Below are 72089 nucleotides of genomic sequence, written 5' to 3'. Positions count from 1 at the left end.
GGCGCGAGGCCGTTTGATGTATATTGTTCCAATGTATATTCTTTATTTAATATTATTCACTGGGCTATCGCTCACGCTCATTCATGTGCTTGTAGGTGAGCCAAGAGAGGTCCAGACCCAGCCTCAGTGAAGTCAGTATGGGACAACCGAGTTTTGGAGAGTCAGCCCTTGCGTCTTACGTACGAGACCCGTCTTCGCCCCTTTGCTGTGTATTTATATTTTGTCATGTTGGTGAAGTTTTTGTATATGTCTGCTTATAGTTTCTATGGGTTGACTTAGTTTTGGATGATCCTGTCTATATAGAACTTATGTCACTATGTTTCTGTTGTGAGTTATTAACGTACATGTGTATGGTTTGTTTTGATATGCCATGTAAGCACAGTTCTATGGACAAAGTTTAAAATTTTGCTTCCCTTTGGCCCCCTTTACTCTGATGAGTTTTGTCTAGATTGATTTGAGGCCGTAGGTAATCTCACGATTACTGGCCGATTATGGCCTTAACCCATGGGGGCGGGTTCGAGTCGTGACATTGGTGGTCTTCTTACTTGTACTTCCATAATCCTTCTTAGGGCGGCGGCAGTCAGAACTCAATGTCCAGTCTTGCCACAGTTATAGCATTTTCCTTTGAACTTCTTGTTACTATCGCCTTGTTTAGGACCATCTCCAGTAAACTTTCTCTTTTTGTTATGTTGTTTATGAACTTGTTCAACCACATTAGCCTTGGACTCAATGAGATTTTTTCCATTCCTCTTTTCAGCCTTTCGGTTATCTTCCTCAATTCTCAGTCTTACTATAAGTTCATCCATGGTTATCTCTTTGCGTTTATGTTTTAAATAATTTTTGAAATCTTTCCAAGCCGGTGGTAACTTTTCCACTAAAGCAACAACTTGGAAAGACTCGCTAAGAGACATACCTTCTGAATGAATATCATGCAAAATTATCTGAAAACTTTGAACTTGAGATATTACCGTTTGGGAATCTACCATAACAAAATCTATAAATTTACCGAGGACAAATTTCTTCGTGCCGGCATCCTCTGTCTTGTATTTCTTCTCCAAAGAATCCCACAATTCTTTTGCTGACTTCAAAGGACTGTATTCATTATACAACATGTTGTCAAGGCCATTGAGGATGTAGTTTCTGCACAGGAAATCTGAATATTTCCAAGCATCTACAGCGGCAACAACTTGCCGATCACTTTCACCCTCTTTAAGTGCTAGAGCCTCTTCATGGAGAAACCGGGCCAAATTAAGAGTTGTAAGATAGAACAGTATCTTCTGCTGCTATCTCTTAAACTCGGTACCGTTAAATTTTTTCGATTTTTCTCCATGATTGATTGGTACATGAACATGGCTCTGGATAGGGACCGGTGTTGGTGTAACAATCGGAGTACCACTACCAGATGCAGTTTCAATTGGAGTAGCCATAATCTCTGATTACAAAAATCAGAAAAATTAAAACACAAATTAATTTTCTAGTTACTAAAACCAGAAAATAAATTATAACACAAAATAATTTTATTTTCCTTGTTACTAAAACTAGAAAAATAAAATACCATAATAATTTTTTGTAACACAAATTAATATTCTGCAATTGTTAATTACACCAGTATATTACTACTAGTTGTCAAAGAAAAGAGACATTATATTACTACTATCTGTCAAATAGCATAAACACTATTTGTTTTTCCAACCACAATATGTCTTATGAAATTACAGAAAATTAAATACAATGAAGATACCAAAAACGGTTCTGTCTTAAGATTGTTGAACAATCTTCACTGTATTTAAATAAATTAAATTCTGTTGTGTACTAAACAACAACCAGAATATAAAGAAATAAAGGAAATGAGAGAATTTGTTTGATTACAAAAATCAAACTCGAAATAAAAATAAATAAATAAAAACAGATTTTATTTTGTTACAAAAACAAAATTAAAATCTGATTTAAATAAATAATAATAACACTGAAAATAAATTAAATAACTTACTTGATTTAATTTCTTCGAATTATAATCTGATCAAGTCCAATGTTTGACACTGTGTCCTTAAGACAGATTCGTCCTCTCCACGGTGCTTTCAGAATTTGGACGTCTATCTCCCAGGATGAAATGATCTACTACAAATAATAGCAGCACTACAAATTGTTTGCCTTACAAACACACTAAGTGTTTACACTCTTTCTTTCAGAAATTAAATGCAGCAAAATGCAGAGATTTATAGCAGAGGATGGAGTACGAAAATTGGAGTCAAATCCAAATGGGAGGCTAATCTATTTATAGATGTAAAGGTGGTTGCTGGTTTTGAATTGAACAGGTATGAAACCTGTTGGTTTTGAATTCAAATAGATTTGAATCTGTTGGGTTCATAATTTAAACAGATACAAAACTGGAAAGGGCCCTGTTTGGATGTATAGTAAAAACCAAGACTAATTTATTTCGGGAAGGGCCCTGTTTGGATGTACAGTAAAACTAAACCAGTTTATTTCTAGTTTAATTTGAATTCTGGATTTTATTTTATACAAAATAAAATTAAATTCAAATATTTTTGGCCCAAACTCACACCACGCACCCGCGCCCAGGCAGCCCGACCGGATAGACGGCGGCGGCGGCGCGCACGCGTGTGTGGTGATTTTTGGGTCCAATGGGTCTAGCCCATTTTGTCCATAATCTTTCCCTCTAAAACACTTGGGTACCCCTTGAGGCACACCCTAAGTACCAAACCCATGCCTTATAAACCCATTCAAAACTTCCCACCAAATCAATGTGGGACAAGCCTTATACAATACCTTTAAGGATTTTTCACCAAAACTCACACCACACACCCGCGCCCAGGCCGCCCGACCGGATAGATGACGGCGGCGGCGCGCACGCGTGTGTGGTGATTTTTGGGTCCAATGGGTCTAGCCCATTTTGCCCGTAATCTCTCCCTCTAAAACACTTGGGTACCCCTTGGGGCACACCCTAAGTACCAAACCCATGCCTTATAAACCCATTCAAGACTTCCCACCAAATCAATGAGGGACAAGGCTTATACAATACCTTTGGGACAAGTTGACCATACCTTAAATGTGACCGCCACATGATAAAGTTTTGATGAAAATGGAAAAAATAAAAAAATTTACTTAGAAGGGTGGTGATCAAATCTGATTTATATTTTATTTGGCTATAGAAGTATAAGATAGTGAAGTACACTAATAATTCTGGTTTTTATTATGTTGCTTGTAATGGAAGTCACATGGTCGTGAGTCATATGACCCTTGTCCAAAGCATTGTACTAGGGAAAAAGTCCAAAATTTCAAACCTAAATCCACAATTCGATTTTTCATGAAATAATTAAATAAATTGTCTCACACTACATAAGGATTTTTTAGACTAAATTTTCTCTTCTTATTAAAAAAACCAATTAATGCCGTCTGAGTTTTTATTTATTTATTTATTTATTTATTTAAAGATTAAAAACAAAAATTTAAAAACGTCACTAGTAATTGCATTTTTAGAGAAAATAATTTTGTGCCAAAAAGAGAGTATTGATAAATGAAAAAAGTAAAAATTATAAGTAAATAAATCTGATCAATAGTACTGGCCAATAACTCTCTCATTTTTTTAACACTAAATAATTATTTTTTAAAAATTTCCATAGCACTATACTTTTCTCTTAAAATTATGATAACTATAATAAGAAAGACATTCCGTATGTTTGGTTTCAATTTTTTTAGATTTATTTTTCTAAAAATTGAGTTTTTTATTTTTATTTTTCGTGTTTTTTTTAAAAAAAAATAGTGAATATTTTTAAAATTTTAAGTAATTATTTTTTTTTACTTTTTTAGATACACCGTACTTAGATGTATTTAAAAAGTAAAATATTTGTAATTTTTTTAAAAAAAATCAATAAATACACAAGAATACAAAAAATACACTGAATTTTCATTTTTATTTTTATTTTTATTTTGTATTTTTGATATTTAGTAAATTTTCTAAATATTTTTTTTATAAATATTATACTTTTTAAGTGTATTTATGTTAGGTGTATCTAGAAATTAAAAAAAAAATATTTTGAATATTAAAAAAATTCAATAAAAATAAAAAAAATTAATTTTTCTAAAAATGAATCCTAAAAATAGGAAGCAAGCTGTTTATTTTTTTCATATGATATGCCATAAGATTAGTCCATTAATTAGATGGTTAATTAGTGAATTTCAAGGGAGTTTGTATCATCCAAGTTTTGTTTGGCAATTGGGCACTGCGAAAAATGATAGGGTAGGCCCCAATTTGCAAAGAAAGTTATGGGAAATGAAAGTGATGAATGTGAGTTACATTAAAATGTAATATATAAATGCTTTTTATTGCAAGGAAGCCCTTTGGCCGGACGTGAAAATGCATCTTTTTGACGGCTGCGGAAATGGAAAGGAGCAAAGTAGGCCCCACCGTGCAATAATAGAAAGTGGGATCCGCCGCCTAATCCCTTTCAAATTGGAAAAATTATACAATGATTTTAGAGTAAATCTTTGCCTTCTTTTGGATGGGGATTCACTTTGTAATTTTTTGATTTTTTTAACTTAAAATTAAAAAGTCTCGTTTGATATAAATTTTATAATTTTTATAAAAAAAAAATTAAAATAATAAAATGGTAGTACTTATCATTAAAATAATGTAATATTTTATTTTATTAAATTAAAAATCTATTTTATTTTATTTTATTTTTGACTGTTTTAACTTACATCTTATATTTCAAACGAAACCTCTCTGTGTGATGTTTTAATTATTTTTTAAAATAATAAAATGGTAGTACTTATCATTTTTATGTTGACTTTTTAAAACAATATAATGGTAGTACTTATCATTTGGCTTGCTTTGGTAAGATAGTAAAAAGTTAATTTTTATTTTTTTTACTCAAAAAGGTTTATTTTTTTATTCAAGTCACTACTCAAAAAGTTAATTTTTTTACCTAAAAAAAGTTAAAAGTCAACTTTTTATCAACTTTTTAAAACATCACAAATTGTCTTGGTCATCTATATATATATATATATATATAAGAAAAAGAGAGTTTCTAAATTGTAACTTTTGTGGGAGCTCTAACATTTTAATTCTAATTTTTTAATTTTTTGAGTTAAAATTGCTAAGTTAAAATTGTACACGGCGGCCTAGCTCGGCGCTAATGTGACCTTGGTTGGCTCGGTTGAGCAAAAATCGTCCGAGGGTGAAATGCAAGGGTGTGCCTGGCCAACCTAGTCAAAGTCTATAAAGTGGAAATAAAAAGTGTTATGCCCAGCTAATGGACCGGGCTAAGTAAATCGTCAATGCAAAATAAGCCTAGCTCGGCTACAGGTAGGTTACAAGCTATTCCTAGTTCGGCCCAAGAATAGGACCGGCTCAAGGATTATAGCTCGTTGTTGGTCAAAGCATTTTTAGTTCGGTCAGGTGCAAGCCTAAAGGTCGCAAATAGGTTCCTATTTAGGTCACAAAACAATTTTGGATCTAAAATCATGTTCTAGATTGGTTTAAAATCCAGCCAATATGTTTTTGGGTTTGAGCATGTGGTTTTGGGTTTATGATATTCGTTCAAACTCTAGTAAATCTAACAAGCATATATGGTGTTGAAGTGCTGGTCTTTAGAGGTAAATAAACAAAGAACATCAGCAAAAATGAGAAAGAGGCATGAAGGACTTACATATTTAGAGCGTGAAGACGAAATCCAATCAAACAAGAGCACCAACAAAGACGCGAGCGGAGCAGGTGATGTAGTTACTTGAGTTAGGACTGTAGCACAAGAGTTATAGGTGTGGAACTCAGAAAGCAAGGGAGGGAAGATGAACAGTAGTGGCCTTTCGAAAAAGTGAGGCTTTATAGTCTAAAGCAAAATGGGCGGGACTGTTCAAATTTCAGACAGTGCGAGACGGCTGTAACAGGGGTACTTCACCAATGAGGGCATGCCACGTGTCCAAAGGAATAAATGATGTTTCAAATGTGCTAGAGTAGTGGAGCGACGTGCAGAGCAATTGACAAGACGTTTCCAGACCGAACAAATCATAAAACTGGGCAGTATTGAGCTCAGTTGAATTTTGAACATTTAGCTCTGTTTTGAAATAATAATCCCAATCATGCTACGTAAATGGAATTAAGGGGCAATTAAGAAGGTGATTTGTGAACAAATTGGGTCGAGCTAGGATAAGTCTTCTTTGGCGGATGGGTCGCGCTATGAGGCCAAGAAAACATTTCGTATTTCAAATTTGGGCCAAACTACAGGCCGAAGTAGTTACTTATGTAGCACGATCCTAGATCATCTACGTCAAGTCGATCAGAGATGGGCTACTAGCGGCATGACCTGGCTATCCTAGACTGAGGTATCAGTGGAAGGAGGGCCGAGCTATAGGATAGCTCTACAGGGCGTCATCTTAAAATCAAGATTGATAGTGTTGCCTAAAGTAGCACCGAGCTATGTGAGCACGATTAAGTCTTGTGCCAACCAAGGTAATAGTCGCAACTATCTCACTTGGTTAGCAGTGAGTAAGGAGTTATCCGGATGGGCGTTATCTTTGGGAGTGTGATTCGTAGAAGGACTCTTTTAAGGAGAGTTGGAGTCCTATTAGGATGGTGCCAGGCGAAATCTACAAAAGCTCATGACAGGACCTATGTACAGGTATCATAATTCTCACTGTAGAATACACAACTTTTGTGTTTATTATTTGTTTGCTGACTTAGGCATCGGAGAGGTTTCTGGTACACACCCACTGGCTAGCTCACGTTTGTGTTTTCAGGTAGCAAAGCGACAACATTTGGAGGAGTGCGAACTTCATCAACAGGATTATATGAGAAGATTATTTCTGTGCTTGTACATAATCCTAACCCTAGAAGCTTTCCATAACAAAAACCCACTACAATTCTAATTGCAGGCATCCTTAGATTAGGTTTCCTTAAGTTTCCTTACAGTAGTTTGGTATATCAGAGCCACCCACCACATCGAGTATTGAATCAGACCCAACTTATACGAGTATGGAATTAGATGGGCTGTGACTTTGCGATTCGAGCAGCGGAGGCAGTGACCTTTAGAATGGATTAAGATACCTATTTAAGTTGTCGAATATTGATTAGGGTGGGCATAGTGTCGTGTTGGTCATATTTGTGTCATGTCATTTTGGGTTCGTGTTAGAACTACCTTAACACTAACCCAACCAGTTTATTTTTTGGTGTTATTGCGTCGTGTCATTTACTTACAATTTGTGTTCGATTTATGTTGTATTAACGTGTCATGTTGAAAATTTTCACCCTCAATGAAAAACACCTAGTGTATGGAAAATTAATTTTTTTCCCATAAATTAAATTTAATGAAACTAATCACTACTATAGCGATTTCGGTATTCCGTTTCTGTATTTATTGTATTCCGGACTTTGGTTCTGTGGTGTTGGTGGTTGTATACCTTGTTATCATCCTTTAATTCCACATGTTTGAGTTTTAGGATGTGTTGGGCATGTTTCGAACAGGTAGGTTGAGTTTTGGTCTCAAGTGTTGTTGCCCAAGTTTTTGGTGTTACGCTCGAGCGGGTCATTCTGCGCTCGAGCGGATTTTGGTTTTTGGTTGTCCACTCGAGCGGGCCTTCTTGCGCTCGAGTGGGGTTTACACCCTTCCAGTATTTCGTGTTCCTACAAAACTTTTGCAGGTGTGTTTTCTACGCTCGAGCGGGTAGCGCTCAAGCGGGCCTTTTGGCGCTCAAGCGGGCCTTTTGGCGCTCGAGCGGGTAGTTCTTTTTCTGAAAAGTTCTAGGAGATAAAAATCTATGCTCGAGCGGATTGGTCTTTCGCGCTCGAGCAGGTGTGTTTTGTCTTTGTGTCTTGGCGCTCGAGCAGGTATTTTTGCGCTCGAGCAGACCCAGTTTTTTTGTTCTTGATGCTCGAACGTCCTGTTCTCCGCTCGAGCGGGAGAGTCATATATCAGTTGACAGCTAGGCTATTTATCACTTTTTACTTTCCATTCTCTCTCTTACTTTTCGAAAACAGCCATTGGAGAGCTTCTCTCTCTAAAAACTTACCTTCTCTCTAGGTATTGATCTAGTATGAGTGATCCTTCACCCTTTGGCCTTTATAAAAAGTGTGTTGATTGTCGAGGGCTTCGTTTTGATCCAAAAAGTTTGGAGTTTGGAGCACTTTGAGTTTGGTCTTCTTCTTCCTTTCAGCTCCGAATTTGAGGTAGGGATTCTTACTCACTCTTATGGGCTTTGACCTAGATTTTGAGCTTTTGTACAAATGGTTTTGGGTTTTGAAAGTTAGGGTTTCAAATGTGTAATTTTGAAAAGAGGGTTATGTTTATTTTGAACCATAAACATGTATTTGGATTTCAAAATTAGTATATTGATGTTGTTGGTAATATTTAGACCCTTGGGGTTAATATTGAGAGATGGGGGAGAAAGCCCTAAATTGTGTATAAATTAATTGGTGTAATTAATTTGGGAAAGTTATGGATTTGTGAAATTGAGTTGAATATAATGAAATTGGCTCATTATGAGATGGGATAATGGAGTTGGATTTATAAATCATTCACTTTGGAAAATGCGGATAATTTATCTGTTAGTGCTTTTATTATCTGTTTAGAAATAATTGCTTTGGGCTACCGGTGGAGGGTAGTCTTGATTGTTGTAGACAATGCATGATGATTAGGCAAACTAAACCTGATCAATTGAATGTGTCATAGAATATGACGGTTGAAATAATACATTAACTTTATGTATTGATTGAATGTGTATATGATCTATGTTTATATACATTGTATTGTGTGGAAGGAGATAGGGGATGTACTCCACGGTTTAGGGGAAGATAGGGGATGAACCTCTAAACCATATAGTGTTTGGGAGAAGATAGGGGATGGACTCCGTAGATACAGTTCATATGCTTATTTGTTGAAGTGTTGATACAGTTCATATGATTATATGTTGATATGTTGATATAGCTAGTATGCTTATCTATTATGAAGTGGGAAATGTTTAATATGAGTTACTAACTCATCTGAATTGTTAGGCCAGGCTCTGAGCCATAGTTATGAATTGAGAATTGGATAAGAAATGGAAAATGGGATGAAATATAGACGCACTTGTCATGCAATGGAAATAGTTTATGAATTGATTTATGTGAGTCAAACAGTTATCAATTGCTAATGTCTTAGTTATTGCTCATACTATGTTTAGCATATCTCTACTGGGCGTTGGCCTACCCTATATGGGACATCATTTTCAGGTACAGGTAGCATGCCACCTCCAAGGACATAGCTTGGGAGGCTAGAGGCAAACAGACTGTGTTGTTATTTTGCTTTCTTTTGATGTATTACATGTAAATTCAAGCCAAAGGCTTAATATGTATTTGAGTTAGCACTCTTCTTTTGTAACCAAGTATTGACTTGGAAAGCTGTAAGCCCGTAGGGCATTTGCTTTTGTTGTTAACATGTAATACTTTTGTAAGAACTACTCTGATGAATAAGAAGATGTTTATTTCTCTTATATCTTTGCATGTCTAAAATGATGGGTTTTATATATTATTTTGAGGGTGTTACAACTTGGTATCAGAGCGTACCGGGTTTGAATACTTTGGGTACATAGGAAGTGATTGGTATCACAATGGGTTTGTCTCGTTTATTAGAGACTTGTGTGTACTGTTATGTGCTTATGTGATAACATCTTTATGTGACTACTTGGGTATGGGATTTAGTTTCTAGGATATTGATTGGATCCTTGGGTTTCTGTGAGTCTTGTTGGAAAAGTACTTGATTAATGCTATTTCTAACCGGAACTCTAGTAACGCCTCGGGACTATCACTATCTGAAAATGAAATTCGTAAGTGCTTATGCGTTTATGTGCTTACGTGGAGTGAATTGCAGTTGTCCATGCATTAGAACGTGAGTGTTATAGCTTCGGCACATTCGTGAATGTGCTAACGTTCTTCGTTACCTTTATTAGGATGTCAGGACGAGGACGGGGATGTAGACATAGTAGGCGTGGTAGGCAGGAAATGCCTTTACTGGATGATATTCCGACGCAACAGGAGGGGGTTGGCCAGGCCAATGTGGCCGAGCCAGCAGGTCAGCAGGCTATGGGCGCTTTAGCCCGTGGAATAGCCGATGCTTTGAGGGAGTCTATGGGTATTCTCAGAGCTGAGAATCCAATTCAGGCTCAAGTGCAGGCCCCGGTTGTTGATGCAGGGCCTTCCTTCTTGAAGAGGGAGTTTTTCGGTCTAATCCGGATGAGTTTGTCGAGGACCCGAAGGAGCCACTTAAGGTGGATGAGTGGTTGGAACAGATAACAAAGACGTTTGAGATGCTTGGCATCGAGGACGGAGCATTGAAAGTGACCTTGGCATCTTTCCAGCTTAAGGGGGATGCGGGTCAGTGGTGGAAGTACACAAAGGGTCGTATTGGTGGCACGTGGGAGGCCTTCGTGGATGCTTTTCAGGAGAAATATTTATCTCCAGCTGTTAGGGAGAAGCTGAGGGACTAGTTTTGTCAGTTTAGGCAGATGGGTTTGTTAGTGGCCGAGTTTGAGGCTGCTTTTACTAGCTTGTCCAGGTTTGCACCTGAACTTGTGCCGTCTGAGGAACGTCGTTGCCTCGAGTTTGAGAAGAAGATGAGGCGTGGACTCAAGATGAGAGTTGGGGGTACGATGACCCAGGATTTTGGGCGTTTGGTTGATGCTGCAGCCCATATGGAGATTATGATGCAAGAGGAGGAGGGGCAGAGAGACTCTAAGAGGAGCCAGGATGGCCAGGGTGATAGCAGGAGACAGAGGGGTTCTAACCCTCAACAGTCTCAGGGTGGTGTTGCTAGATCGACCTTTCCAGTGCCGAGTGCAGGCTCGGGAAAAGGCAATCAGGGAGATATCACCTGTTTCAAGTGTGGTCAGCTGGGCCACAAGTCTTCGGTTTGCCCGCAGAATGGAAGAGGTTAGCGAGCAACTTCTTCTTCAGCTCGACCTCAGGGCCAAAGTCAGGGCAGAGGCCAGCCCTTGTCTTGTTATCAGTGTGGTCAGCCTGGGCACTTGAAGAGGTTCTGTCCACAGTTGGGTGCCACATCGGGCGCGTCTGGTTCTAGGCAGACGTAGGGTTTTCAGCCAGCTCAGTCTGTGCAAGCCTCGAGGGCCAATACGGGAGCTTCGTCATCTCAGTCTGTGCAGCAATCTTATGCTCCTAGGGGTGAGCAGGTGGATCAGGGGCCTACCAGGCATGTGTATGCTGTTACCGCGCAGGACCTAGTACCGGCTCCATCAGTTGTGAGAGGTACCTTTCTGTTTTGCAACTCGATTGCTAGTGTATTGATTGATATGGGTGCGTCTCATTCCTTTGTGTCTGTTGCATTTGCATCTGTTTTGGGGTTGGAGTTAGCACAATTAGCATCTCCTATATGTGTTGCATCACCCGTTGCGGTTAAATTGATTTTGAAACAAGGATGTAGAGGTTGTGATATAGAGGTCGCCAATCGTCGGCTTCCGTTTCCTTTTGTAGTTATGCCCATGTCAGGATTTGATGTTATTTTGGGTATGGACTGGCTATCGTCATACCGGGCTATTATTGATTGCTATCGCCAGAGGGTCACAGTATGTACCTTGAGCGGGGAGTGTTTCCATTTCTTGGGGGATTGGGTTGGTAGTCTGTTGCCACCAGTGTATGATCCATGAGTGCGGAGTGAGCTTAGTGGTCTTCTCGCTAGCCTTTTGAGTAGTGAATGTGATGAGACCCAGATTGTATTACCGAGAGTGGTTTGTGAGTATTCGGATGTTTTTTCTGAAGATCTCGTTAGTTTGCCACCTCACCGAGAGATAGAGCTCTCTATTGATTTAGTGCCCGGCACAACGCCGATTTCTATGGCACCTTATCGTTTTGCCCCAGCCGAGTTGAGTGAGTTGAAGATTCAGCTCCAGGAATTGCTAGATAAGGGCTTCATTCGCCCTAGTGTTTCGCCGTAGGGAGCACCGGCCCTCTTTGCTAAAAAGAAGAATGGTGCCTTGAGACTTTGTATCGACTATCGGAAGTTAAATCGAGCTACGGTTAAGAATAAGTACCCTATGCCCCGTATAGATGATTTGTTTGGCTAGTTGAAGGGTTCCTGTTGTTTCTCTAAGATAGACTTGAGATCGGGTTACCACCAGTTGAGGGTCAGAGAGGAGGATATTCCTAAGACGACATTCCGTACGCAGTATGGCCATTATGAGTTTCTGGTGATGCCATTTGGGCTCACCAATGCACCGGCAGTCTTTATGGATTTGATGAACCGGATCTTCCAGGAATTCTTAGATCGCTTTGTGGTCATTTTCGTGGACGACATTTTGATTTATTCACCTTCTGAGGAGGAGCACGAGGAACACTTGAGAGTGGTGCTTGAGTTGCTTAGAGCCCTTAGGCTATATGCCAAGTTTGAGAAGTGTGAGTTCTGGCTGGAAGAAGTCAAGTTCTTAGGCCATGTGGTATCCGAGGAAGGGGTGTCTATTGATACATCCAAGATTGAGGTAGTGCAAGATTGGGCACAGCCAAAGAGCGTTTTTGAGATCCGCAGTTTTCTGGGATTAGCTGGGTATTACTACCGGTTTGTGAAGGATTTCTCCAAGCTAGCTTCGCCTTTGACTAGACTGACGCGGAAAGGGGTCAAGTTTGTATGGAGTGAGACTTGTGAAAAGTCGTTCCTGGAGTTGAAGGTTAGATTGACCACCGCTCCGGTCTTGATTATTCCGAAGAGAGGCTTGGGTTATGCCGTTTATTATGATGCTTCACGAGAGGGTTTGGGTTGTGTGTTGATGCAAGAGGGGAAAGTGGTAGCCTATGGCTCACGTCAGTTGAAAATACACGAAAAGAATTACTCTACACATGACCTAGAACTAGCAGCCATGATTTTTGCCTTGAAGATTTGGAGGCACTACCTTTATGGTGAGAGGTTCGAGGTATTCTCGAACCATAAGAGTTTGAAGTACCTGTTTACACAGAGGGACTTGAATTTGAGGCAGAGAAAGTGGATGGAGTTCATTGAGGACTACGATTTTGAGTTGCACTATCACCCGGGAAAGGCCAATGTTGTGGCCGATGCCCTTAGCAGAAAATCCATTAGTGATGTAGCTTGTGTAGCCATCCGGGAGTGGGAGATGTTGGGGGCACTTGGCGAGTTTGATTTGCTTTTGGGCAAATCTATCAAGGCTGTGGCCTTGTTTTCCGTTGTTGCACAGCTTACTCTTGTGGCTCGAGTGTTAGAGGCACAAAGAGGTGACCTTGAGGTAGAATCCCTCTGAGAGAAGATCTCCAATGGGAGGTTGAGAAGGATTTGACGGTGTATCCCAACCAGAGTGTGAGATACCAAGACCATTTGTTTGTGTCAGAGTCTTGCCGAGAGGAGGTACTCCGAGAGTTTCACCATTCACGCCTTGCGGTGCATCCAGGAGGCACTAAGATGTATTAGGATTTGAGTCGCCAGTTTTGGTGGCGAGGTATGAAGAAGGATGTGGCAGTTTTTGTGTCTAAGTGCCTTACTTGTCAGCAAGTGAAGGCCTAGCATCAGAGGCCAGTGGATTTGTTGCAACCCTTGCCTATTACCGAGTGAAAATGAAAGCATGTCACTATGGACTTCGTTGTAGATCTTCCGAGGACTCAGCGGGGTAGTGATGCTATTTGGGTGGTTGTAGACCGGTTGACTAAGTCGGTGCATTTTATCCCTATGCGCGTAAGAGATTCGGTAGATCATCTAGCCGATTTGTATATTCGGGACATAGTGAGGTTGCACGGGGTCCCAGTGACGATCGTCTCAGATAGAGACCCTCGTTTTACTGCTAGATTGTGGCAGAGTTTGCAGAGTGCCTTAGGCACTAAGTTGACCTTTAGTATGGCTTATCATCCTCAGACTGATGGGCAGTCTGAGCGTACTATCCAGATCCTTGAGGATATGCTTCGAGGTTGTGTCCTTGATTTTAATGGGACAGGGGAGAGGCACTTGCCCTTGGTGGAGTTTGCCTACAACAACAACTTTCAGTCTAGTATTGGTATGGCATCGTTTGAGGCCTTGTATGGCCGACCTTGTAGGTCTCCAGTATGTTGGGCTGAGGTGGGTGATGCACCTTTGTTGGGCTCGGAATTAGTTAGGGAGACGACAGAGAAAGTTGAGCTTATCCATAGGAGGCTTGTTACAGTCCAGAGTCGCCAAAAGAGTTATGCCGACTGTAGGAGGAGGCCTTTGGCATTGAGACGAGTGATCATGTTTTCTTGAAAATATCACCGAGGCGAGGTTTGATGAGATTTGGGAAGAGTGAGAAGTTACCCCCTCGGTTTATCGGTCCCTTTGAGATCCTTGAGAGGATTGGGCAGGTTGCTTATCGTTTGGCTTTACCACCGCAGTTGTCCGGGGTACATGACGTATTTCATGTTAGTATGCTTCGAAAGTATGAGCCGGATCCATCGCACGTGTTGGATTGGACCGACTTAGAGGTAGATGACGATGCCTCATATGAGGAGAGACCGGTTCGAGTCTTGGATAGGCGGGATCAAGTCTTGCGAGGCAAGACTATTCCTTTGGTAAAAGTTTTGTGGAAGCATCACGGAGTGGAAGAAGCCACTTGGGAACGTGAGTTAGAGGTTCGTGAAAAATATCCGGACATGTTTGTTGATGTATAATCATGTATTGAAATTATGTAATATGATGAACTTTAAGAACATTGAATGTGTCTTGAGTTGTAAAACATTGTGAATGTTTTGGTTCATGGAAATGTATTTTGGAAACTTGCCTTAAAATGGAAGTTTAGTGTAACATTGCATATTGTAGAAATGGAAATATATCATGAGCATTGAATTTGATATAGAATTGTGTAATGTGGTATTGAAATTTGTAGAATTTCAGGGAATGCATATCTATAATGCATGTTGTGGGAAATGTTGTAAATTGCCTCTTGAAAAGAGATGAGATGACCGGTAATGGGTCGAGTTGTTGAATTTTGCTTGTAGTAATGTTGGGAATTAAGAAAATCTTGTTTTTGAAAAACTTGTATTTAATTTCGGGGACGAAATTCTTTAAGGAGGGAAGGTTATAACGATTTCGATTTTACCTTTCTGTATTTATTGTATTCCAGACATTGGTTCCGTGGTGTTGGTGGTTGTACACCTTGTTGTCATCCTTTAATTCCACACGTTTGAGTTTTAGGATGTGTTGGGCATGTTTCGAACAGGTAGGTTGAGTTTTGGTCTTAAGTGTTGTTGCCCAGGTTTTTGGTGTTACGCTCGAGCAAGTCATTCTGCGCTCGAGCGAATTTTGGTTTTTGGTTGTTTGCTCGAGCAGACCTTCTTGTGCTCGAGCGGGGTTTACACCCTTCCATTATTTCATGTTCCTGCAAAACTTCTACATGTGTGTTTTCTACGCTCGAGCAGGTAGCGCTCGAGCGAGCCTTTTGGCGCTCACGCAGGTAGTTCTTTTTCTGAAACGTTCTGGGAGATGAAAATCTACGCTCGAGCGGACTGGTCTTTCGCGCTCTAGCGGGTGTGTTTTGTCTTTGTGTCTTGGCGCTCGAGCGGGCATTCTTGCGCTCGAGCGGACCCAATTTTTTTGTTCTTGACGCTCGAGCGTCCTGTTCTCCGCTCGAGTGGGAGAGTCATATATCAGTTGACAGCTAGGCTATTTTAAATCACTTTTTACTTTCCATTCTCTCTCTTACTTTTCGAAAACAGCTATTGGAGAGCTTCTCTCTCTAAAAACTTACCTTCTCTCTAGGTATTGATCTAGTATGAGTGATCCTTCACCCTTTGGCCTTTATAAAAAGTGTGTTGATCGTCGAGGGCTTTGTTTTGATCCAAAAAGTTTGGAGTTTGGAGCACTTTGAGTTTGGTCTTCTTCTTCCTTTCAGCTCCGAATTTGAGGTACGGATTCCTACTCACTTTTATGGGCTTTGACCTAGATTGTGAGCTTTTGTATAAATGGTTTTGGGTTTTGAAAGTTAGGGTTTCAAATGTGTAATTTTGAAAAGAGGGTTATGTTTATTTTGAACCATAAACATGTATTTGGATTTCAAAATGAGTATATTGATGTTGTTGGTAATATTTAGACCCTTGGGGTTAATATTGAGAGATGGAGGAGAAAGTCCTAAATTGTGCATAAATTAATTGGTGTAATTAATTTGGAAAAGTTATGGGTTTGTGAAATTGAGTTGAATATAATGAAATTAGCTCATTATGAGATGGGATAGTGGAGTTGGATTTATAAATCATTCACTTTTGAAAATGCGGATAATTTATCTGTTAGTGTTTTTATTATCTGTTTAAAAATAATTGCTTTGGGCTACCGGTGGAGGATAGTCTTGATTGTTGTAGACAATGCATGATGATTAGGCAAACTAAACCTGATCAATTGAATGTGTCATAGAATATGACGGTTGAAATAATACATTAATTGTATGTATTGATTGAATGTGTATATGATCTATGTTTATATACATTGTGTTATGTGGGAGGAGATAGGAGATGTAATCCATGGTTTAGGGGAAGATAGGGGATGGACCTCTAAACCGGATAGTGTTTGGGAGAAGATAGGGGATGGATTCCGTAGATACAGCTCATATGCTTATCTGTTGAAGTGTTGATACAGCTCATATGCTTATATGTTGATATGTTGATACAGCTAGTATGCTTATCTATTGTGAAGTGGGAAATGTTTAATATGAGTTACTAACTCATCTGAATTGTTAGGTCAGGTTCTGAGCCATAGTTATGAATTGAGAATTGGATAAGAAATGGAAAATGGAATGAAATATGGACGCACTTGTCATGTAATGGAAATAGTTTATGAATTGATTTATGTGAGCCAAACAGTTATCAATTGCTAATGTCTTAGTTACTGCTCATACTATGTTTAGCATATCTCTACTGGGCGTTGGCTTACCCTATATGGGACATCATTTTCAGGTACAAGTAGCATGCCACCTCCAAGGACATAGTTTGGGAGGCTAGAGGCAGACAGACTGTGTTATTATTTTGTTTTCTTTTGATGTATTACATGTAAATTCAAGCCAAGGGCTTAATATGTATTTGAGTTAGCACTCTTCTTTTGTAACCAAGTGTTGACTTGGAAAGCTGTAAGCCCATAGGGCATTTGCTTTTGTTGTTAACATGTAATACTTTTGTAAGAACTACTCTAATAAATAGGAAGATGTTTATTTCTCTTATATCTTTGCATGTCTAAAATGATGGGTTTTATGTATTATTTTGAGGGCGTTACAACTACCGAATGAAATTATTCACAAAGATGTTTGATTTCAACTCAATGTCATTTTCCCATTTACAAAAACTATATGTTATTATATTTTTTTACTAAATTGACTCTAAAATATATTACAAAAAGTACACAGTCATAAATGAAAAATAAGAAAAACTATATTAGCCTTAAAATCCTATTTTATGTACTTTTTTACTCAATTGGATGGAGTTACATGAGGATTCAAAAATGTCATATACCTCTCAGTAGAAATAACATTAAAATGTGCAAGTAATTCTTCATTAAATGGATTATCCATGTCAACTTCATGTTATGTAAGTTCAACACTAACTTGACACTTAATATTCATGTTACCAGGTTGTGTCATATTCATGTTTGTGTCAAAAATGATCAACCCTAACCCGCTAACTTCGTGTACTGTTCATGTTGAAGATTCCCACCCTTAAATACTAATATGTGAATGAAGCTGCCAAAAGGAAAATGGCAATAGCTAGGTCAGTATTGATAGAGTGGGTTGCCGTGGACATCGGCTGCAGAGCGTGGTGGTATGTTATGATCCCATATTGGTTAACAGCAAGCTTGGGCATGTGAACATAAAACTCTTAGGAACCCTCCCTTTGCAAGTCGATTTTCAAGGGTGAATTCTACCCTTCTACCCAAGTGGTTTGTATCACAGAGGCATGGTAAATTTCTTTGGCCCCATTTGATGCAATGATGCATTTAGCTTGAAAGAGCTTTTGCTGTCCTTAAAGTGCTTCATGGTGATTTGGTTGTATCTTTGAAGAACTTTGAGTTTTATAGGTACATCACCAAAAAGCATTGTATGTTAAAGTAGTAATTGAGGTGCTTTGGCGAAAAAACAAGAAGTGATAGCTCAAGATGCAGCGACAAAATAATACTAAACTAGTTTACATTGAGCTTTTCTCTGCTAAGACTCTTAATTGAAAACATATCATCAGAAAGCACGCACCACCAAACTAGGCCTTAACCAAATAACTTCTCCATGAATGAAGAACAACTATGGACATGTAAATGATAAGATAAGAAGGGTATTATTTATGTCTAAAATCAAATAGCTTGCAAATCTTATACTACAAGGAAAGTAAGACAAAAGGCAGATATTAACTGCCAAAAGGCTTAAACAGTGACCATGAGGACCATAATACATGAAAAATGTGTTACCTTTCACAAACGATGGATGAATAAGTAAACAAGACAGAAACAAAATTTCTGATGTTCCACGTATCTTTAATGAACAAATCTATGTTTCTGTTACCTCCCTTGTGTTGTGTAAACATCTCACTGTGGAAAATAGTGTCATTCATGGTGAAGGTAGTAACAAAACAAGTAACTGAATCAAAGTGGTTCATTCACTCTAAATAAATAAGAAAGAAAAAAGATGAATTACCTCGATTTTTGCTCCTCTAAGTAAAGGCCAGTTTTTATTATTTTAGGTAATTGCACTACTTCTGAATAGGTGAGCAATTCCTCACTTATTACTCCCTTCACATATCCTTTCAAACGGTTCTGAAGCAGCTCTGGCCTGATAATGCATTTTAGCTGCTTACTTGTACTAAGTCGAATCATGGAACAGTTTTGCCTCAGAACTTTCCTCCTAGTATCTATTCTCCGCCTGCGAGCAGATGTCCCTGAACCAGTGACTTGCATCTTCTTGTGGGTATTTTCTCTTTTTCCATCAGTTATTACTGTCTCAGTTGAAAGATTCCATTGCTTTTCCAGCATTGACTTTTGTAACAAAAGAAGAGCCTCCACTGAAAATTCCGAATGAGATCTGTCCTCCTCCAAGTGGTTCAATCTTTGAAGCCACACCTCAACAATTAAAGGTTCAGAAGCAGTATTCACATGTTCTTTTTGAGCTTTTAAGGACCGTGTGTATTGGTTGGACAAAAAACTAGTGCTATTATTGGAGGACTTATTTGCTGTGATAACATTCTTTGTTGTAGCAGCCTGATGGTATGTTGATCTGTAATCGTAACCACATGATAGCTTTTCTGTGAGATCAGAATAATAGAAGGAACTAAATAGCCTATTTCCTGCACTGAGTCCAATAACAGCAGCAGAGGCCATCATATGGCTTCTTCTTGGTTAGCTGCAATACTATCACACGTATTTAGCAAATTTGCTGAATCAAAACCATCTCACAATACTTCAATTGCAAGGGAGACACCAAGCCACAAGGAAATGGCTGTGTAGATCACTTTCTTAGGTTTCTGAAAAGGACCAAAAATTAAAGAAATGAATGTACGAGTCGATTTTTATGGATTAGGTTTTTTCAAGGAAGAAACTTGCCGACAAGTTTGTTTTAAAATGGTATGCAGACAACATCCAATTTGGTTTTACAAAGTAGCAACACTAATTTTAAGCAAATTCCAAGAAAAGTGAGCTTTAAGTTAGTAAACAATAACAAAATTTAAAGCAGACAAAACAACCTTCAAGAATATCACCACCAGAGTATGGGACAAATTTGAAAGATATCAATATCAGCAATCAAGTGGGAGAAGAACGGGGGAAAATAAATGGTAGATGAGAGGCATATATTTTATTTTCTTTGTTTGTTTATTTATCAATAAGTAAGAAGTAAAAGATTTAACATGAATATAAACGTAGAAAGAAAAGACAAAAACCAATGGAAAGAATAACCACAATGACATTTCACTTGCATACTATATGACCTTAAGTTATGATGTGAAGCTTCAAACTTTTAAATCTGCTACATCAAGTCATTACCACTTCTCGGTTACAATTGAATTTGGCAAATAAATGTGCTGAAGATTTGGATAAAGCCGCATGAGTCATCACTATTGCGATATTAAACAGGAATATGATGAGTGCACAACACAAGTTGAGTAAAGTTTTTATGACCGGCCTGTTTCCATTCCAAATGCTCTACATAGTTATCAATCCTGGCCTACATTGACTGGCATGATCCAAAACCTACAGTTCAAGCAAGAAATGTACAAACAAGTTTTTGTTTAGTTCTGGTACATTCTCTTTCCTACACCAACATGTTCCATCTGTTTTGGGTTGTGTATGTTGCAACAAACATAGTAAATCAACATTTGTATTGCAAATCAAAATTCTAATTTTGTGAATCAAGAATAGAATTAGGAATCATAAGAATTAGTAAAAACTATAAAAAAAAAATAATGTTAAACAATCATACATATGAAAGAATATAAAATAACTTGATTTTGGCACATGTTATACAATAATTCTTACACAAGGACATAATTACGTTGTTTAGTAGAAAAAGTAAAGCAAATTACTTTAATATTGAAAAGCTTTTGAATTTGAATAAGCAAGATGCCTATATTACCACAGTGAAAAAAAAAATCTAATGATTGTTTCTTTGTAGGGATTTTCTTTTCCTCTGCATCAAATGGCTGCTAATTTCAGTAATGAACGTGAAACTAAAATGAAGGTGTTAAGATTTTGTGTATTGGCAATTTTCATGGACAAAACATGTGTCACATATTCAAGAATGAATATCTTTAAAGACAATGCAAAGAGTGTTTGAAATTTAATCTCATGTATAGCTGCATGAGCATACTACATTAGTATAGGATACAAGCATTTTATGTCACAATTTGACCTAGGATGACCCATACTTAGTCCTATGCACTTCGTAGTTGAAAACAATTTGAAATAGAGCTATTTAGGCAAGACTAGCATACCCGGCTCAAGGCTGTACAAGCAAGGTGCCGCTAGAGTTAGTTGAATTCTGTAATAAGGCAATAAGGTTGAATATAGAGAGAAACAGAAAAGAGAAAAGAAAGAACCCAAAGGTTTAATGTGGTTTAGTCAATATTGGCCTACATCCACATACACAAAGCCCTATGGGCTACATCTTTCATTCACTCAACTTCATACTCTTCTTTATATGATGCACCATATGTATAGAGTGGGAGATATAATCAAATCCCTTTAATTAAGGAATTAAAATAAATCAGAGATACAAAAAATCATAATAAGTACAAATCATGGGATCTCCATATATTATAATATCTTCCATATCTTCTGATATTTTTGACAATATAATCTTATCTCCAACAGAATCAAGGACTCTAAGCCCACTTGAATGGAGCCTTCTTTTGATTTTCATAGAAAAATTCCAAAATCTTGCGCCCTAAGCCCTCCAATGTGTACTCAAGTGGACAAGTGGATTTCTAAATCACTACACGACATTAGTTGTTAAAAAAAAAAGGAAAAAAAGGTCTTTGTTTTTGTCTAATACAAGCAAAGATACCAAGAAACAATCCTAGGAAACCTAGTTTTTAGTTTATTTAGAGAAGAAGATTTCTTTTTCTTATGCATACAAATTGATTTGTGAAAAACTTCTGTTTGTTTTTTTTTTTTGGTTTTTTTATTTTATATTATAAAAATCACATGCACTTTAGCTATTTGATTACTCTTAGAGCAGCGGTTATTCTTGTCAATTCACCCATTGCAATCAAAGTTTAGTCTATTAACCCATCTAGCCATCAATGTGTCCGCCTTTTCCTTTTGAAAAGGTATCAATGGATTGCTCCCCAGAAAATTATCTCTTGGACTTTGTTGGTCCATAATGCCGCTCCCAGTGACTGCTCTAAAAACAGGCCCACAGGTTATGATGTCGAATGCAGTAAAACATAAGCGAAGCCCTCCCTAACATCAATTGGTTTTAGGAGAAAGAAGGTGGAACTTGATTCGACAGAATTGAAGCTTATAATGCCTTTAACATCAGTATATATATATATATATATATATATATTTATTTATTTTTTAAATTAATGAAGATGCTAATTCCAACAAATTACCAGAATCGAGTATTTGTGTGATTATAATTGGCATACCATTACTTGAATACAATTCGATGATAAGTTTGAGAGCAACATCGTCTTAAATACCACTAAGGGACCATCCTAGTTGGTAAGGGAGTTTGCTTCTCTCCTCACTGACCAGGGTTACTCATGTAGTGAAAGTCCGACAGTTTAGGTGGATCGGTTAGCTTCCTCCATTTGGCTTGTAAGGGTAGATCCTAAGATCCTGCCTTGGGGTGTTCTAGGCATTAAAAAAAAATCATCTTAAATTATACTAATACCAAAAAAATAATAATAATAATAATCTAACCCAGAAAGAACTCAATTGTAGATAGACCAAATCGTGAGCACATTATTTTTTTAAAAAAAAATCAAAATACTCGATGAGAAGCAATTATTAGTTGAATTGAGAAACGAAAGCAAATGGAATCACGGAGCATACAAAGAAGCAAACTCTATTTAACTAAACCGAACCAGAGAACCGAAATGTAATGTATATATAAATATAGAGAGAGACAAGCATAAATAAATATGAATTTGGAAAAATAGCATATATATATATGTAGAGAGAGAGAAAGAGAGAGGGGGGAGGGTTATTTACACACCACATTTAGGTTAGGTTTGGCATCTCCTCAAAAAGACAAAAAGTCAAAAAGTCATTATCCTATTTAAGTTACATCATCTTATTTAAGTTACATTACCTCTCTACCACATCATTGCAAACCCAACCCAAATTTCATAAAAACTCAAAAAAGTTCACTTATTTAGAACATCCCAAACAAGGCACACCATTAATTGGTTATTTTTTATTACAATAATGACCTTAGATAAAATGACCAAAATAACCACAAAACAATATCAATACACCTCTCACACACCACCACTCTCCGCCGCCTAATTTTACCTTCGGCCATTGTCACCGAAACCCAGCCACCATCGCAACCCCACAACCTCCCTACCTCACTGGCGATCCCTTTCCCCTTTGCAAACCCTTTTCCCTCTCCCCATTAACAAACAACCCAGTCTCTCACTTCGGCCATGGCTCGTTTTTCTCCATCGCAGAGAGAGAGAGAGAGAGAATCCTAGGGTTTTCAGATCTAGATCTAGGGCTTGTAGGAGTTCGATCATGCAAACCAAATTCAAAACTTTGATCTAGGATTTCAAGCTCTGATTCGAAGCTTTGCCGCTGCAGTTGTCTTCGGCGAGAAACTCCTCTCCGATGGGTTGGGGAAGATCTCTGTTGAAAGAGGGTTTTGGTGGTGAGGGTAGGTTTGGTAGTTTTTAGAGAGAGAAGAGGAAGTAGAATATGAGATGGGATGGGATGAGAGGTTGTGGCGGCGATGGTAGGGAGGTGGTTAAGCTGGTGGTGGAGGGAAGAATGGGGTGAAAAAGGGTTTGGGAGTGTGGTTGGAAGTGGTAAGGCAGGAAAAGTGATGGATGGAGGAGTGAGGAAGAGATTCACTGGAGAATGAGGGAGAAACGATGGCCTGCGGTGAGTGGCGATGGCTAGGGTTAGGATTGGTGGGGCGGTTGAAGAAGATGAGGATATTTTAGGTATATTTGAAAATGGATGGTGTGTATTGAGCAAAAATAATAAAATTAAAATTGTGTTTAGTATGCATTAAGTAAGGAATGCTACTATTAGCACCTGCCAAAATTCTTTGGACCCTCCATTTTATAATTTTTTTATTATTACAATTATACCCTAAAGTAAAATTACATTAAAAGACATTATTAAATGGAACACCCACCTATCAAATAAGAACTAATTTTTTATAATATTGGACACCCACCGACACCCCCACCGACACCCCTACCTCCAACTCCAACTCTAACTATACGTATTTCATGTCTGTAAACCCTAAACCTATTACTTTTCATAACCAACCAACATAAACCCTAGATCTATTATTTTTCATAATCATCTTAAATCCTGAATGTGTCATCTTTATCACCATTATCAACCCTATTGAACTTGAAAGTTTTACTTCAAGTATAACGTATACTTCATCACTTATTTCATTGTGTAGAGCAATGGAGGACGAGGACAACAATTCTAGAGAGATCGACGTTCCATTGGTAAGTTTATCTGTCTTATATTAACATTCTCGGTCGTTTTTAGTCGTTTTCAGTTGTTCTTGTTTTGTTTTGAGCTGTTTGGTACTGGTTTGCCGACTGTTAGGATTATGTTCGGTAATACAGTACTGAACATAATCCTTTCATTCAATACATAGGTTCCGAACATTAATACATATAGTCAGTACTGTTAAACCGAATATCATCTTTATTTTCGGCACTGTTGAACTGAACAAAACCATTAGTTTCGGGACTGTTGAAATGAACATCATTTTTTCAATTTTGAAATTACATTCACACGTGTTTTCAGGGTGATGCTTTGACTAGAGGCAGTAAGGTTGATTCAGAACTTGTAATGGATTATAGTAATGAATTTATTACTTATAAGGTGAGTCTTTGATTGTTTTACAAATAATGTACCTTTTTTATGTGCAATAATTGGTTAGTTTAATTTATTTATTTCAGATATTCAAGAGTCGAAATGAGTTAATTCGATGGGCACGTCAAGTTGGAAGAAGAAATGGATTCGTTATTGTTGTGCAGAAATCAGATGGGGGTGATATTCATGGTAGGAAGCCAAGACTTAGCTTAGCTTGCAAGATGAGTGGATCTTATAGCGACACTCGAAAAAACAGCAAGCCTAAGACAAAAAAAGCAAGACTGACTGGTACAAAAAAATGTGAATGTCCTTTTTATTGAAGGGCAAAAAATTAGCCACAAATGATGACTGGATCTTGATAGTTATTTGTGGTGTGCATAATCATTCTGCTGCAGAATATCTTGAGGGTCATTCTTATGCTGGAAGGTTGTCACATGAGGAAACCTCTTTGTTGGTAGACATGTCGAAGAGTATGGTACGACTGAGTGAGATATTGGTTACATTGAAACAACGTGATGATGCAAATGCTTCCACAATGAAGACAATTTACAATGCACATCATAGGTATAAAGTTGCTGAAAAAGCTGGGAGATCTCAAATGCAACAACTATTAGGTCAGTTAGCGATGAACAAGTACATTGAGTGGCATAGAAGCTGTGCAGATACTGAGACAGTGACGGATTTATTCTTGCACATCCTGCTAGTTTGAATTTGTTACGTGCATTTCCAAAAGTATTGTTGATGGATTGTACTTATAAGACCAATTGATATCGGTTGCCCATTCTGGAGATTGTAGGTGTGACATCGACAGACATGACCTTTTCAGTTGCATTTGCATACCTCCAGTATGAGAAAGAGGATAACTACACATGGGCACTTGGTATTTTGCGTAGTGTCATGGATGAAAATACTCTTCCTTCTATTATTGTCACAGATAGAGAATTGGCCCTTATGAATGCCATATGTATGGTGTTTCCTGCAACTAAGAATTTGTTGTGTAGATGGCATATTGGAAAAAATGTGCTTGCTAATTGCAAAAAAGATGTTTGAGACAGAAGATAAATGAGAAATGTTTATAATGAGTTGGAATATGTTGGTTATGTCATCGTCTGAAGAAGTATACATGCAATGACTATCTTTGTTATATAGTGAGTTCAATACTTATCAAGATGCACTTCATTATGTTACCTCATCTTGGTTGGATACATACAAGTCGAAATTTGTGGCAGCTTGGACTGACACATTTATGCACTTTGGAAATTCTACAACAAATAGGTATATACGAACATTTAAATTTATTAGTTTTTTGGTTTTTTAATTATTTTTATAACATTTTATTTTCATATATAGAGTTAAGAGTTCACATGCAAAACTTAAAAGACATCTTGGATCAAGTCAAGGAAATTTTGAGTCGAATTGGACAAGGATACACAATTTACTTGAGTTGCAACATAGTGAAATAAAATCATCATTTGAGAAAAGTAAGATAGTTGTGCAACATGATTTCAAACCTGTGCAGTTTAAGGAGCTTCGTGGTAATGTCTCAATTACTGCATTAGAGATCATATTGGCAAAGTCTAAATGAGCGTCTTCTATTGGTATTGATATTGTTGCATGTGGATGTGTCGTTCGACGTGCTCATGGTTTGCCATGTGCACATGAGATAGGAAATTACATGAGGGAAAATCGGTCAATTCCCCTCACTTCGATTTATTCATATTGGACTAAGCTTGATATGTTAAGTATCCCACACACTGTAAGTGAAGAGTGGACTTGTACACCTGAGTTAGAATTGTTTCCTAAACGATTCGAGGAGGTGGGTCCAGATGTGAAGAGGTTTTTGTTACAGAAATTGAGAGAGTTAGCCAAACCTGATTGTACATTTTTTATTGAGCCGGAAGTGAAGTCTAATCCACGGGGTCAGCCAAAATTGAAGATTGAGACCTCTACTCGTCGCGAGCCATCTGCGTTTGAAATAGTTGCTTCAGCACAAGATAGTTATTCACCCAGAGTCATTGCCAAGTTGAGTGTAACAACAAAAAAAGTGAAAACAAAGAAGATAGAAAAGGTACATGGTTTACTAGTCAAGTATATAATTGTGTCATGTTGTCTACTTTATTGTCTAACATTGGCATTGGCATGTGATAGATTCACCAGCTTTGATCATTGAATCCAAATTGCTTTTTAGAGGCATTTCCTTCTGAATTGAGACGATATATTAAATACAGTAAGGATATTGCAGCAGATGGCAATTGTAGGTTCCGAGCTATTGCTGGTTTGATGGGTGTTGGAGAAGAAGGATGGTTACAAGTGAGAAAAGATTTACTTAAAGAGTTGCATGCGCATAGTGACCACTATAGGAAATTATTTGGATCACAACGGAGAATCGATGACCTTACTAACATCTTGGCATATTTTGAACCAAACCCTGGGTTGGACCAGTGGATGACGATGCCTGACATGAGTCATCTTATATCGTCTTTCTACCAAGTCGTTTTGGTCCACTTGTCTATGCAACAATGTTTGACATTCCTCCCATTTAGGTCAATACCGACATCTGTTGCCTCTCACAAGGAGATATGTATTGGCTTTGTCAACAACAATCATTTTGTTCAAGTATTAGTTTCTAATTTTTTTGTACATTCTTGTACATTATAACGACAAATTTCTTAATAATGACAACATTTTTGTACATTCTAATATATATATATTTTTTTGGTAACTCATTTTGGAGCTTGGTCATCCTATTCCACCCATAGCAACTAACTGGTGGAGGTACCATGATCCTTGTGCAGTAGGCTGGAAGGTTGCATATAGTTCCAGAGTACAACATTTCAAATCACTCATCAATCTAGACGTAGCCACAATCGAAACAATAGACCTGGATAAGGACTAGTGTCATACGAGTGAGTTAGGAAATAGAATTAGAATAGATTTAAGTTATGTAATTTTCTTTGTTAAACTAGCTTAGAATGGAAAAGAGTGAATTGGAATGGATTTAAGTTTATGTATTTTGAATGGATTTCATTCATGTAATTTTCTTTGTTCTAATGAATTGGAATGGTAAACAGTGAATTGAAATGAATGTTATTTTCTGTGTTGTACTGAATGGAAGTTGATGAAAAAAGTGAATTGGAATGGATTCAAGTTACACCGTGGTGAACAAATTTTGTTCGGACATACAGTGTTGACTGGATCACTATTGTTTGACAAAACAGTTCTGAAGAAAAATATATTTGTTCAGCTATACAGTGCTGAACGAATTGTTTTTTATTCGGTTCCGCATTGCTGAAATGAGTAGGCCAGCAATTGTGATTGGGCCAGCAAGCATTTATGTTCGACATTACAGTACTAAAAAAATTATATATGTTCGGCATTACAGTGCTAAACAAAGACTACCTGTTTGGCATTACAGTGCTGAGTGAGTCATTTTGATTCGATTTTATAGTGCTGAACGAGGAGAATTTGTTCGACTAGTCAGTGATGAACATAAAATTCATGTTTATTCATTAGTCTAGATTTGTTTATTCAACGATGACCATAAAGCAATAAACAAACCAATATTTCAAACAAACAAACTATCAAACCAATTCAAACTATCAAACTAATTCCAAACCATCAAACCAATTCAAACCATCAAACCAATTCCAAACCATCAAAATAATTCATTGAGTGCCCAAAAAAGGTATAGTAACGTCATATACAAGCCTAGCTCATACTTGTGTCATATACAAACCACCATCAAAATGTATGCCAAAAAATTTTCTCAGACAAACTAACATATACTAAAGTGTCATCTGACCTTTGTTATACTTGTGTCTAACACCATCAAAAAGTCTAACAAATGTTTGAGACTAAGATTTCAAAATACACATTTAAAACATTTGAACCCAACAACTACTAAAGTCTAAGACGTTGCTCCACGATTCCTGCGACGAGTGTACACCAAGTTCTCTGATGGTGTATGTTCTTCAGTGGATTGTTGGCCCTCCAAGACTTGTGTTATCTTCTTCATAGCATTGCGTAACATATCTCAGGTTGGAGCTGCTTCATTGTATCCGATTTCGAGCATTGAACATGAAATGCTCAAGGCACTATCAATGCGCTGCAAACAATAAAATAAAACTTAACGATTGCCTTAAACAAAATATATACAAAAATGAAAATGGTAAAAGTTGACATACGAATTGAAGTTGACGATAATCAGCTGATGCCTCAAAGCATGGATTATACTTAGAACGATGTGTCGGGTTTTGAACTTGTACGTGTGAAATGGAAGTAAACCAGTCCAAGTAACCTAGCATACAACCCCATGGATGCCAGACTAGAACACTACGCATTGTCTCAGACAACAAGTGATTTTCCCAACTCTCCCAAATCGTATCCAAGTATTTATAGGCAATGTTGTACTATTTTGCAGTGGATCCTCTAGAGGCTCGAACCTGAGCAAGCGGAGGTGAGGGAATAATTTGCACCCTACCAAATTGTCTTAGTACCCTATCTGGATGGTATGGTTCAACAATGTGCATCCATTTTAAGCATCCATTATAGTAAGCAACATCAGAAAAGGATGCTTAATATGCTTATCATGGTATGGATCCCAAATAACCTACAATAGTAAAAATTTTATATGTAAGTTATGAATTAGATTGAATAATAGCAAGTAATATGTACATACATTGACATAAGATTGAGACTTACGTCATGGGCCTCTAATCTGTCGAGGTCCTCTCGCAACCTTTGTAAAATAGACGTTGACGAACCAGATTAGGTACGAGAAATCCAATGAACGACACAAGGTTGATCTTCTTTATAGTCCAAATTGGGGTGGGGTCTAGCACCAACAAAATGCTTGTAAATCCAAGCTTCTAGCAATGTCATGTATCCCGCCATCTGTTTTATAGCATACCTTGTGGCAGTGCCCAATTGCCGTATAAAAAAGCCAATGCGGCTACACCCCAAGCATAAGAAGCAACCGATTGTAAATCCATAAGAAAAGACAAATACACTACCAAAACACGTATGCCTGTCTTGTCTGCAAATAAGGTACAACCTAACAAATATAACAAACATGCCCTAGTTGTACACTCAATGATATTATCATTGTCCGCATTAGACACTGACCCAAACCGTTGTCTCAACCATTCTACCTTGATAGACTGGCCCCGTGCTACCTTCAACGCTACATTTGCCTCATCTATTGTTACTTCCAAAGCCTCAACTAGCAGATTTGTAGCGTCAACATTTGATAAGTTCTTGCAAGAGACTGGTTTACCAATCACTAGAATCCCTAAAATTACACTAACATCATCTAAGGTTGGTGACATCTTACCAAATGGTAGATGAAACGTGTTTGTCTTTGGCTGCCATCTTTCTACAAAGGCCGAAACTATAACTTTATTTACAAATTTATATGAGCAACTCACTAAAGAAATCAACCTCGAATCCATAATTAAACCATGAAATTTGGACTGTTTATTCTCTTCCAAGTTGAATGACCATTCACTAACTTTAAAACCATGATTTAAGCATTTACGTATTCCACGTTCCTGCAACATAGAATAAAAAAAAGAAAAAAAAAAGAATTAGTAAAGTTGAAACAAAATTTAAAACATTAAATTAATGTAAGACTATGATTTACATCATTATGCCAAATTTTGGCTGTTACGTGACAATGAAAACTCTTCAAAATTGAAGGGTCATATGGCCCTCCAGGAAAAGGTCCAATAAGATCTTCATTAACTTTTTCAGTTGTATCTGCCGGTTGGTCTTCATAGTCACCCATGTCTGTTGGTTCATAACCCATATCTATTGGTTCATCACCCAAATCATCACCCATGTCACTCACATTCAATTGATTGCCCCCATCGTTTTCAACCTCAACCGTGTTTGTTAGAGCAGCACCTATGTCATTCATGTCATGTTCATTAACTCCACTACCTTGATCCTTAGTCTTATGAGTGCGTCGAGTCTTTTAGCCACTTTTTGAGAAAGTACAACATTATGTCTCCTAGACGCTGTTGGGCGATCTTGAGCAGTTTCCACCCACCAAGTACAATTAGATGTTAGTCAATGACAATGTAAGCAAATATATCAAATGTCAATTACCCTTAATAATATAGTTAGTCCTTCCTATGTATCGAAATTGCATGTCATCTAGGGACATTATATATATAACTTATAAGCCATTGAAGCCTATTTTAAATAGGTGTGTCGTGACCAATTCAAATAGGAAACACCAAACTAAGATAGTTTCTTACCAAACACAAAATGAATAAACGATAAAAAGAAACTACTAAAAATAAGATATTTGAGTTGGACCAAAATTTGAGAATTGTAATGCATTAGAAGCATGCCAAGAGCAAGGCCATCAAAAAAAAAATCCTAAATAAAATTATAGACAAAAACAAAACTTTCCAAAAATATGCAAAAATTTGAGAACCTAAACGATGGAATTTGGTATTAAAAACAAAAAAGGCATAGTACATAGCAAAAGCCGTGTGTTTTGCTTCTTAGGACATTTCGGATTGATTATAAATACTTCAAGAAAATTCAACATTGGCCCAAAGCCTATAGTTGCAATATAATCACATGCATCTCCAAGTTGATATAATGTGCTAAAATTAGCACTGTTTTCAAACAGCCCACCTACCTCTTGTTAGGTTTATGATGTGTATTGTGCTAATTAGAGTTAGTTTATGTGGAAGACAACTAGTACAAGTGTTGTGTGATAATGTGGCCATAACTTGATGTATGAAAATACATGGAAAAGAAGCTAAAAATGTAAATTAAATAATCTGGCTAGTTGTTGCCCTGTTTGCCTCCTCTTTCCCCCCCCCTCCCCTTTTTTTTTGTGCAGAAAATTCAGATATAAGTTTTATACTATATGTGCGACACAGACATAAAAGGGACAATTTTATACTATATGTGCAGTACAGACATAAAAACCTCACACTTAAAAAAGCAACTGGTTCCAACACTCCAAGACAAAGGATCAGCCAAACAAATTTTGTTTTCTTTATGCACAAAGAAAACACAATCAAAATATCTAACACTCCAAGACAAAGGATCAGCCAAACATATTTTCTACAAGACAAAGGGTTCTAATATATATATATATATATTTTTTAATTTTATTTCTAGTTGGTATGTAAACTTCTATTACATTATAATATTCAAGCCATCCATTAGATTATAATATTCAAACCTCTATTCTAAAAAAAAATTGAATTTTATGTGGAATCGGGCCATCCATTACATTATAATATTCTCTTACAATTAGGGTTTTGTGTGGTTGTGGTTTTGGTTGGTAAAGGATTTTTTGTTTGTGTGGTTATGATTAATTGAAGAGAAAAGAGAAGTAAATTATACCTTTGATGGTAGATGAAAAAGTTTACAGCACTTGTAAGAAAAAAGAAGTAAATCGTAACTTTGTGTGGTTATAATTCAGAAGTGTTGAATTTTCGAAAAATTGCAGCAGCACTTGATTCGAAAGTGTTGAAGCACTTGCAAGGGAAAAAAATAAAAAAAAAGAGAGGGTAAAGTAATGTTCCAAACACTTCAGCAGCAAAATAGATTTAATCGGTGTGGAGAAGATGAATACAGTAGACTGACGGTTAGGGAATGAGAGATATGAAAAATTAGGTAGGTGTGTGTTTAATTGTGAAAATATTATAAATATAAATAAATTTGATAATAAATGAGGTATCAAAAAAAATATTATTAAAATTTAAAATTTAAGGTTAGAATCCAAAATATAAGTGATCCAAAAAAATTTAATAAGTATTAATAACAGCGCTCTTAATTAATTTATGTGCCTTGTGACCTGCTGTATAAATAGACCCCCACAACTCTCAGCAATTTCTGTGTCTCTGTCTGTGGCTCCAAACATTAAAAGCGCAAGCTGGCCGAGACGTTTAACCGCTAAAGACACGGCCACGGCGAGTGCGAACAACGAAATTTTCTCGGAAAGAAAATTAGGTTTGTAAGTTCATTCCATTAACTTGCCAATTCTATTTCGGATCTGTTGTTGATTCTCAAGCCAAATCTCGAACTCATCTCTAGCGATACAATCTATATGTGTTCGTTAGAGATGTTCCGATTACAGCAAGAGAAGATCAGAAAACGACGACAACTTTGATTTCTATTTTCAATCGATTGAAACGATTCTAGGGTTTTTTATTTTATGGCCGACGCGCTCTCTGTGATTCCTCCCGCCGTTCTCCGAAACCTCTCCGACAAACTCTACGAGAAGCGGAAGAATGCTGCTCTAGAAGTACTCTTTTTGCACTCACTAGAATTTTCTATCTCTTTTGTGTCTCAATTTTTGAGTTGATCATCGTTCTAAGGTTTTTAGTGGTTTGATTTTGGGTGAATGAATGTTTGATGATTGTGCAGATTGAAGGAATCGTGAAGCAGCTAGCGGCGGCGGGAGAGCATGATAAGATTACGGCCGTGATAAATTTGTTGGCCAATGAGTTCACGTACTCGGCACAGGTGAATCACTGGAAAGTAAGTAGCCAGGTTTGAAAACTAGGGTTTTACTATATATATATATATAGTGGTGTTCTATGGTTTTGGGGAAACACTATGGTAGCCACCCCTGAAAGGATGTGTAGCATATGCAAGATACTTTCTGAGTCCTATCTTAAAAAAATATGTCATAACCAAAAAACTTATGAGTTATAATTAAAATAATGTCACAATGAATAACTTTTAACACAAAAATGGCATATCTAAGGGTGTATATGGTACATGCCTTTCAAGGGTGTGTATATTTGAATTTCCATGGCTTTGGTATTTATTTTGAATCTTGATTTCTATTTATTTTAAGGGAGGATTGATTGGACTGGCTACAGCCACTGTTGCTTTGACTGGTGAAGCTGCTCAGCATCTTGAGGTATGGGAGGTTTGGAAAATATACAAAGTTGTTTATGTACATGTTGTTTTTTTCAGTAGAACAGCTTATACCCTCCAATTTGTTAATGCTTAAGTTTTAGAATTTTAGTATATGTCTTGAATAATAGGCCAAGTGAAAAATCCCTTTTGATTCTTTCAACTTGAATTTATTTATCAGGGATTCATCTTATTTTGTTTTGGTGAGGCCTATTCATAGCTTTTCTGCGGCTGAGAAAGTAACCAGGAACTTTTTAGAACTTTTCCTATTAATTATGTTGACAAATTAGGATCCCCATTTACTTGAAGCCTCAACACTTTACTGAAAAAATGGAAAGGTACAACAATACAAAATATAGATACATTTGACACTAGGAACTTTCATAAATAAAATGCTTTCAGCAATCTTAGGTGCTAAGCATCAAGTTTAAAGGCTATGTTGTCTTCTTTTAGTTCACATGAAGTTTAATCTATTCTAGGTTGAATGCTTGTCATACCAAGTTGCATTAATTGCCTCTTGTTGGAGAAGTTGTCTGTTTGAATTTTGCAACTGAAGGTTTGATAAAGATTGTCATATTATCATGATAATCTTCACATCATTAAATTTAAAGTGATCTCCCTTATGTCCTTGATCTTGTAGAGTAGTGTTACCTAAAGTTTTTAGAGATGAATGCATAACTTGAGGTGTTTTACCACTCATGAGGTGAGGCGTAAGTTTTAAGGCATCGAGGTGTAGGAGTTTCAAATTTTAAATGATAATATTTAGTAAATAAATTAAATATTTTAAAATAGTAAAAATTAAATATGAGGCTGTAAATACTTTTTTCCTTAACGCGTTGAATATTTCAATGCAAAGAATGAAGCTTGCCTTCTTTGAAAGTGAAATTGATATTCTTAACTTCAATAATTGGGCCTCTCACTTGAACATTAACTTTGTGTTTTTTCTTGATTGGTCATTTACTTAATTTTTTCTATAGAACATAGTTGCAGGAAGGATTCTTTCTTATTTTTTGTTTTTTATATTTAAACCATCTTCTAGACTAAGTTTAATAAGAGCCTAAGGCAGCCTCTTCATATGCATATACGACTCATATGCTTATGCACAAGGTGCACCTACAGCGCATGCCTTAGACTGTCATGCGCAAGCTTTTAGGGAGTATAGCCTAAAATCAAAACCTTGATGCGTTTTTACCTTAGCCTCAGGGCGAGGCGAGTATCGAGGCGAGTCTCAGTGAAGTTTTTTTAAATTTTGGTGTTACCAAAGCCGATATATGATCATGAGGTAGATGAAGGTAACAATTATGTCATATATGTGAGTATGGGGCCCTTTTTTGTTATTCTAAATTCTTGGACGGGCTCAAAAGTTGCTAGGAAAGATTTTGACATCAAATTGAAGTAATCCACTAGCAATTCAAAATTAGAAAATAAATAATATTTGATTTGCAAGGAGAAAGAGATAGAATTGAATAAGGGTGAAGAAATAAGAGTATGGGGCCCTTTTTTGTTATTCTAAAACTTTAAAACCATTCATCTAGGATTACCTAACTTTGTTGTTGATTTATAGAAGCTCCACTAACGCGACTTGAACCAGTCAACCTTGGTGATCTTTTGCGTCTTCCTTCATTTTAAAATTTCATCCTCGAAATTGATTTATGGTACTGTTCTTTTTGTTTCCGTTGAGCACTCTAATATAATTATTCCCTACTATTCTTTTTGGGTCTTGACCATGATCTTCGCCTTACATCTCAAACTTCCTTCTTTAATTTTTCTTTCTTAATCTTTGGTTGGATCTTTGCTTTCAATTTCAAATCTTTCACAATGTCTGATTCCTTTGTCCTAATTACAATTTTACGAGCTAGTATACTTTTGTTAAATCAAAATTTACTATTTTGACAATCTTTCTTATACCAAATGATTGTTGAAACTAATTCATACTTTCATCATCAACCTTCCCTCCTTTTAGTTGTTGATGTCATTCTTAAATAATCCACATTATCGTTTCTAATTGAGCAAATTGATATTCAAATTCTTATATGTACATAACTCTTTTCAATTATCAAATGACAATAAAACTATTATTAAATCAGTCTTTGAGGCTAAACTTCTGTTTTGTATTTAGTCAATTGAGATTTCCACATTTCAAAAAGGGTGTGATACGAGTGTAAATTCTACCAAAGTGGTGTATAACTCTTATCTTACACAAACATGTCCACAAAAGTACATGAGATAATCAGACTTAATATACTTGACAAAACATAAACAAAAGCAAAAGCCTCAATTATCATTTTGCGTCTGATAATCGTTCATATACGAAAAATACCATGTCTTCCTTTTTGAGAGGTCAAAATGTTGACAATGTGGTCTTAATAAATTAAATTGTTCTCATTCTAACATTAAATAGGCTTAGTTTCATTGGTTTAAATCTTAGTCATATAGTACCAATTCTAGCAATTTCGGGTCACGTTTCAAATGGCCAAGTAAATGGATCCTGAATTTATCAAAAATCGAATAAGACAAATACAAATGAAGACATATATATTCAATTTCTAACTTAAGACTTCTTGTATGTACTTAACATGTTCCTCTTTTGATCTTGCAATTTATCATAGCATTGCTGCATAGCTTCCATTACCCCCCCCCCCCAAGCACTTCTTCTATTTTGTCCAATCGTTCTGCCAAAGATTCAACTTCTTTTTCATTTTTACATTTCACTATCCTTCCTAAAGACAATACAAGGGTTAATGATATTTAGGCTAATATAGACTAACGTAGAATATAACATAAAACACATAACATATACAATTAAACATAACATACAATCATACAAGGACATTGGTAGGGTAACCTATTGAGGAAATATCATTTTGCCCCCAAACTTTCACACATTTTTCAATTTTACCCCCAGACGTCGATTAATATCAATTTTACACCCGAACTTTCGAAATTTTGATCAATTTGGCCTCTGCTGTCACATTTTGTCTACAATTGGATGAAATGTTCTAACGTGGCACCAAAATTCATTTTGAATTTTATTTTACCCCCCCCTCCCCAAACTATACCTTGAAAATCATGTTAACCCTCAAATATAAAAAAATTAAATTTAAATATTTAATAAATATTTTTTTTATCTCAATAATGAAAAAATTAAATTTTAAATAGCATATCATTTGTAAGGAAAATAATAAAAAATATAAAAATTCTCATGTAGAATTATCTTGAGACTATGAAGTATGAATAATTCGACGAACATATTCCGACGTATGGTATTTCAGCATACGTACTAGGTACACAAAACATGTATTCAAATTTATCCTTCTTAATTTTTGGTGTACCTAGACATATTTAGTATATACCCAAGTCGTGCCATACTTTAGTCGAAACAATATTTTCTTCTACTACAAAGATAAAATTCTTTTTACTGGACTTCTTTTTCAATTTTAGTTTTTTGCTTAGCATGGTTTTAAAATTAAATTATGGTTTGTAAGTTATTTAATATAATGATATTTAAGTTTGATTTATCTTGTACTTGTACTTTTGACATTAAATGTCAATTGTATGTTGGATTTAACAAATTAAACCATTTAATCAATTTTTATATTATTCCAAATTAGAAACAAATATTTTCTTTACAAATGTATTAAGTTATACCAATACCTTCTTTTTATTATTATTATTATTATTATTATTAAGGGAAGAAATAAGGGAAGAAATAGCCAGTAATAGGATAAACCAAGACTATAGGTTCTATCGCAGGATTAGGAACTTAAAAGTGGAAATTGCACTTACGAAGATGAAATCAAATAAGGCTTTAGGACCTGATGATATCCCTATTGAAGCTTGGAAGTGTTTGGGTAAAAAGGGAGTTGGTTGGTTGACTAGATTATTTAGTAAAATTTTGTTGACTAGGAACATGCCAGATGAGTGGAGGAAGAGTATTTTAGTACCAATCTATAAGAATAAAGGTGATGTCCAGAATTGTAACAACTATAGAGGAATCAAGCTAATGTGTCATATAATGAAAGTGTGGGAAAGGGTGATGGAACGCCGATTGCGAGATATAACAGAGGTATCAGAGAATCAATTTGGGTTTATGCCTGGTAGGTCAACAATGGAAGCGATCTATCTTTTGAGGAGGGTAATAGAAAAATATAAAGAAAAGAAAAGAGACATTCATATGGTGTTTATCGATCTTGAGAAAGCATATGACAGAGTGCCCCGGGATATAATATGGTGGGTGTTAAAGAAGAAAGGGTGACAAAAGGTTACATTGACGTGATTAGGGACATGTATGAATGTAACGCCCTCAAAATAATAACAATAAACCCATCAGATAAGACATAAGTATTACATGTTAACCTCATAACAAAATGCCCTACGGGCTTACAGCTTTCCAAGTTAACACTTGGTTACAACAAAGAGTTCTAACTCGTTTACACATTAAGCCCTTGGCTTGAAATTACATGTAATACATCAAAAGTAAAACGACAAAACTATGCCCGCCACTAGCCTCCCAGCTACGTCCTTGGAGGTGGCATGCTTCCTGTACCTGAAAATGATATTCCCATATAGGGTGAGCCACAGCCCAGTAGAAATACACTAAACCAACCATGGACAATGACTAAAACATTAGCAATTGATAGTTGGTCAACACTGATTCAATCACATAAATTACATATTTATGTCAACGACTTACAAGTCCCAATTACTTTTCATTTTCCCTTTTTCAACAGATAAGCATGCTAGCTCTATCATCATTTCCACAGATATGTATAAAAACTATATCTCACATTCAGATAAGCATAAAAGCTATATCCACATTCTCAACAGATATGTATATCAACAATATCCACAGATAAGCATACAAGCTGTATCCACACTCTACAACAGATATGTATATCAACAATATCCACAGATAAGCATACAAGCTGTATCCACACTTCACAACAGATATGTATATCAACAATATCCACACTTCACAACACTTCACAAAGATAAGCATATGAGCTCTATCTTCACTTCTCTAGACAAGCATATGAGCTCTGTCTACGGAGTACATCCCCTATCTCCTCCAAATACCTATCCGGTTTAGAGGTCCATCCCCTATCTTCCCCTAAACCGCGGAGTACATCCCCTATCTCCTCCTCTACACACAACATATATAAACACATTGGTTCTATATACAATCACACAATACAAACAATTAATGTATTCTAGCAACTGTCAAGTTCCATAACACATTCCATTGATTAGTTTCAGTTTGCCTAATCAACATACATTGTCTATAACAATCACGACTATCCTCCACCGATAGCCCCAAGCAGTTATTTCTAAAACAGAAAATAAATGCGCAAATGGATATTCAATCAACATTTCATTTCCTCATTTCTCACCAATTAATTATCCCAATTAATTAAACAATGTAATTAGGCCATTTTCCATAATTACCATTTCAACCCTTAGGTTCCATTTTCATCAATGATTCAACAATCATTCCATTTTTCTATGCCAAACATGCATCTAGGTTTATTATGAATAAAACCCCAACCTTTGTAAAATTACACAAAAGCCCCAAACTTTCACAAAATTACCAAACCAACCCCAACATCTCAAAATACCAAAATTTAAAGACAAAACCCATAGAGAGGAGTAGGTTATCCCTACCTCAAATTCGGAGTCCCAAAGGAGAAGACGACAAAACCCAACGTGCTCCAAAACCCGTGATTTTCAGATTAAAATGAAGCCCTCGACGATCAACAACTTTTTTGTAAAGGCCAAAGGTGAGTAAATCACTCCTACTAGATCAAAACCTAGAGAGAAGGTAGTATCTAGAGAGAAAGACTCAACAATGGTGTTTTTGGAAAAGTAAGAGAGAGAAGAGAAAGTGAAAAAGTGATTTGAAAAGTCACAATTTCGGGACTTAAACCCAGTCTTCCGCTCGAGCTTAAAACACCCCGCTCGAGCGGCCACTCACAGACTTCCGCTCGAGCGGCCAACCTCCCGCTCGAGCGCAGAATGCTCTCGCCCAGCACTTTTGCAGAACCAGGCCTCCGCTCGAGCTCCCAACCCTACGCTCGAGCTCACAACACTGCACAACAAGATACTGGATGGATGTAATCTACGCTCGAGCGCCAACACCTCCGCTCGAGCGTACAGGCCAAAAATCTGGGCAACTAGTTTTGGTTTCTAAACTCAACCAACCTGTAACAAACCCGCTCAACACATCCTATAACTCAAATACAAAGTATGAAAGGATGTAAACAAGATAATAAACAACTACCAACATCCACGGACACATGTCCGGATCACTATACAACAAGGGTAAACCCGGGATCGCTATAACCTCCCCCCCTTAAAGAATTTCGTCCCCGAAATTAAGCACAAGTTTTCAAAACAAGTTTTTCTCCCTTTTAATCAATGTTACACTTGAACATTCAACAATTCGACCCATTACCGGTCATCCCATCCCTTTAACAAGAGACATATCACAATATGTAAACAACATATGTATTTTCAACATGCATCAACATTATGCACTATCCTTCCAATTTCAACAATATATTTAACGCATATAATGTCACTTTCAACTTCCATATGAGGCAAGTTCCAAAACATACTTCCAATAACCAAAACATTTTCAATGTTTCACAACTTAAGACATATATAAAAGCTCTTAAGTTCCATAAAATGTAAAATTTAAATACAAGATTACATATCAACAAACAAGTCCGGATATTTCTCACAGACTTCCAACTCACGTTCCCAAGTGGCTTCCTCCACTCCGTGATGTTTCCACAAGACTTTCACCAAAGGAATGGTCTTGCCACGCAGGACCTGATCCCGCCTATCCAAGACCCGAACCGGTCTCTCCTCATACGAGGCATCCTCATCTACCTCTAAATTAGTCCAATCCAACACATGTGATGGATCTGGTTCATACTTCCGAAGCATACTCACATGAAACACATCATGCACTCCGGACAACTGCGGCGGTAAGGCTAACCGATAAGCAACCTCACCTATCCTCTCAAGGATCTCAAAAGGACCTATAAACCGAGGGGATAACTTCCCGCTCTTCCCAAATCTCATCAAGCCTCGTCTAGGTGATATCTTCAGAAAGACATGATCACCTACCTCAAACGCCAAAGGCCTCCTCCTACAGTCGGCATAACTCTTTTGTCGACTCTGGGCTGTAACAAGCCTCTTACGGATAAGCTCAACTTTCTCCGTCGTCTCCCTAACCAACTCTGGACCCAACAAAGGTGCATCACCCACCTCGGCCCAACAAACTGGAGACCTACACGGTCGGCCATACAAGGCCTCAAACGGTGCCATACCGATGCTAGACTGAAAACTGTTGTTGTAGGCAAACTCTACCAATGGCAAGTGCCTCTCCCACGTCCCACTGAAGTCCAGGACACAACCCCGAAGCATATCCTCGAGGATCTGAATAGTACGCTCGGACTGCCCGTCAGTCTGAGGATGATAGGCCGTACTAAAGGTCAACTTAGTGCCCAAGGCACTCTGCAAACTCTGCCACAACCTAGCAGTAAAACGAGGATCTCTATCTGAGACGATCGTCACTGGGACCCCGTGCAATCTCACTACGTCCCGAATATACAAATCGGCAAGATGATCTACCGAATCTCTCACGCGCATAGGAATAAAGTGCGCCGACTTAGTCAACCGGTCTACAACCACCCAAATAGCATCACTACCCCGCTGAGTCCTCGAAAGACCTACAACGAAGTCCATAGTGACATGCTCCCACTTCCACTCGGCAATAGGCAAGGGTTGCAACAAACCCGCTGGCCTCTGATGCTCGGCCTTCACTTGCTGGCAAGTAAGGCACTTCGATACGAAAACAGCCACATCTCTTTTCATACCCCGCCACCAAAATTGGCGACCCAAATCCTGATACATCTTAGTACCTCCCGGATGCACCGCAAGGCGCGAATGGTGAAACTCTCGAAGTACTTCCTCTCGGCAAGACTCCGGTACAAACAAACGGTCTCGGTATCTCACACTCAGGTCGGGATACACCGTCAAACCCTTCTCGACTTTCCCACTAGAGATCTTCTCTCGGAGGGATTCTACCTCAAGGTCACCTCTCTGTGCCTCTAACACTCTAACCACAAGTGTAGGCTGCGCAACAACAGAAAACAAGGCCGCAGCCTCGACAGATTCGCCCAGTAGCAAATCAAACTCGCCAAGTGCTCCCAACATCACCCATTCCCGGATGGCTATACTAGCAACATCACTAATGGTCTTCCTACTAAGGGCATCGGCCACAACATTGGCCTTTCCCGGATGATAATGCAACTCAAAATCATAATCCTCGATGAACTCCATCCATCTCCTCTGCCTCAGATTCAAGTCTCTCTGTGTAAACAGATACTTCAAACTCTTATGATCCGAGAATACCTCGAACTTCTCACCATAAAGGTAGTGCCTCCAGATTTTCAAGGCAAAGATCACAGCTGCTAACTCTAGGTCGTGTGTGGGGTAATTCTTCTCGTGTATTTTCAACTGACGTGAGCCATAAGCTACCACTTTCCCCTCTTGCATCAACACACAACCCAAACCCTCTCGTGAGGCATCACAATAAACCGCATAACCCAACCCTCTCTCCGGAATAATCAACACCGGAGCGGTGGTCAATCTAATTTTCAACTCTTGGAATGACTTTTCACAAGTCTCACTCCACACAAACTTGACTCCCTTCCGAGTCAGTCTAGTCAACGGTGACGCTAACCTGGAGAAATCTTTCACAAACCGACGGTAATACCCAGCTAATCCCAGAAAACTGCGGATCTCAAACACACTCTTAGGCTGTGCCCAATCTTGCACTGCCTCAACCTTGGATGTATCAACAGACACCCCTTCCCCGGATACCACGTGGCCTAAGAATTTGACTTCCCTCAGCCAGAACTCACACTTCCCAAACTTGGCATACAGCCTATGGGCTCTAAGTAACTTAAGCACCACTCTCAAGTGTTCCTCGTGCTCCTCCTTAGATGACGAATAGATAAGGATATCGTCCACAAAAACAACCACAAAGCGGTCTAAGAACTCCCGGAAAATCCGGTTCATCAAGTCCATAAAGACTGCCGGTGCATTGGTAAGCCCGAATGGCATCACCAAAAACTCATAATGGCCATACCGCGTACGGAATGCCGTCTTCGGAATATCTTCCTCCCTGACCCTCAACTGATGGTAACCCGATCTCAAGTCTATCTTAGAGAAACAACGGGAACCCTTCAACTGGTCAAACAAATCATCTATTCGGGGCATAGGGTACTTATTCTTAACCGTAGCCCGATTCAACTTCCGGTAGTCTATACACAATCTCAAGGCACCATCTTTCTTTTTAACAAAGAGGGCCGGTGCTCCCCACGGTGAAACACTAGGGCGAACAAAGCCCTTATCGAGCAATTCCTGGAGCTGAACTTTCAACTCAACCAACTCTGCTGGAGCAAAACGGTAAGGTGCCATAGAAATCGGCGCCGTACCAGGCACTAAATCAATAGAGAACTCTATCTCTCGGTGAGGTGGCAAACTAACAAGATCTTCGGGAAAGACATCCGAATACTCACAAACCACCCTCGGCAATACATGCTGGGTCTCACCACTCTCACCACTCTCAAAGCTAGCAAGTAGACTACTAAGCTCACTTCGCCCTCGCGAATCATACCCCGGTGGCAAAACACTACCAACCCGGTCTCCCAAGAAATGGAACCACTCCCCGCTCAAGGTACACAATGTAACCCTCTGGCGGTAGCAATCAATAACAGCCCGGTATGACGATAACCAGTCCATACCCAAAATAACATCAAAACCCTTCATGGGCATGACAACAAACGGAAAAGGAAGCCTATAATCGGCGACCTCAATATCACATCCTCTAACACCCTGTTTCAGGATCAACTCACCGCCCAAAGGCGATACCACACAAATAGGAGATGCTAACTGTGATAACTCCAATTCCAAAACAGATGCAAATGCAGCAGATACAAAAGAATGAGATGCACCCGTGTCTATCAACACATTAGCAACCGAGTTGCAAAACAGAAAAGTACCTCTCACTACTGATGGAGCTGGTACTAAATCCTGCGCGGTAACAGCATACACGCGCCTCGTAGGCCCCTGGTCTACCTGCTCACCTCTCGGAACAAAAGACTGCTGCACAGACTGGGATGACGAAGCTCCCGGATTGGCCCTCGAGGCCTGCACAGACTGAGCTGGCTGAAAACCCTGCGTCTGCCTAGAACCAGACGCTCCCGAAGTGGCACTCAACTGTGGGCAAAACCTCTTCATGTGCCCAGGTTGTCCACACTGATAACAAATCAAGAGCTGCCCCCTGCCCAAACTCTGACTCGGCGGTCTAGCTGAAGAAGAAGCAGCTTTCTGACCCCCACCCTTCTGCGGGCAAACAGAAACCTTGTGACCCAGCTGGCCACACTTGTAACAAGTGAATTCTCCCTGACTGCCTCTCCCCGAGCCTACACTAGGCACTGGAAAGGTCGATCTAGAGACTGCACCCTGAGACTGCTGAGGGTTATAACCCTTCTGTCTCCTGCCATCACCCTGACTATCCTGGCTCCTCTTGGAGCCTCTCTGACCCTCATCCTCCTCCTGCATCATAAGCTCCATATGAGCTGCAGCATCCACTAGGTGTCTATACTCTCGAATATAAGACCCACCAATTCTCAACTTGAGGCCCCGCCTCAACTTCCGCTCAAACTCATAGCAACGGCGTTCCTCCGACGCCACCAGTTCAGGTGCAAACCTAGACAGACTGGTAAAAGTAGCCTCAAACTCGGCCACTGACAAGCCCTGCTGATTAAGCCGGCTAAACTGATCCCTCAGCTTCTCTCTAGCTGCTGCTGATAAAAACCTCTCCTGAAAAGCATTCACAAACGCCTCCCAAGTACCACCAACACGAGCTTTCTCGTACTTCCACCATTGACCCGCATCTCCCTTCAGTTGGAAGGATGCCAAGGTCACTTTCAGTGCTCCGTCCTCGATGCCAAGCATCTCAAACGTCTTCGTTGTCTGTTCGAGCCATTCATCTGCCTTAAGCGGCTCTTTAGGATCCCCGATAAACTCATCCGGATTACACCGAAAGAACTCCCTCTTCAAGAAGGAAGGCCCTGTCTCAGCTGCCTGATTCCCAGCTCTAAGAATACCCAAAGCTCCTGCTATCTCTCTGGCCAAGGCACCCATAGCCTGCTGACCTACTGGCTCGGCCACATTGGCCTGCCCAACTCCCTCCTGCACTGCCGGAATCTCACCCTGTAACGGTACTTCCTGCCTCGCAGGTCTACCACGCCTAGCACCTCTTCCTCGTCCTGACATCCTAATAAAGGCAACACAGAACGTTAGCACATTCATAGGTGTGCCGAAACTAATCACTCACGTCCTAATGCATGGACAACTGTAATTCACTCCACATAAGCACATAAACACATAAGCACTTACGAACTTCATTTCCGGATAATGATAGTCCCGAGGCGTTACTAGAGTTCCGGTTAGAAACAGCATTGATCAAGTGCTTTTCCAACAAGACTCCCAGAAACTCAAGGATCCAATCAACATCCTAGAAATTAAATCCCATACCCACATAGTCACATAAGCATGTTATCAATTGAGCACATAGCATATGGTACTACATCTAAGTCTCTATCAAGCGAGACAAACCCATTGTGATCCTAATCACTTCCCACGTACCCAAAGTATTCGAACCCGGTACGCTCTGATACCAAGTTGTAACGCCCTCAAAATAATAACAATAAACCCATCAGATAAGACATAAGTATTACATGTTAACCTCATAACAAAATGCCCTACGGGCTTACAGCTTTCCAAGTTAACACTTGGTTACAACAAAGAGTTCTAACTCGTTTACACATTAAGCCCTTGGCTTGAAATTACATGTAATACATCAAAAGTAAAACGACAAAACTATGCCCGCCACTAGCCTCCCAGCTACGTCCTTGGAGGTGGCATGCTTCCTGTACCTGAAAATGATATTCCCATATAGGGTGAGCCACAGCCCAGTAGAAATACACTAAACCAACCATGGACAATGACTAAAACATTAGCAATTGATAGTTGGTCAACACTGATTCAATCACATAAATTACATATTTATGTCAACGACTTACAAGTCCCAATTACTTTTCATTTTCCCTTTTTCAACAGATAAGCATGCTAGCTCTATCATCATTTCCACAGATATGTATAAAAACTATATCTCATATTCAGATAAGCATAAAAGCTATATCCACATTCTCAACAGATATGTATATCAACAATATCCACAGATAAGCATACAAGCTGTATCCACACTCTACAACAGATATGTATATCAACAATATCCACAGATAAGCATACAAGCTGTATCCACACTTCACAACAGATATGTATATCAACAATATCCACACTTCACAACACTTCACAAAGATAAGCATATGAGCTCTATCTTCACTTCTCTAGACAAGCATATGAGCTCTGTCTACGGAGTACATCCCCTATCTCCTCCAAATACCTATCCGGTTTAGAGGTCCATCCCCTATCTTCCCCTAAACCGCGGAGTACATCCCCTATCTCCTCCTCTACACACAACATATATAAACACATTGGTTCTATATACAATCACACAATACAAACAATTAATGTATTCTAGCAACTGTCAAGTTCCATAACACATTCCATTGATTAGTTTCAGTTTGCCTAATCAACATACATTGTCTATAACAATCACGACTATCCTCCACCGATAGCCCCAAGCAGTTATTTCTAAAACAGAAAATAAATGCGCAAATGGATATTCAATCAACATTTCATTTCCTCATTTCTCACCAATTAATTATCCCAATTAATTAAACAATGTAATTAGGCCATTTTCCATAATTACCATTTCAACCCTTAGGTTCCATTTTCATCAATGATTCAACAATCATTCCATTTTTCTATGCCAAACATGCATCTAGGTTTATTATGAATAAAACCCCAACCTTTGTAAAATTACACAAAAGCCCCAAACTTTCACAAAATTACCAAACCAACCCCAACATCTCAAAATACCAAAATTTAAAGACAAAACCCATAGAGAGGAGTAGGTTATCCCTACCTCAAATTCGGAGTCCCAAAGGAGAAGACGACAAAACCCAACGTGCTCCAAAACCCGTGATTTTCAGATTAAAATGAAGCCCTCGACGATCAACAACTTTTTTGTAAAGGCCAAAGGTGAGTAAATCACTCCTACTAGATCAAAACCTAGAGAGAAGGTAGTATCTAGAGAGAAAGACTCAACAATGGTGTTTTTGGAAAAGTAAGAGAGAGAAGAGAAAGTGAAAAAGTGATTTGAAAAGTCACAATTTCGGGACTTAAACCCAGTCTTCCGCTCGAGCTTAAAACACCCCGCTCGAGCGGCCACTCACAGACTTCCGCTCGAGCGGCCAACCTCCCGCTCGAGCGCAGAATGCTCTCGCCCAGCACTTTTGCAGAACCAGGCCTCCGCTCGAGCTCCCAACCCTACGCTCGAGCTCACAACACTGCACAACAAGATACTGGATGGATGTAATCTACGCTCGAGCGCCAACACCTCCGCTCGAGCGTACAGGCCAAAAATCTGGGCAACTAGTTTTGGTTTCTAAACTCAACCAACCTGTAACAAACCCGCTCAACACATCCTATAACTCAAATACAAAGTATGAAAGGATGTAAACAAGATAATAAACAACTACCAACATCCACGGACACATGTCCGGATCACTATACAACAAGGGTAAACCCGGGATCGCTATAATGAAGGGGTGGTGACCACTATTAGATCGTCAGCTGGAGAGACAAATGAATTTCCTATCACTGTAGGGTTACACCAAGAATCTACCTTAAGTCCTTATCTTTTTACATTAGTTATGGACGAGTTGACGATAAATATTCCGGATGACGTGCCATGGTGCATGCTTTTTGCAGACGATATTGTGCTAGTGGATGAGACTAGAGAAGGAGTTAACACTAAGTTAGAGATTTGGAGAAAAGCTCTTGAATCTAAAGGATTCCGGATAAGCAGAACTAAGACAGAATACATGGAGTGTAAATTTAGTAACAGTAACAATGAAAGCAGAGGAGAAGTGAAGATTGAGAACCAAGAATTGCTTAAGAGTGAACATTTTCGTTATTTAGGGTTGATTATCACAACAGCGGGAGAGATTGATGCAAATATGGCCCATAGGATTAAGGTGGGATGGTGTAAGTGGAGAAGTGCGTCTGGGGTATTGTGTGATAAACGAATACCCACTAGACTAAAAGGTAAGTTTTATAGAACGGCTATTAGACCAGCTATGTTGTATGGGACGGAGTGTTGGGCAACCAAGAAACAACATGTAGATAAGATGAGTGTGACTGAGATGAGGATGCTAAGGTGGATGTGTGGTAAGACTAGACACGACAGGATTAGGAATGAGTGTATTCGGGAATGGGTAGGAGTAGCACCGATAGAAGATAAGTTGAGAGAGATCGTTTGAGATGGTTTGGTCATATTCAACGGAGACCAATAGAGGCAGTAGTGAAGAGATGCGATGCTGTAACGGTAGATGGAAATGTTAGGGGACGGGGTAGGCTTAAGATTAACGTTGGTTTGGTTTGGTTTATTATTATTATTATAAATTTTACCATGTCAATGTACTCGTATCGTACCAATACCAGTACTCATACTTGTACCTGTGCTTCATAGGTTTGAAATTATCTCGAGTCGATCCTGGATAAACTTATTTCAAAAAATCTTATTTTATTCCTAACATTACTATTGAGTCCTGTCAAATTAAAGGGAAAATAATCAATGAATCGTTTTTTATTCCTAAGATTACTATTGAGTCTTATCAAAGGGAATAAAATAAGATTTATTGATTATTTTCCCTTTAAAATTTATTGATTATTTTCTCTTCATAGGTCTGAAATTATCTTGAGTCAATCCAAGCGTGGTGTTGTTAGTATCTCACCAAGCGATCCAAGTGTCTCGACTTTAAAGTGAATCACCTTGCACCTTCATGCTTTTACTTTGGTGTGTATTTTTCTATAGATTTTAAAAATTTTGATGGCTAATTTTTGTATCAAATACATCTGATATATACACAATACATGATAGAGTTTGCATGTAGGTAGGATTTATAGGGATCTCTATCTTTCAGTTGTGGGGATAAATTAAAATATGTATATTTTATTTTGAATTTACAGGATACAATTTATCCAATTTTTTATTTAATTATTTTTTAAATAGATAATATAAAGCTTCCACTAATTGTAATAGTGTCCATCAACACGTTACAATTAAACTCCTAAAAGTAGAGATTTACAAGTGAGACCTTTTTTCACGATTGGTCACAAACTTCCTTCCACCAAACTATATTCCACATGTGCTACTAGGTATGGACAAATTTATCACTATCAAAAAACCCTAGCTTATGTAGGCAAATTCCAAATTTTCCCTTCTTCTAATTGGACCCCAAAAGTATTTTTCAAAAATAGTACTTTTGTAATTACACATGTATAAAAATATTTTTATGAGAAAATTATCAGCCGGTTTTCTTTTGGTCCAACGTTAATAGGAAGAATTACTTGAATATACTGTCACACTTTGAGAATCGTGGATTCCATGTTAAGCACCTATATAAAACCAATTACCACTCACATTACCCAACATGTCGGTGTATAGCCTTTGATTCGGTGTCATCAATTAACAATATCAAAGTTAAATGAATAGTTAATTAATTTATACAAGCTTCTCAGGTCAAAGGAAAATAAGTGCATTGTAATAAAATTACCTTTTAATTTTAAACTGACAGTGATCATTCTATAGGTGTTCTCAAAACATGTACTTATTGCATAGCACCTATCTATTTGCCTAAGGTCACTACCGCAACTGATGAAATAAATGATTCTATCATAGAGCAACAAATCAGGTGTAGGCCATAGTAATGCGACGCCCAATCAACACCCATAGCCTATAACATTAATTGGTCAACAAGGCACCGAAAAATCGTTACTCCCAACTTTAGGTTCATTAACCATTAGTATGTTTTTTTGCAATGTTATCCAGAAGACTTTATGTTTATATTATATGTAACATTAAATATAACATTACCCAGAATAGTAATATACAAAATTATGTATATTTTTGTAACTTACTAAATATTTTAAATTCAGTAATTTTTATAAAAAGATCTAGAGCACCATCATCTTCACTTTGTGTCATAATATAAATTATGACACTCAGCAAATTTAAAATACACATAAAAGATGCATTTTGGAGGTGAATGTTTACTTGTATCACATCACTACATCAAATAACATATCTAAATATTAATACAAAAATAAAATAAAAACTTAATGAAAAAAATATAAGTCAAATTTTAACACAAGTAGATTTAAAGACCTTATGATAGCTATAAGCTTGAGAAATCCTTATCCTAATATACCGGTCTTTTGCACTCCATTTTTGAGGTTGAGGAAAACCTCTTTTTTTTTTTCACAGAGACATCACAGAATGTCATTTTATTCACTCGTTTTCTCAAGAATATTTCCAGAGGTTGTCCAACCTTTTCTACAGCCACAAAAAATTGAAAATCATTTTGCACTCTGAACACTGGTACTATTGGAGAAGCAATGTTAGGGTGCGACCAAATATTGGGATTCATAAGCATCTCATAGAAACTTATCAGCATCATCTAGTTTTTCAAAAGCTCTTACACTAACACACTCATGTCCACCTTGACTTTGAATGAAATCATTTAACGTTGGATACATTGTTGTTCTTCCTTATCTAACGTTAGATGATTTCATTCAAATTCAAGGTGGACATGAGTGTGTTAGTGTAAGGGCTTTTAAAAGACTAGATGATGTTGATAATTTGTATGAGATGCTGATGAACCCCAATATTTGGCTGCACCCTAATATTGTTTCTCCAATAGTACCAGTGTTTATAGTGCAAAATGATTTTCAATTTTTTGTGGCTGTAAAAAAGGTTGGACAGCCTCTGGAAATATTCTTGAGAAAACAAGTGAATAAAATGACATTTTGTGATTTCTTAAAATAATGCTGTGAAAAAAGAAAAGTTTTTCCTCAACTCAAAAATGGAGTGCAAAAGACTGGTATAGCAGGATAAAGATTTCTCAGGCTTATAGAGCTAGCATAAGGTCTTTAAATTTACTTGTGTTAAAATTTGGTTTATATTTGTTTCATAAAGTTTCTATTTTGTTTTGTATTAATATTTAGATATGTTATTTGGTGCAGAGATGTAATATAAGTAAACATTCACCGCCAAAATGCACCTTTTATGTGTATTTTAAATTTGCAGTGTCATGATTTATATTATGACACAAAGTGAAGATGATTGTGCTATAGATCCTTTTATAAAAATTACTAAATTTAAAATATTTGGTAAGTTATGAAAATATATATAAAATTTCTTTTACATATTTTTATCAATATGTATATATATAAACATTAATATTTTTCTTGTAATAGATAATGCTCCAAATGGCGAGGAGTGGCTAGCATTACTGAATTTGATAAAGGATATCAATGAAATGCTAAACTACAAAATTTCGAAGGCTTGGAAATGAGAAAATTAACATCAAACTTTCAAAATTAGGATGTGAGATGTTAATTTCTCCATTTCTAAGCCTTCGAAATTTTGTAGTTGAGCATTATCATTGATATCCCCTATCAAATTCAGTAGTGCTAGCCACTCCTCGCCATTTGTAGCATGATCTATTACAAGAAAGATATTAATGTTTATATATATACATATTGATAAAAATATGTAAAAGAAGTTTTATATATATTTTCATAACTTACCAAGTATTTTAAATTCAGTAATTTTTATAAAATTATCTATAGTACCATCATCTTCACTTTGTCATAATATAAATCATAACACTCTACAAATTTAAAATACACACAAAAGGTGCATTTTGGAGGTGAATGTTTACTTGTATTACATCACTGCACCAAATAACATATCTAAATATTAATACAAAAATAAAATTGAAACTTTATGAAAAAAATACAAGTCAAATTTTATCAGAAGTAGATTTAGAGACCTTACGATAGCTATAAGCTTGAGAAATCCTTATCCTAATATACCCGTCTTTTGCACTCCATTTTTGAGGTTGAGGAAAGCCTCTTCTTTTTTTCACAGCGTTGTATTTTAAGACATCACAGAATGTCGTTTTATTCACTTGTTTTCTCAATAATATTTCCAGAGGTTGTTCACATTTTTCTACAGCCACAAAAAATTGGAAATCATTTTGCACTCTGAACACTGGCACTATTGGAGAAGCAATGTAGGGGTGCGGCCAAATATTGGGATTCATAAGCATCTCATAGAAATTATCAGCATCATCTAGTCTTTCAAAAGCCCTTACACTAATACACTCATGTCCACCTTGACTTTGAATAAAATTATTTAACGTTGGATACATTGTTGTTGTTCCTTATCTAACGTTAAATGATTTCATTCAAATTCAAGGTGGACATGAGTGTGTTAGTGTAAAGGCTTTTGAAAGACTAGATGATGCTGATAATTTGTATGAGATGCTTATGAACCCCTATATTTGGCCGCATCCTAATATTGCTTCTCCAATAGTACCATTGTTTAGAGTGCAAAATAATTTTCAATTTTTTGTGGCTGTAGAAAAGGTTGGACAGCGTTGGGAAATATTATTGAGAAAACAAGTGAATAGACTGACATTCTGTGATTTCTTAAAATAATGCTGTGAAAAAAAGAAGTGGTTTTCCTCAACCTCGAAAATGGAGTGCAAAAGACTGGTATAGCAGGATAAAAATTTCTCAAACTTATAGAGAGCTATCATAAGGTCTCTAAATCTACTTGTGTAAAAATTTCGATTATATTTTTTTTCATAAAGTTTCTATTTTATTTTTGTATTAATATTTAGATATGTTATTTGGTGCAGGGATGTAATGCAAGTAAACATTCACCTCCAAAATGCACCTTTTATGTGTATTTTAAATTTACAGAGTGTCATGATTTATATTATGACACAAAGTGAAGATGATGGTACTATAGATCCTTTTAATATTTGGTGAGTTACAAAAATATATATAAATTTTTTTTTACATATTTTTACCAATATATATGTATATATAAACATTAATATTTTTTTTGTAATAGATCATATGCTCCTAGTGGCGAGGATTGGCTAGCACTACTGAATTTGATAAGGGATATCAATGAAAATGCTCAACCACAAAATTTCGAAGGCTTGAAAATGGGGAAATTAACATCAAACCTTCAAAATTGGGACGTGAGATGTTAATTTCCCCATTTCCAAGCCTTTGAAATTTTGTAGTTGAGCATTATCATTGATATCCCTTATCAAATTTAGAAGTGCTAGCCACTCCTTGCCATTTGTAGCATGATCTATTACAAGAAAAATATTAATGTTTATATGTATATGTACATATTGATAAAAATATGTAAAAGAAATTTTATATACATTTTCATAACTTACCAAGTATTTTAAATTCAGTAATTTTTATAAAAAGATCTATAACACCACCATCATCACTTTGTGTCATAATATAAATTATGACACTGCAAATTTGAAATATACATGAAAGGTGCATTTTGGACATGATTGTTTACTTGTATTACATCATTGTACCAAATAACATATCTAAATATTAATACAAAAATAAAATAGTAACTTTATGAAAAAAATATTAGTCAAATTTTAACACAAGTAGTTTTAGAGACCTTATGATAGCTATAAGCTTGAGAAATCCTTATCCTAATATATCGGTCTTTCGCACTCCATTTTTGAGGTTGAGGAAAACCTCTTCTTTTTTTCACAGCATTGTATTTTAAGACATCACAGAATGTCGTTTTATTCACTTGTTTTTTGAAAAATATTTTTCAGAGGTTGTCCTACTTTTTCTACAGCTACAAAAAAATTGGAAATCATTTTGCATTCTGAACATTGGTACTATTGGAGAAGCAATGTTAGGTTGCGGCCAAATATTGGGATTCATATGCATCTCATAGAAATTATCAGCATTATCTAGTCTTTCAAAAGCCCTTACACTAATACACTCATGTCCACCTTGACTTTGAATGAAATCATTTGACGTTGGATACATTGTTGTTCTTCCTTATCCAACGCTAAATAATTTCATTCAAAGGTGTGTTAGTGTAAGGGCTTTTGAAAGACTAGATGATGCTGATAATTTGTATGAGATGCTTATGAACCCCAATATTTGGCCACACCCTAATATTGCTTCTCCAATAGTAATGGTGTTTATAGTGCAAAATGATTTTCAATTCGTTGTGGTTGTAGAAAAGGTTGGACAGCTTCGGGAAATATTATTGAGAAATCGAGTGAATAAAATGACATTTTGTGATTTCTTAAAATAATGCTGTGAAAAAAAAGGGGTTTTCCTTAACCTCAAAAATGGAGTGCAAAAGACCGGTATAAGGTCTCTAAATCTACTTGTGTTAAAATTTGGCATATATCTTTTTCCATTAAGTTTCTATTTTATTTTTGTACTAATATTTAGATATGTTATTTGGTGCAAGGATGTAATACAAGTAAACATTCGCCTCCAAAATGCATCTTTTATGTGTATTTTAAATTTGTAGAGTGTCGTGATTTATATTATGACACAAAGTGAAGATGATGGTGTTATAGATCCTTTTATAAAAATTACCGAATTTAAAATACTTGGTAAGTTATGAAAATATATATAAAACTTCTTTTTCATATTTGTATCAGTATGTATATATATAAACAATAATATTTTTTTTGTAATAGATCATGCTTCAAATGGCGAGTGGCTATCACTACTGAATTTCATAAGGGATATCAATGGTAATGCTCAACTACAAAATTTCAAAGGCTTGGAAATAGGGAAATTAACATCAAACCTTCAAAATTGGGACGTGAGATGTTGATTTCCCCATTTCCAAGCCTTCGAAATTTTGTAGTTGAGCATTATAATTGATATTCCTTATCAAATTTAGTAGTGCTAGCTACTCCTCGCCATTTGTTGCATGATCTATTACAAGAAAAATATTAATATTTATATATATACATATTGATAAAAATATGTAAAAGAAGTTTTATATATATTTTCATAACTTACCAAGTATTTTAAATTCAGTAATTTTTCTAAAAGGATCTATAGCACCATCATCTTCACTTTGTGTCATAATATAAATCATGACACTCCGCAAATTTAAAATACACATAAAAGGTGCATTTTGGAGGTGAATGTTTACTTGTATTACATCACTGCACCAAATAAAATATCTAAATGTTAATACAAAAATAAAATTGAAATTTTATGAAAAAAATATTAGTCAAATTTTATCAAAAGTAGATTTAGAGACCTTATGATAGCTATAAACTTGAGAAATCCTTATCCTAATATATCGGTCTTTTGCACTCCATTTTTGAGGTTGAGGAAAGTCTCTTCTTTTTTTCACAGCGTTGTATTTTAAGTCCTTGAAGCTCTGACGTGATCCCCATTTCTAAGGGTTAAATTAAGAAAGCCCAGGGTCATAAAGAGTATAAAGGCTGGAAACACTTGCAAATTTCTGAAAACACATGTATACAATCTGTATGTGTCTTGATTTACCAAACCATTTCTTTTGCCATTCTAAAACAGAATATCTGGAATCTGTTTAACGTAACAGCGATCAAGTAGCTCTTTTGATATCATATATATGCTGACATCAGGCACAAAACTTCAAGCTTTCAAAAAACTTCTACTTAATGAATCTCTTCCTATGATTTTACTTTTAAGCCGCCTAGTTTTCAATAAAAGAAAAGGTTTATTGGGTGTTTTTAACCCAGAATCTTGTCAATTTTGTTCTTTTATTGGGTATACAGTACATTCCTGTGGTCACATTAATAGATCTTCTGTCATTGTGTAAACTTAGAAGGATCTGTTACTTCTCTTTCATGCAGGGTGTTTCGAGGGCATTAGTTGAAAATGCAAGAACCTTAAGATTGCCTACTTATTTGCATGAAAGATTAAGTTTAATCCGTAATGCAAAGACGAAACATGAAGAGGAAGGAATTGCTCCACCGATTGATGTAAGCCTAATTGATTGTTACTTGAATCTTGCGTGTCACATCATCATACCTATATAAATATATGAAAACACGCTAATCAAAAATCCTGATTTAGCTATGTCATGCTTTAATGTTGTGAACTCCTCTCGTTTAATTCACTTGTTTTCCACACTCCCATTTCAGAGAATTGCGGCATGCCTGAACATGTCCCAAACAAAAGTCAGGAATGCAACAGAGATGCCAAGTACTTTGAGCTTTATACTGTCTCAATATCTTGTAGTTTTTGCAGTTATACCAGGGTTCATCCCTTGTGTGATTTCTCCTTGCTTAATGTAAAATATCTCTCTTTGTAGGCAATTAGTAAGGTCTTCTCTCTTGATAGGGAAGCATTCCCCTCTTTAAATGGCCTTCCAGGAGAAACACTTCATAGTGTAAGTGCATATGTACTATGAAACAACTCAATTTTTGAATACTAACTTTTTATTGACACTACATACCACCTAAGAGATAAAAGTTTGACTCCTCTTTCTATCTTTCCAGTACTTTGCAGATAATCACCTCGAGAACAATCCATGGCATGGAGTAGATGAGTGGGCACTCAAGCTAGTAAGGTAACAAAAAGAATTTTTAAAACTTTAAAATGCAAAATGTTCAGTGGAAATATTATTCCGTGCTGAGCAGGAAAGTAGGTTGTCTGCCAATGAACGAATGACTGATAAAAGGCACCCATCCATGAATATCTCCGTATTATCCTGCTCAAAATCAACACATTGATATGATCAAATTTCACAGAGAGTGAGAAGAAGGGGAATCTAAGTGATCTACATGCAAATGCATGCATATATGCTTATTTCTTTTAAAATGTAGAAAATTATTTTCTACATGCATTGAGATTCTAAAATATGCCAAATGGCTTTTTTTAGCTTTTCTTTGTAGCTAGTTTTTGTAAATACAGCACATCTTATAATGTTGTTTTCCAAACTAGCACGAACAATTTATTTTGCAGGATGAGGTAAATAAGCTTATTAGTACAACACTAAGAGAACGGGAGAGAGTTATTATACGTCTTTACTATGGCCTGGACAGTGAATGCCTTACTTGGGAGGATATTAGTAGACGGTGGGTATTGCTAAACACTATCCATGACATCTCTCAGGTGGCCAAATATGCTGATATATAGACATACTTTTAAAAATGCTCTGGAGTTGATTCTGTCATGCATGCTTTTGAAATTAAAGAAAGAATGCTGATGCTAAAGCTATATTATAGGGGAGCACTTTTTACTTTTAAATCGTTGCATGTGGTCTATAATCAAATTATTCAGATGAACTTTAGCCCTCTGATTGATGCAAAAATTTGTGTGGTGATATTGACATGATTCAAATTTCCATTTATAGATACAACTAACTAGGCAACCAAAGGAAATGATCAATAATATTAACATGGTGCAATGCATCTATGAACTCGATCATGTACTCTTTTGAACCTTTACATTGGTGACATTGTGATTTCTAGGTCCTTTTCCCTGCCTGTTTATTGAAATCCTTCTTTTGCTTTCATATTTTTTTTTTTTTTTGGGTCCAAATTAACTTAGTAGTTTTGAATGTCATTATGTCCAACCCTCCAGGATAGGATTGTCCAGGGAAAGAGTTAGGCAAATCGGACTTGTTGCACTAGAGAAACTAAAACATGCTGCAAGGAAGAGGAGACTGGAGGCCATGCTGATGAATCATTGACTTTGGTAGTGGACTACATAGAAATTGCATGTAAATATCAAGGAAGAGAAGTTGATTCTCCATTTTATTTTTCTTATCAGGAATTAAGCAAGTGTATACATAGATGGTTATGTAACAGATTGTATCCTTTAATTTTATGTTGGAAGTGTCAAACACACCTTGTGATCGAGAGCTTCTAACATATGTCACAGCAATCACTCTCTAATGTATTCTATTATTGCCAAAGATTCGCAGTTGTGAATCTATCTATATCTTTTTCTACAAACTTCAAAACCAGGTTTAAATTATTGCCTTTGTTACATTACATGTGTTGTGTGGACTAACCACTTTGTCTTAATTTATTGGCAAACCATTTTCAGACTAATTAATGTGGAATCGCAGGTAATACATGCATATGCAGGTGGTGGTATCCAACGGGAATGAAATAAATTAGCTTGTGCAGTGAAGATGTGAATAGGTTGTCTTATTTTCTTCAATTTGTAGGGAGCTTATATTTTCACACGCCAAATCTCTCAATCCGCACTTGACGAATTTTTTGATATTATATTTTTGTCCTAAAATAAAAGTACCAAATTACCCTAAATCCTAATTCTCCATCCAAAACCCAGCCACCACTCATCATCGCTGGTGTGAGACCCCTAAATTTTATAAATCCTAGTGAGGCTCTCACTTTTGAATTATTATAATAAAAGTCCTCAACTCCTCATTTATAATTTTAACCCTAGAATTGAAAACAAATCCCGGATGAAACTGTGCAAATCCTAATCGACTCCCGTAATTTAGTAGTCGTTTCTAACACTCTAATATTAATTACTTAACTCTCTAATTATAGATTGATTGCTCAAAACCTTAGTTTTCGGTTTCAATCGTTTTCATTCGGTTACGCGTCTTTTAATTCAAAGTAAGATAATTCAAACTAAATTATTTTTCTTAACACTATTTTAATTAATACTAAACTTGAAATAGATATTCTAATTAAACCCAAGCCCTTACATTTTTTTTTTAATTTTATTTTGACCTCAAATCATTCTTTATACATATAAAAATACAATTTATTATTTTAATCTTTTTCTACCAAAATATCCACACATATATATATATATATACACACACATATTTTCACCAAAAAGATGATACAAATCCCTTGATCAAATGCACATGGCCGGCCACCCTCTTGAAGAAAGTTTGTGATGTACTTTTCGAAGCAAAATCTATGAAATTAAGGAAAAAAGTGAGCTAGTACCCCAAAACTTGGAAACTTGTTTTGTACCAATCTAGCCATCTAGTTCCATTCCAACCAAATGAGATTTAAGCCATAATTAAACCATGATTAACCATCTAAATCACCCCTCATTCCATTTTATCCTAAATAAACCCAAGACTATTCAATTCATTTGAAATCAATGGGTATTTTGGGCCTTTCACCGCAATTTTCCTATAAATACACCACCTCCCTCAACACTTTTGGCACAACAAACACATACACACATTCTATATTTTGGTTGAGCAGACGGAAAGAGGAGAGAAAGTGAGAACTTTGGAGGAGGAGGAAGAAAAGTGAGCAATTCTTGCATAACACCTTTCCTAGGCAAACAAGCAAGCCACAGCACAACCCTCTTTTATTTTCTCATTCAAATACATGATCTTAGAAGTTTAATGTATCATTTTCAAATATGTATTCATAATGTTCTTGTGTTTGAATAAAGCAATTATAGCATTGTTTCTTTCCTTATTTGTATTTTCACTTAATGGAAACAAAACTATATTTTTCTACTCATTTTTCACATTATTTCCGAAAGCATACCTTCATTCTAAAAATCTGAATTGTTTATATACTATTTAGCATGTTTTCGTCATAAGAGAAATGGAAAATTACTCATAGTTGCCCTCTTTTTCTATTACTCTTCTTACTTCAAGCTTTGTGCAAAAAAGATCGATATTTTCAGCCCACTTTCAAAAATTCTAAAAAAATGTTATCCTTAAAGTGTTATCCTTCAATTAAAAATGGTTTTATTGAAAAAGAGTGAGTGGTTTAAGAAAAATCCGATTTTCGTAACAATCGACGAATCTGAACAGTGCTAGAGTATTTCTTTAATAACTAAAAAATTAGAATAATGCTATATATACCAATTAATGTACTAAATAGTATACTAACAGATGATGAAGCATAATTTGAGAGGTTTTGGGTATTTGTAATTTGTATAATAGGTGGCGTCAGTAATACTGACATAACACTAGTTGGTACACTAGTATGTACATTAATTGATTCTTGTAGCACCATCGAAAAATTTAGGAAAGGTATCCCGTTTTTGAAAAATGACATAGAAACTAGATAAAATTCTCTACAAACCATAGAAAGGCCGAGTTCGGAAAAAGTCAAGAAATGTCTCTTAGATTGTAATCTTTAAAGAGTATCTAATTTGGAAATTTATGTTTGCTTATGATTTCATACTTTAAAATTTCATGAATATGCTTCTTATCACTTGTTTGGGCTTTAGTATGATTTTTACATTTTTATGTCTATGTTTCTTTGTCATGGTGCTTCGATGATGCTCAAACGTGTATGCAAATTATAATCTCAATAGCTTATTCTAACATTCACTTAAAACATCTAACTCAAGGGGAAACTAAATGGGGTGGTATTGGGTTTTTGATCACTTGAATAATAATGATATGATAATATGTTAACTTCAAGTATGGATTGATGGGACGTGTTCCCTAATTGAAGGTTAAGTCTTGCACAAATGATTTTTTCGGAACCCTTGAATGGACCGTTGTATTCGGACCCTAGGTATTTATGATGGATAAGGTTGGAGGCGGTTATGGGCTTGGCCCTTATTTTTACCGTATCTTTTGAGATCCTCAGTTGGTGCTACGTGGTATGTAATTGTTGTAGGCATCCGGGATAAGGTCTACAAAGCAACAAAAGATGGGGTATACCGAATAATCCGAATCCAATTCTTGCGGTTAGGTTAGGAGGATGAAATCCCTATTTCTAGATTATTTACATCTAACTTTGTAACCTTTTGCTTATTTACTTGAATGTCATGCTTCATTACTTGTTTGTGTTGGACAATCTTCACTGTATTTAAATAAATTAAATTCTGTTGTGTACTAAACAACAACCAGAATATAAAGAAATAAAGGAAATGAGAGAATTTGTTTGATTACAAAAATCAAACTCGAAATAAAAATAAATAAATAAAAACATATTTTATTTTGTTACAAAAACAAAATTAAAATCTGATTTAAATAAATAATAATAACATTGAAAATAAATTAAATAACTTACTTGATTTAATTTCTTCGAATTATAATCTGATCAAGTCCAGTGTTTGACACTGTGTCCTTAAGACAGATTCGTCCTCTCTACGGTGCTTTCAGAATTTGGGCGTCTGTCTCCCGGGATGAAATGATCTACTACAAACAATAGCAGCACTACAAATTGTTTGCCTTATGAACACACTAAGTGTTTACACTCTTTCTTTCAGAAATTAAATGTAGCAAAATGCAAAGATTTATAGCAGATGATGGAGTACGAAAATTGGAGTCAAATCCAAATAGGAGGCTAGTCTATTTATAGATGTAAAGGTAGCTGCTGGTTTTGAATTGAACAGGTATGAAACCTATTGGTTTTGAATTCAAACAGATTTGAATCTGTTGGGTTCATAATTTAAACAGATACAAAATCGGGAAGGGCCTTGTTTGGATGTATAGTAAAAACCAGACTAGTTTATTTCAAGAAGGGCCATGTTTGGATGTACAGTAAAAACCAGACTAGTTTATTTCGGGTAGGGCCCTGTTTGGATGTACAGTAAAACCAAACCAGTTTATTTCCAGTTTAATTTGAATTCTGAATTTTATTTTATACAAAATAAAATTAAATTCAAATGTTTTTGGCCTAAAAAGATTAGTATTGGGCCGAACAAGCCCAACCTCACACCACGCACCCACGTCCAAGCCCAGGCCCAGCCCAGCTCACCCGACAGAACGGACGGCGGCGGCGGCGCGCGCGTGTGGTGATTTTTGGGTCCAATGGGTCTAGCCCATTTTGCCCATAATCTCTCCCTCTAAAACACTTGGGTATCTCTTGGGGCACACCCCAAGTACCAAACCCATGCCTTATAAACCCATTCAAAACTTCCCACCAAATCAATATGGGACAAACCTTATACAATACATTTAAGGATTTTTCACCAAAACTCCATTTTCATGAAGCATACTTTGGCTTCAATTTTCCATTCACTCGGTAATGGTTTTGAGCAACCAAATATACTACGTGAATCACAATGCAGCATAAAATGCGTTACCACTTTGACCCGTGAAAATCGATGCACGGGGCCCACCTAAAAAATAGACCAAACTTAGGAAAAAATTCTGGTTTTATCCAAAATTTTATAACCATTTCCAACAATCCCCCACATGAATGGAATTTGATGACAACGGAAATGCAACAATATGCAGACTTTATCAAAAGAGTATAAGTCGAAAATATCTTGCATCAGGATAGGTAGCTTTCGGCTTTGAACCTTCCCTAATGATAACCTATCGGACTTACTGGCTAACCAATGGACATGATGCCTTGAATTGTTCAGCCGATTGTGTAAGCCAAGACAATAGATTTCACACAAAATATCTTCTAACACATCGTGGTTCTCACTGTTGTGTTCATTTTGGCCTTGAACGCTCCTGGTTTTCATGAGTGTTTCTAGAGAATGTAGCCTCTTTCATTCTCATAGAACCGGCCCCAGTTCAACACTCATATAGGTGATTCTTATTGTGAGTATCTCCTTATACTCGTCTTGATTTTATGCCTTAATCAAGATATAAGTAATCATTAAAAGCAAAACTTATCCTTATACCCCTGCATACAACATATGTTGCAGCTATTACTCTCATCATAGGAATGGGTAGGGAAATTTTAATCCCTTGGTGATTTTTGGCGAGCCATACATAACTTAGTTGTCCCTTTGAACTTAGTTCTTTGGGATCTCCAGTCATAAAAGTAGGGTTACCATTATGACGACTCTTATGTAATAGGCTTTAATCCCATCCCCTTCGATGAACTATACACTAGCTCTTTTGTCAAACCTTTTGTTAACGGATCCGCAATATTCTCTTTAGATTTTATATAATCTATTGAGATTATTCCGTTCGATAACAACTGCCTTACGGTATTATGTCAACGACGAATATGTCGAGACTTACCGTTATACATATGATTTTGTGCACTGCCTATTGCAGATTGACTATCACAATGAATGCAAATAGCTGGCACAGGTTTTGGTCACATTGGAATATCTTCTAAGAAGTGACGAAGCCATTCTGCTTCTTCTCCTGCTTTGTCTAAAGCAATGAACTCGGATTCCATTGTGGATCGTGCGATGCATGTTTGTTTCGTAGATTTCCAAGAAATAGCAGCGCCTCCCAGAGTAAAGACATATCCACTTGTAGATTTTGAATCTTTAGTATCCGATATCCAATTTGCATCACAATAACCTTCCAGTACTGCTGGATATCGAGTAAAGTTCAAACCATGATCACGGGTGAATCTCAGATATCTAAGAACCCGAATGATCGCTTTTCAATAGTCTTCTCCAGGGTTACTAGTGTACCTACTCAATTTACTAATAGCATAAGCTATATCAGGACGAGTACAATTCATTAGGTACATTAGGCTTCCAATGGTTTGGGAGTATTTTAATTGAGACACTGCATCCCCTTTATTTTTCAATAAATAAAGACTGATGTCTACAGGTATTCTAGCTAAATTCAAATCATCCTTGATAAATTTATCAAGAATTTTCTCAATATAATGAGATTGAGATAATGCATATTCTTCAGATGTTTTAGTAATTTTCATTCCTAATATAACATCTACGACCCCCATATCTTTCATATCAAATCTTTTGTTAAGCATTTGCTTAGTTAATTTGATCATGTTTTGACTACTTCCAATAATAAGCATGTCGTCCCCATAAAGACAAACTATGACATATCCTTGGTCAGTGTTTTTAACATAGACGCATTTGTCACATTCGTTTATCTTAAACCCATTAGTAAGCATTGCATGATTAAATTTTTCATGCCATTGCTTAGGTGCTTGTTTTAATCCATAAAGGGATTTTACAAGTCGACAAACTTTCTTTTCTTGCCCTGATACTACAAACTCTTCGGGTTGCTCCATATAGATCTCTTCATTTAGATCACCGTTTAAGAAAGCTTTCTTAATATCCATTTGATGTATTTCTAGATTAAACAACGTTGTTATAGAAATAAACATGCGAATGGATGTTATTCTTGTCACAGGGGAATATGTGTCAAAATAGTCCAGACCTTCCTTTTGTCTATAACCTTTAACTACAAGTCTTGCTTTATACTTGTCAATTGAACCATCTGCTTTCATTTTCTCTTGAATATCCATTTATATCCAAGAGGTTTAAAACCTGGTGGAAGATCCACCAATTCCCAACTATGATTTTGCATAATGGATTCAATTTCATTATTAACAGTCTCTTTCCACAAAGGTGCTTCAGAACCTGTCATTGCTGCCTTAAAGCTTTGAGGTTCATTTTCTAACAGGTATGTCAGAAAATCTGTACCAAAGGATTTTGATGTTCTCGCTCTCTTTCTTCGTCTTGGTTCATCATCAGTTAAATCCTTTTGGTCGAGACCATTACTAGTCTCTTGTGTTTGATTGTCATTAGTCTCTTGACTTTGTGTACAATCATAAGTTCTTTTCTATGAACTTAATTCCTGTCCTTTTTTGTAACGAAAGACATGTTCAAAAAACACAGCATTCCTTAACTCTATAATAGTTTTCACATTTATATCAGGTATTTCTGATTTATAAGTCAAAAACCGATATGCACTACTATTCTGAGCATAACCAATAAACACACAATCTACTATTTTTGGTCCAATCTTCGTCTTTTTAGGAACAGGAACTTCAACTTTTGTCAAACACCCACACACTTTTAAGTATTTGTAGGAAGGCGGTCGACCTTTCCACAATTCATAAAGAGTGCTGTTGGTTTTCTTATGGGGTATTCTGTTAAGAACATAATTAGCAGATAATATTGCTTCCCCCCACAAGTTCTGTGGTAAGCCTAAACTTAGTAACATGGCATTCATCATTTCTTTTAGGGTTCTATTCTTCCTTTCAGCAATTCCATTTTGCTGTGGAGAATAAAGGGTTGTAGTTTGGTGAATAATGCCATGTTGTGCACAAAATTCATTTAATAGTGCATCATATTCACCACCCCTATCACTTCTAACCATTTTAATGGTTTTACCAAGTTGATTTTCAACTTCTGTTTTGTAGAGTTTAAACATTTCTAAGGCTTCATTTTTACTTCTACGTAAATAAACATAACAATATCTTGTGCAATCATCGATAAATGTTATGAAATACTTTTTGCCTCCTCTAGTTTGAATAAATTTTAGATCACATACATCAGTATGAATTAATTCTAGAGGTTCAGTTTTCCTTTCAACCGATTTAAATAGAGCCTTAGTTAGTTTTGCTTCTACACAAATTTCACATTTATGATTAGGATTAATTTCAAACTTTGGTATATAATCTAAACCAATTAATCTACGCAAAGTATCAAATTCACATGTCCTAGTCTACCATGCCATAAATTCGACTCAAGAACATAAGCAAAAGATGTGTTATTCTTATTCATAACAACTTTCGGTACAACTGTCATTACATTCAACTTAAAGAGACCATCACTCATGTATCCCTTACCAACATACATACCACTCTTTGTTAATACAAATTTATCAGACTCAAAGACAAGCCTAAAACCATTTTTACTTAACAAAGAACCAGAAACTAAATTCTTCCGGATGTCAGGTACATGTAGTACATTGTTGAGAGTCAGTTCTTTCCCTGATGTCATCTTCAAGATCACTTTTCCTTGTCCAGCCACAGTAGAAGTAGAAGAATTTTCCATAAAAAGTTGCTCACCATTTGCAGCATCATTGTAGATAGTGAACATATTCTTGTCCACACATATGTGACAAGTTGCTCCAGTGTCAACCCACCACTCTTTGGGATTTCCAACCAAGTTAGCCTCAGACACCACAGCAGAAAGGTTCATGTCATTCACTCCATCAGAGATGTAATCCAATTCTGTTACATTCGCCTGATTAGTTGTGATACCCCTGTTTCGTAATACGTTAATTGGTCCTTAATACGAATGTGATTATGCGTTTTGATATGACTTTTTGTGCCATCATGTGAAAATATGTGATTTTGAAATTCTATCTGTTCACCGTAGGAATATCTGTTTGAATAATCTGCTTTGGAAATTAAATTGGAGGCCTTATCGGCCACAGAACCCGAATCGATTATGTCATTGTAATTAGCGTAATTTTTAGAGCCTACGGTAAAATTTAATTGAAAATTGATTCGGGTCAGATTAAATTAATTTATTTAATGGCATTGTGCTCAAACTGTTTAATATCTTTTTTTAATTGTGGCTAGTTGGGTTTGTTGTATTTGAGCACTACACTTCCCATTCTCTCCTATGACCTCATTTTGGCTGATCAAACCTTGAGAAAGGGAGAAAGAGCCGGCTGTTAGAGAGAGGGAGGAGAGAATTGTGCATTTGTGGTTCAAGACTTGGACCTTTTGGAGATTAAGCTCAAGTATTGCTAAATTGGAAAGATTAAAGCTCCTTGGTGAGTGATTCATGCATTATAGTCATCATCTTGTGAATTCAAGTTTGATAGATGGCCAAGAGCATGAATTAGTTTGAAAGTAATGGAATTGAGTTGTATATGTTGGATTTCAAGTTAATTGAAGCATGCATGTAAAGAATTGCTATAGATTTCCATGTTTGAGCTTGATTGTGTAATCTATGCAGAAGTTTGAATGAAATCCATGTGCATGACCATTTCTTCACCAAATAAGTTGTGAATAATGTGTATTTCTTACATGCAAGAGTAGATCATGAAGGGGTGAGCTTTGCATGCTTGAATGAGATGTATTGGTGATGAGTTTGATGGGAGATTGGGGCATGCATGTGAATTAATTGTGAATTGAGCTCCATTGGGTTGAGATTTGGGGTTTACATCATATTAGTATGCTTATATTTGAGAATTGAGCCATAACATGCATGATTTATTGGTTGAACATCGAATTGGAGCTCAAGAACTCAATCTGGAAAACCCAGATTTTTTATGCCCGCTCGAGCGGGTGAAGTGCTGCTCGAGAGGGAAAATCGTGCTCCCAACACTTTTTGCAGACATGGTGCCCGCTCGAGCGGGGAAGTTGACACTCGAGCGAGGAGCTATGTAGACAGGCCATCCACTCGAGCGGCAGAGTTCACGCTCGAGCGTGATTTTGATGTAACTAGTATTTTTGCAAGCCTTAAGGGTCCGCTCGAGCGGGGAAGTCCACGCTCGAGCTGGGACCTTATTTTCTGAAATTCTGAAATTGCATTCTGTGTTCTGTTTTCCGTTGTCTTTCACTTGTAAGCACTCTTAGGCATGCATTGAGAATTGTAAATGAGTTAACGAGATAAGAATAAAGCCTAAAGAGGAATATGAGAATTAAAGAACGGATTGAACTGTTAGTGACCCTTTTGTGTTCATTAAATGTGTAGGGTCAAACTCCAGGGCAAATCCACAAGCCGATCACTGTGAGTAATATCGATATTTGAAAGCTTGGCAATGTCCAACTGTTTATTCCCTTATAAGCTTTATGAGTTGCTGATTGGGATTGTGGACAAAAGTCTGACATGAACGAATGAATGGACCGAAGGTCGTATTGATAGAAATAAATGGACCTAAGGTCGTTTTGACATGAATGAGTAGGTCGAAGGCCGTTTTGACACGAATGTATGGGCCGAAGGCCGTTTTGGCGTAAACAAATGGGCCGAAGGCCGTTTTAACGCGAATGTATGGACCGAAGGCCGTTTTGACATAAGTGATTGGGCCGAAGGCCGTTTTGACATAATGATTGGGCCGAAGGCCGTTTTGACATGAATGATGGGGCCGAAGGCCGGTTTGACATAAATGATTGGGCCGAAAGTCGTTTTGGCACAAATGAATGGACCGAAGGTCGTTTTGACATAAATGAACGGACTGAAGGCCGTTTTGACATAAGTGAATGGACCGAAGGCCGTTTTGACAAGACATGAATGAATGGGCCAGAGGCCGTTTTGACACGAAAGTGTAAATAGGCCTAAAGGCCAGTTTGATACGAAAATATGAATGGGCCGAAGGCCAGTTTGATACGAAAGTCTGAATGGTCCTAAAGGCCAGTTTGACACGAGTAATGGTTTGACAATGAAACGGATAAATTGGGCCCGAGGCCGTATGATGTGTTTGGAACCACAGTTACTTAACTTACATATGTTTATGTATGTATGTATTAGTTAGAAACGCAAATTGGGCCCGAGGCCGTTTGATGTATATTGTTCCAATGTATATTCTTTATTTAATATTATTCACTGGGCTATCGCTCACGCTCATTCATGTGCTTGTAGGTGAGCCAAGAGAGGTCCAAACCCAGCCTTAGTGAAGTCAGTATGGGACAACCGAGTTTTGGAGAGTCAGCCCTTGCGTCTCGCGTACGAGACTCGTCTTCGCCCCTTTGCTGTGTATTTATATTTTGTCATGTTGGCGAAGTTTTTGTATATGTCTGCTTATAGTTTCTATGGGTTGACTTAGTTTTGGATGATCCTGTCTATATAGAACTTATGTCACTATGTTTCTGTTGTGAGTTATTAATGTACATGTGTATGGTTTGTTTTGATATGCCATGTAAGCATAGCTCTATGGACAAAGTTTTAAATTTTGCTTCCCTTTGGCCCCCTTTACTCTGATGAGTTTTGTCTAGATTGATTTGAGGCCGTAGGTAATCTCACGATTACTCGCCGGTTATGGCCTTAACCCATGGGGGCGGGTTCGGGTCATGACAGAGTGGTATCAGAGCACGAGTTAATAACTCACACACTTGTCCAAAAGAGCAATAAGCGTCTAGATAAGATCTAGGATGCATTCATGTGATAAATATGAATTTGGAAGCATCAAGAATATGCAAGTGTTTCGATATGAACAGTTATGTGCCATAAATTCGTGAATTGCTTGCATTGTAAACCATTGGAATACGTATGCTTTCTGATATATGCATACTTGTGAATCTTTTATATAAGGTATAATGCAAGTTTAATCAGATGTGGAATAAGAACTCTATAAGGTTATGTTTAGCCTTAATTATTTTCTAATGGTATGAAATGACATGTTCCCTGAAATGCTATGTTTGGTATAAATAAATGATTGTCTAAATTCTCCTTGAACGTAATTGTGGTATCCTTGGTGGAGGCCCTCGCCCAGAGGACATAATACTGTGGCTTATGGTCATGAGGCCCTAGCCCGGGGGAAATAATGCCGTGGCACAGGCCCTCGCCTGGGGGAAACAATACCGTGGCCTATGTATGAGATATGTTACCCGATACCAGAGGTTCCATTATGGAACTTGATATGCTTTACCAACATGATATGCTATGCTAAAGGAAGTACCACACATGATTTGAATATGAGATATGAATTGTTACACTAATGTGTACAACAAGTTTGTTTTGTTATAATGCACATACATGAATATATGAATCATGAAAAGTTGTTTATGTGCATTCAATTCTGCCTACGGGTGTCTATGTGAAATATGAACATGATTTGAGTATATAATTACTTAGTAAATGTTCAACATGCGATATCTGATAAGCATGCAATTATCTATTACGTATGTGATTAATTACATACGATATGTGAAATGAGAATATAAAGACATGCCTATGTGTGACTATGTGTTTATTTTTTGTATTGGACATCCCCGTATTTGGCATGATTTAATAAGAGTTCGTGTAGAATGTAGTTACAGTAAGGGCATACGAGTTGGCAGACTCTTTTACAGCCCGACCTGATAGACTGGAAAGAATGGTACAAGAAATGACAGAGATCATAAGACAACAACGTCAGTTGCTGTTCGGGTCAGATTAAATTAATTTATTTAATGGCATTGTGCTCAAACTGTTTAATATCTTTTTTTAATTGTGGCTAGTGGGGTTTGTTGTATTTGAGCACTACACTTCCCATTCTCTCCTATGACCTCATTTTGGCTAATCAAACCTTGAGAAAGGGAGAAAGAGCCGGCTATTAGAGAGAAGGAGGAGAGAATTGTGCATTTGTGGTTCAAGACTTGGACCTTTTGGAGATTAAGCTCAAGTATTGCTAAATTGGAAAGATTAAAGCTCCTTGGTGAGTGATTCATGCATTATAGTCATCATCTTGTGAATTCAAGTTTGATAGATGGTCAAGAGCATGAATTAGTTTGAAAGTAATGGAATTGAGTTGTATATGTTGGATTTCAAGTTAATTGAAACATGCATGTAAAGAATTGCTATAGATTTCCATGTTTGAGCTTGATTGTGTAATCTATGTAGAAGTTTGAATGAAATCCATGTGCATGACCATTTCTTCACCAAATAAGTTGTGAATAATGTGTATTTCTTACATGCAAGAGTAGATCATGAAGGGGTGAGCTTTGCATGCTTGAATGAGATGTATTGGTGATGAGTTTGATGGGAGATTGGGGCATGCATGTGAATTAATTGTGAATTGAGCTCCATTGGGTTGAGATTTGGGGTTTACATCATATTAGCATGCTTATATTTGAGAATTGAGCCATAACATGCATGATTTATTGGTTGAACATCGAATTGGAGCTCAAGAACTCAATCTGGAAAACCCAGATTTTTGATGCCCGCTCGAGCGGGTGAAGTGCCGCTCGAGCGGGAAAATCGTGCTCCCAGCACTTTTTGCAGACATGGTGCCCGCTCGAGCGGAGAAGTTGACGCTCGAGCAAGGAGCTATGTAGATAGGCCATCCGCTCGAGCGGCAAAGTTCACGCTCGAGCGTGATTTTGATGTAACCAGTATTTTTGCAGGCCTTAAGGGTCCGCTCGAGCGGGGAAGTCCACGCTTGAGCTGGGACCTTATTTTCTGAAATTCTGAAATTGCATTCTGTGTTCTGTTTTCCGTTCTCTTTCACTTGTAAGCACTCTTAGGCATGCATTGAGAATTGTAAATGAGTTAACGAGATAAGAATAAAGCCTAAAGAGGAATATGAGAATTAAAGAACGGATTGAACTGTTAGTGACCCTTTTGTGTTCATTAAATGTGTAGGGTCAAACTCCAAGGCAAATCCACAAGCCGATCACTGTGAGTAATATCGATATTTGAAAGCTTGGCAATGTCCAACTGTTTATTCCTTTATAAGCTTTATGAGTTGCTAATTGGGATTGTGGACAAAAGTCTGACATGAACGAATGAATGGACCGAAGGTCGTTTTGATAGAAATAAATGGACCTAAGGTCGTTTTGACATGAATGAGTGGGCCGAAGGCCGTTTTGACACGAATGTATGGACCGAAGGCCGTTTTGATGTAAACAAATGAGCCAAAGGCCGTTTTAACGCGAATGTATGGGCCGAAGGCCGTTTTGACATAAGTAATTGGGCTGAAGGCCGTTTTGACATAATGATTGGGCCGAAGGCCGTTTTGACATGAATGATTGGGCCGAAAGTCGTTTTGGCACAAATGAATGGACCAAAGGTCGTTTTGACATAAATGAACGGACCGAAGGCCGTTTTGACATAAGTGAATAGACCGAAGGTCATTTTGACAAGACATGAATGAATGGGCCAGAGGCCGTTTCGACACGAAAGTGCAAATAGGCCTAAAGGCCAGTTTGATACGAAAATGTGAATGGGCCGAAGGCCAGTTTGATACGAAAGTCCGAATGGGCCTAAAGGCTAGTTTGACACGAGTAATGGTTTGACAATGAAACGGATAAATTGGGCCTGAGGCCGTATGATGTGTTTGGAACCACAGTTACTTAACTTACATATGTTTATGTATGTATGTATTAGTTAGAAACGCAAATTGGGCCCGAGGCCGTTTGATGTATATTGTTCCAATGTATATTCTTTATTTAATATTATTCACTGGGCTATCGCTCACGCTCATTCATGTGCTTGTAGGTGAGCCAAGAGAGGTCCAGACCCAGCCTCAGTGAAGTCAGTATGGGACAACCGAGTTTTGGAGAGTCAGCCCTTGCGTCTTACGTACGAGACCCGTCTTCGCTCCTTTGCTGTGTATTTATATTTTGTCATGTTGGTGAAGTTTTTGTATATGTCTGCTTAGTTTTGGATGATCCTGTCTGTATAGAACTTATGTCACTATGTTTCTGTTGTGAGTTATTAACGCACATGTGTATGGTTTGTTTTGATATGCCATGTAAGCACAGCTCTATGAACAAAGTTTTAAATTTTGCTTCCCTTTGACCCCCTTTACTCTGATGAGTTTTGTCTAGATTGATTTGAGGCCGTAGGTAATCTCACGATTACTGGCCGGTTATGGCCTTAACCCATGGGGGCGGGTTCGGGTCGTGACATTGGTGGCCTTCTTACTTGTACTTCCATAATCCTTCTTAGGGCGGCGGCAGTCAGAACTCAATGTTCAGTCTTGCCACAGTTATAGCATTTTCCTTTGAACTTCTTGTTACTATCGCCTTGTTTAGGACCATCTCCAGTAAACTTTCTCTTTTTGTTATGTTGTTTATGAGCTTGTTCAACCACATTAGCCTTGGACTCAATGGAATTTTTTCCATTCCTCTTTTCAGTCTTTCGGTTATCTTCCTCAATTCTCAATCTTACTATAAGTTCATCCATGGTCATCTCTTTGCGTTTATGTTTTAAATAATTTTTAAAATCTTTCCAAGCCGGTGGTAACTTTTCCACTAAAGCAACAACTTGGAAAGACTCGCTAAGAGACATACCTTCTGAATGAATATCATGCAA

At 37.1% G+C, this 72089-nt stretch overlaps 2 protein-coding genes and 1 pseudogene across 2 annotated transcripts; 2 read left to right on the top strand and 1 right to left on the bottom strand.

Moving 5' to 3' along the window:
* Positions 1-18608: 18608 nt before the first annotated feature.
* Positions 18609-19292, bottom strand: LOC114311772 (RNA polymerase sigma factor sigA pseudogene; annotated as a pseudogene).
* Positions 19293-24058: 4766 nt separating this feature from the next.
* Positions 24059-25188, top strand: LOC145802332 (uncharacterized). The gene is made up of 4 exons (XM_082895028.1): positions 24059-24103; positions 24411-24488; positions 24566-24767; positions 24875-25188. Exons 1-4 carry the CDS (start codon positions 24059-24061, stop codon positions 25186-25188), a joined length of 639 nt encoding a protein of 212 aa, XP_082751154.1.
* Positions 25189-32341: 7153 nt separating this feature from the next.
* Positions 32342-57462, top strand: LOC114261656 (RNA polymerase sigma factor sigA-like). The gene is made up of 8 exons (XM_082893914.1): positions 32342-32463; positions 32652-32754; positions 32877-32990; positions 33313-33378; positions 55370-55498; positions 55831-55908; positions 56018-56088; positions 57105-57462. The coding sequence occupies exons 2-8, from the start codon at positions 32665-32667 to the stop codon at positions 57211-57213; spliced, it is 657 nt and encodes a 218-aa protein (XP_082750040.1). The 5' UTR covers positions 32342-32463; positions 32652-32664; the 3' UTR covers positions 57214-57462.
* Positions 57463-72089: the final 14627 nt, after the last annotated feature.

The sequence above is a fragment of the Camellia sinensis genome, chromosome 11 (genome assembly GCF_055761805.1).
Source record: "Camellia sinensis isolate YWXY chromosome 11, ASM5576180v1, whole genome shotgun sequence".
NCBI classification, from domain to species: Eukaryota; Viridiplantae; Streptophyta; class Magnoliopsida; order Ericales; family Theaceae; genus Camellia; species Camellia sinensis.
The sequence above is the reverse complement of the archived record's forward strand: the minus strand, read 5'-3'. Positions and strand labels throughout refer to the sequence as shown.

Coding starts and splice junctions, on each gene's coding strand:
- LOC145802332 (XM_082895028.1), top strand. CDS start 24,059: ATGGAGGACGAGGACAACAATTCTAGAGAGATCGACGTTCCATTG. Junction 24,489..24,565: donor ATGAATTTATTACTTATAAG/GTGAGTCTTTGA, acceptor TATTTATTTCAG/ATATTCAAGAGTCGAAATGA. Junction 24,768..24,874: donor AAAAAAAGCAAGACTGACTG/GTACAAAAAAAT, acceptor ATTCTGCTGCAG/AATATCTTGAGGGTCATTCT.
- LOC114261656 (XM_082893914.1), top strand. CDS start 32,665: ATGGCCGACGCGCTCTCTGTGATTCCTCCCGCCGTTCTCCGAAACCTC. Junction 55,499..55,830: donor GAATTGCTCCACCGATTGAT/GTAAGCCTAATT, acceptor CTCTCTTTGTAG/GCAATTAGTAAGGTCTTCTC. Junction 56,089..57,104: donor TGGGCACTCAAGCTAGTAAG/GTAACAAAAAGA, acceptor CCAACCCTCCAG/GATAGGATTGTCCAGGGAAA.